This window comes from Miniopterus natalensis, chromosome 2, assembly GCF_054644295.1.
Source record: "Miniopterus natalensis isolate mMinNat1 chromosome 2, mMinNat1.hap1, whole genome shotgun sequence".
In the NCBI taxonomy this organism is placed as follows: domain Eukaryota; kingdom Metazoa; phylum Chordata; class Mammalia; order Chiroptera; family Miniopteridae; genus Miniopterus; species Miniopterus natalensis.
In genome coordinates this window covers 52,700,199-52,772,287 of record NC_142082.1, presented here as the reverse complement: position 1 = coordinate 52,772,287, position 72,089 = coordinate 52,700,199, and positions in this window count along the sequence as shown.

Here is a 72,089-nt window from a genome sequence, read left to right as displayed (position 1 = left end):
TAAAATCTGCCTAAAATGTCTTTATTTGAGTTAACTTTCTAATTCAGTACATCCTAAAGTCAAGTCATATCTGATGAAAGATGGTTATCAAAATGTTTCCTCCTAGAACAAAGATACACCCCCATTCCTGTATCTTCTCCAAAAAGCAGAAATTATTTGCAACTCCCAAAAATGACTGTTTTTCAATAATTTAAAGAAATCAAATATCTTCTTCACTGAATACACATTTATAAAATATTTACAATAGTTCTAGGAATAAATGGGTATCCTCAACCATTGGGTATCTATCCTTGCTAAAATGGCAAAACATTTAATAAGACCTGACACCTAAAACTGAATATAACCCTCAATGGACTCTGATCCACACCAAAGCCCATGGGATCATGGCTTTGTTTCCTTGGACACTGTACTTTGTTAATGTGGCCTACGGAATCCTCAGCATTCTTGGTAACCACCTCACATCACTGGCTAACTAAACATCTTAGTCACACAAATTTTTTTTTTCACATGAATTACTGTCAGGCAAAGTCTCCCCTTGAACTTCCAGAGTTCCTTTTTAACATGAATGTACAACTTGACAGCCCTAAATTTCATCTTTCTCATTTGTTCTTAATTATTCATCAAATAACCATATGAATCCTGATTGTCTTCCAAATGTTAGCTATTTCCCATCAGTTCTATTACTCATGAACATGGTTAACTTGCCTACTACCCTTATCAACATTGTTGAGAACATTTTTAAACACAGTGGGGTCCCAGGTGGGGTACTACAGCGAGCTATTAGAGACCTCAGTCCAGGTTGATCTCAACCTGTTATTTAACACCATAATCCAGGAATCGGCAAACTGCCGTCTGTGGGATGAATTCAACATGCCATCTGTTTTTGTAAAGAAAGTTTATCAGAACCCCTGCCACACTCATTCATTTATGTATATGTCACTACTTTCATGCTAAAAAGGCAGAGTTGAGTTGTTCCAACAGTGACCATAGGCCACAAAGCCTAAAAGAGCTGCTCTCTGGCTCTTTCTAGCAAAAGTTTGCTGACCTTTTCTCTCAGTGACACGTGGGTCAACCAGGTATAAATATGACTTAATGGTTCTTTCATCCCCTTTGCAGTCATGCAGACATTTTTCAAATGTCATCTTGCTAAAATGAAAATAACTATATCAGCATTTTCTTGGTCTACAGAATCTCATAGCATCATCCAAAAACAAAATGAGTTTTGTTTGGATTTTCTCAGTGCACTCCCCTGGCACCTAGTGATTATTGATTGCTTCCTTTCCTCAACTAGCAATTTTCCCTCTTAACTCATTCTAAAATGTGGCGAGGAATCTTAAATCTGTAGTTTTTAAATTTCCTTTGCGTACTTTTTGAAAGTTGAGTCTACCCTACTTTTCTGGAATATCTACCATTTTCCATGATAATGAACAACCAAATAGGGACTATATTTCATTTAGCCACTATAATAGCAGAGCAAAACAGATACTGTGGTACTTCTGTATTTAATTCCAAGGTACCTATAGTTGTATCAGTGTTTTACCTTTAAAGATGATTTATTTAATGTAATTTATTTTCACAATCAACTAAACTAAATAGTGCATTCATTTTGTTGCAAATACAAAATTTTCTAAATGTTAGGGAACAAGAAAACTAAAAATAAATTTATATTTAATATAAATAATATTAATATAATGTATATTAAACATACATTATAATTTTTATATAAACTATTAACTGCTCCTGGCTCTAATGCTTCTCTCTGCTTAGCCCATTCTCTTGGAATCGTCACCTCCAATGTAGGTGAAAATGGGCTTCAGAAACTTTGAGCTGAGCTTACTCCCTCAAGTTTTCAGGACAGCTGCCTCCCAACAGCAACTCTGCTCTGCAAAGTGGGGCCCCATTACCACAATTATTATTTCATCTTCTCACCAACCCATGGGGCCAGGCCCTTGCTTAGTCTACATTTTCCCCAACAGAAATATCTACCCTTTTCAGAGGATTCCTTCTCCCAGCTCCATGGCTTAACCCTTTCCCCTATTTTTGGAGTCAAGGACTGGGCTGGAGAGAGCTGAGGGGAAGAAAATTATGAGGGTGAGACAAGGAGGGGAAAGACGAGGAAGAGTGGAGAAAAGAAGTTCAAGGGCGAAGGAAACAGCTGACCGCTGATTTGAAACATGGTGTTATACTACGCAAAATTCTTTTATTTGGGTACTTAAAAGTAAGGGACTTTTATTTAGGTATTTTAAAATAGAAAGTTATATAGGAACTTTAAAAAAAACAAGCTGAACACGGTATCATTCTGGCCCTCCTCCTCCATTCTGCTACCTTATTTCAAGGCTTTATTTCTCAGCTGGACAAACGCAGTGACCTCTGAATCCATCTCATTCTGCCACGCTGACCCAGGAAGACCCTCCCCATTGCCCACAAGCGTAATTCCAAACTTAACGCGTGGCCCTCATCATGGACCCAGCACGCCAACCACAGTGCATATATCCTTAGCAAAGGATGTTTCTGCCTGTTTGTACTTATTCCTTCTTTTAGGAATAATCTTTATTTTTCCTTTAGAGTAACTATTATTGATCTTCCAAGATAATGATCGTTAGTTAAGTAGTTCCTAAACTGTTCTTCAAGGCTACAGTGTGTTCTTATTCTGTAGTCCAGTAACACTCTATACAAGACTCTTTAATGGGATTTTGCATGCCATATTATAGTTATTTATTTATACATGTTTTCCTGCCAAAATCTGATCTCCTTGAGGAAAGGGCCATTCTTCCTTCAGCTTGGCACTGCCTCACCTGCCTCACCTCTCGCATGGCCAGAGCTGAGTAGTACTTACTGAATGAGCAAATGGATGGGTAACTCATTCAAAACAGCCTGGTCCTTTCTTACTACAATATCCATCTTAAGCTACAATTATTTTTTAAATCATATTTATTTGATCCTTTCTGTATCTGGCTGTGTTAGACCATCTGTAATTTCTATACCTATAATGTGCAGTTTCTTTAATTTCATAATTTGAAATTCATTTTAAATAGGGATCTTTTCTCCTAGTTTACCTCCAGTCAAATAAATGGTAAATTAAGCCAAAAGATGGCTCAGCTTGCTTTCACATCCATCAATGCCTCTCTTCCCACCGGGGCTATTTCTGCTTCACAGCCATTCCCCCGCACACATGACTGACTCCTCCCTGAGGGTTCCTTCCTGATTAGCCACATGCCCATCATTATATTTGTGACTGCCACTGCTGACTCCCCCCACTTTCTGTCCTATTTGCTCTTCCTCCTCGTGTTTCTTTGTCTTCCCCACAAGACCATTCTCTCGGTGTCACAGGGCAACATGAGGGGGAGCTAGAAATCAGAAAATCTAGGGCATAGCTCTAGCTTCAACAGCAACCGAGTAACTGACAGTGACAACTAGCACCCATCACTGCTGTTGAAGCAACTAAAGATTGTATTAGATGTGTCCCTTGTGTTCTGATTTAATTGTCAAACCCCCTGCAAAGTATGCTGTTATAAATATATCCATTTTAACAATAAGGAAACGGAAACTAAAGTGAATTCTCCATGGTCACATGGCATGTAAACTGTGAACTCCAGTGAGGAAGCATGGAGGAAACAAGGCCAAATGGGGTTCAAATCCTGACTCTGTCAGTTATTTGCTGGCCCATCACTAGCCAATTACTTCTTTTAAGTGACAGCCTTGTATTTATTAAAAGGTGGATAACACTGCCAACCTGACAGCACTGTGTATGATCGGTAAGTGAAATCACCTGTAGAGCAAACAGCATGGTAACTGGCACACAGTAGGTGCTTAATAAGTGGTAACTTAATATGACACAGTGACATCAATCTTCTAGCCTGGTTATAAAGCCTGTGTTCCTAGAACCATGATGTTCTTCCCCTTAATTAATTTCTCCATTAAGTAAAGAGTTGAATAAGATGGTTCTAAAAATCCCAAAGACTTGGCTTCTCCTTCTAGCTTAGCCACTTTTAGGATAGGCTTGTTACTTAGCCTCTGAATCTGTTTCGTCACCTATAAAATGAGGGGGAAAGTCTTCCTTTTCTAACTCCTTGGAGTGTTTGAGGGTCTGATTACATAAAGTGGAATATTTTGAGAAATGCCATATGTAAAAGAATCCCTATATGGGATTTAACTGATTAGGATTCCCTCACCACCGCCTCATAAATGTTTAGAGTTTAATAGGGCAAATAAGAAAATATACATTATAAAGAAAAACTATAAATTTCTGATATTTGAGGCCCTAGAAATCAATTGGTAAGTATGAGAAGATAGTCTACTGATGGGCGAGGCACTCATATAATAATACCATGTGATTATATTTGGTTCTAATTCACAATTTAGTCCTAACATAGCATCTGTTTCTATGTCACGAAAACTAGTGCATTACTTTTCTTGCCTAAAGAGATTTCAATTAGGTAAGGAAGAAACCATTCCCTACAAAAACAAAAAATTAACTACAGCATGCTGAAAACAGGGTCCTGCATAAATTGTGTGCAGCTAACACTGACTGCAGTGTGACTGTGCTTGGACAGAATTCTGTGCCCCTGAGCAGCCTCACACCCTAGACATATTATGGGATAATTGAATAGTTAAACATTTTATTGGATGTGATTGGTGTTATGATTATGGGATCCACTGTGAAAGACTTGCTTTGAGAATGAATAGGTGAGAGCTAAGGCACATGGAAGGCCCTATATAGCCTGTGTTTCATTCTATGCCCTGTCTAGTTTTTGCTGAGCCTAAGATATAAATAAAACTGACACAGGTCACATTTCTACATTACTCTGAAAACTTCCTATATTCAGAAAAGTCATAGCTATTTTATAAAGAAGTCCTGGAACTACTGCTTCTGACCAATACTGAGAACACTCAGGGTCCTATAGTGCCCTGGCAGCATTGGAATTATCACTGTGATCCAATTATTAGGTTCAGCTTATTAGCCCTAGAAATGGGGGGGCGGGGGGGGTACAAAGCAGTAGCCCTCCCTTCAGTTCTACCTTTCTGTGGCCTCCTTCTTTTCCAAGCCCAACTCTTCCAACTGTCCTTTAGAGGCCATCCCTTCCCATAAAATTGCCTGTGTCGGTGACATTTTCTCTCTCATAGATCAATCCTGCTGTCTTTATTGTTCCTCCCTCTTCACTGTAAGAAGGTTCTCAGGTCTTATTTACACCTGGAGTCACTCTCCCATTTCCTTCCTTCAAGAGCCATTGATCCTCAAGAGAGCTGGTTCTACGCTGCTTCCTCCTCATTGTATATTCATTGAAGCTTCCTGTAATATCATTTCTATTCCCAACAGTCTACTGAAAATGCTCTTCCAGAATGCCAACAATAGTCTCCTAAATGTTAGTGTCTACTCTATTCTCAGTCCTCAAACTATTGAAATGTGGCCCTGTTCACCAAATTTTACCCATATTCTTGGGCCATTTCTCCTCTGCTTTGGGACAGTTGATTCTTTACTACTCCTGACTATTTATAATTTACTCTTCTATTTTCACCAGACTTCTATCCACCATCCTCTTCTAATTATTTACCTTTGACTGTAATGATGAATCTAGACACAACTTAGTTGCAACAATGAAGATAACTGTATAATATCCGGTAGTTACCAAGCTTTTAATAAATACAGTAGTTATAACAAATCTTTTCAACTTCATTTCCTGCCACACTTGGTCATAAAATCTATGTTCCAATACACAGATTTTATACTTTCAAACAACAACCTGGTATTTCTCAGACATTATCTTCATCATGAAATGTCTTTCCCACTCACCCAAGGACTTCTTACAACCCTCCAAAAGCTGTTTAAATATTACCTTCTCCTTTTTCAATATCCCATCAGAATTTTACTCCGGCCCCCAATAGCAAATGTTTACCCCATTAAACCTAACTGCTCTATAATAATAATGTAGCCTTTCAAAAGGGCAGGGTCCTATGTGACTCAGTCTCTGTATGAAGCACCTTCAAAAGAAAGTCCAGCGATCAAAATATTTAAAATATAATTGTATTTTTATCTCTCCATTTGTACTTGCTATCCAGTATGTAAATCACAATAAAACATCCCAAAAAGTTACTTTGCCATTTCTCAGTTCTTCCTTACCTTCAACTGTTCTACAACAATTCACATGCTCTACCTTCCAACATTCTCCCATTCACACAGTATCCATGGCATGTCTTGCTTCACCTTCTAGATTGAGTTAGCATCTTATTTGTCTGGAGTTTTTTCCCACCTGTCTTCAGATATTATTGATTCTGCATCTTCTAAAAATTAAAACTTCCCTGGAAAAGGTAGAGCTCTTTAAACATCCTAGAGTATGGATGATACAAATACAGGGCAAGGAGAAAACTGCTAACACTCATACCTAAGAAATTACATCACATTTTTAATTGTATATGTTTTCTTCCCCTTAGTTTAAAATAGTACTTAGAAGGAGATTCTACATCATTTGCACCCTTGCAGCCCCAAACACCCATAATTCATTCATTTAATTATAAAACACACAGTATACATCATACAGTGTTGGCAACTGAGACATGGGGTGGGGCAGAAGAGGGAGGGGTAGAAGGACCAGAATCAAGAAGAGTATTGCTCTTGGAGAGCTTATGATAAGTGATCAGGATCAATATGCCTTAGCACATTAGAGATGCTCAAAAGTTACGTGCTGAATTGATTGTACTCCCCCAGCTCCTTGTTTACATATAGAAACTATTCTCTATTGTGCAGCAAAGTGGCATATGAAATTTCATAAGTAACTTACCCTAGCTGTCCTCAACCTAGGTGCTATAATTGGTTGTGAGAGTAATTTATAATGATAACAGTTAAATATTCAAAAGGGTTTTTTTTTTACTTTTAAGATAAATTGAATAGTTATTCCTGTAACAAGATCACATTTACCTATTTGCTTGTATATACATTAAAGGAACGGAATTAAAATTAGTGTTCTGTAATTGCTCCTAAACCTGAGTGTATCCATGAGTGTGTGTCTTGCATGTGACAACCATTCCTACATGTGTTCAGTGAAAAAAATGATAGTAAGAACTGAGCATATAAGGGACCCATATTTACTACTCCTCATAACAAACTAGCAAAAAAACACAATCTCAAAATGACTAAGAAATTCTCTGCCGTTAGCATCCTGTCTATTCATGTTTTTCTCACCTTTCCTTTTCCTTTAATATCATTTGTATTCCTTTCACAAACTCAGTTTCTTCCCAAATTCCTCATTCCCCCTTTTGAAATTTTTTATTTTATATTTTCATTTTCCATCCCTTTATATTTTCTTTTTTACTGCCATGCTTTGCTTTGCTTCCTGCTCCATCCCTCTCTCCAGCTCCCACTTGGAAACGAAGGGAGCTAAAAGCGGCAGCTGTGGCTGAGAAAGCTGAGCAGGAAGGGGCAGGGTGAAACGAGCTGATTAGCTGTATGAATGCCTCACTCAGGGGGCTTGCTGGCTTTCGCTTACAGCTATTTTACCGCTCTTACTGGGGGAGATGACGTGGAAGAGATTTAAGCCAAGGGGAGAGTAAGCATACACTGACTAACTGGCCAAGGTCCACCGAGGTCTCATGTTCCTTGGGAACACACACCCAGATGTCAAGATTTAAAGCCCACGGCTCTCTCTACCCAATCTCAGTTCCTTTGCACAATAACTGGAATGCCTTCTTCACCCCACCTTTTCAGTTCTTCCTTTGCCATCCTTCAAAATCTCCTGAAACCACATTTTCTTAAGAAATTCTCCCTCAACTTTGAAGTAGAGGCTATTCTCATATTCAGTCTTCACTATATCATTTCCCATTCTAAATATGCTTATACCTTGTCTTTACAGATAATGTAATTATTTAAATAAACACTAAATATGTTTACAACAAACCTCAAGGAACTGGGCAAGGCAAGTTATTTGGTTGACTAAAAATGTACCTCCTTTTTTTTTAATTGGTAAGTTTTTTAAAATCCCTCTTACCTTTCTAAAACTTTTCTTCAACCTCACGGATACTATTAGTCTCTTGAACACTCTATTTCCCAACCTCACCTGCTTCCCTCTCCATGCATAGCCCCTTCTGCTTGTCTTTTTTTAACACTTTCAATGGAGTCCTTTCATCCAAATCAACTCTAACCTCCTCAACCCTGACCCTAATAAGTAACCCCTTTTCTCCACATTCCCATCCTGACCACTGAGTGCTACTGTTCTTTTCAGAAATCAGCTGACAGTAATTTCAGGGGTGGTGGCCATGATCATAATTCATAGTGGCTTAAATACTATTGACTCTCCAGCACCATTTGTTAATTTTATACATGTTGGTACTAATTTCCAGTCCCCCAAGCATCTGTTTCAAATCTCCATCTTTCTCTTCAAGAACTGATCAATGTATTCCATAGTACATGACCCTTTTCCATTCTTAGCCTAAAGGTTTTCCAGAAGGAAAAATATCCTCAGCTTCTCACTGCCCTTCATAGCCATTTATTTACATTCACTCCCATCCTTATAACCCTCCTTCCAATCTCAGAGAAAGAAGCATCTTTTCAAAAACACTCAAACCTTATTCTCTCCAATGTTCTTACCAACCATTTTCCCTCAGCCTATATATACTCTAAATATCTTTGAAATAAATGTTGGGTAAACAGATTGATGCCATCATTAATCTAACATTCCCCTCACCCTCTCTCCTTGTGCCTCCATTCCTGGTCAACTGTCCTGAAAATCTAGCTTCCTACCATTTCTGCGAAAACCAGGCGATACTGACTTACCCTCCTTCAGTTCCCAGCCCCTTACCCTAAGGCTTTATACTAAAAACATTTTGCTGTAACTAGTGACCACTATCTACTTTCATATAGTTATATACAGATATAGTTGAAAACTCAAATAGTGTTATAAAACGTTTGCACACACGTCTTCTGTCCCCTTTTCTTTGACAAAACAGCCATCCTCAAATTTTACTTTTGGAATTTATTTCAAAACTTCTAAATAACATGCATGTGTATAACCCATAGACACAGGCTACAGTGTGGTGATGGCCAGAGGGAAGAGGGGATGAGACAGGTGGTGGTGGGCAAAAGGGGAGGAAATGGGGGCATCTGTAATAGTGTCAACAATAAAAAATAAAGAAAAAAAACCTTTGTGAATTGGATAATGATGACAACCATACAACTCTATGAATATTCTAAAAGCTCCTGAATTATACACTTTTAAAAAATGGATTTTATTGTATATAAGTTATATATCAATGTGTTGTTTTCTTTTTCCCTCATGATATGTCCACAATTGTGTGATACAATGGGAGTCTTCTTTCTTCCATATTTATCAGAAGAACAATTTTTTACCTACCACTCATGTTTCTTTCCATGCAGAGACAATTCCACTAGTGTAACTCTCAGATTTTCTTGCGCATTTATTCATTCTACCTTAGAGGTGGTGAGATGGTCATAGTTCAGAATCCATTTTTTTCCTATAGACAGCATGCTTACACTACTCCTCAGCCTCTCTTCCTTCCCTAACCTTAGAACTTAGGTTTCTCTCATTGCCTCAGAGTGTGCCACTTGCTTGGTTGTGCTCTGCTCCGGTGTCTGAAATATCTAGGCAAGAAGATCCTTTCCTGGTGTCTTCCCATGAGAATATTCAGTCCCCCTCAGAGATGGTGGTTCAGAGTTACAGAGCCTTATAGCCTCTTTGTCAATAATAGAGTTTCACTTGTTTTCAGTCGATTGTTTGGGGTGAATTTTGACCATCATTTAACTCTCCTTAAATAGAGTGTCCAATACTATTTAACTGACCTTCCTGATTTAGCCTCAAGTCCCCCAGTGCATCTACCATATCACTGCTGGAGTGAACTAGCAACACAACTGATCATTTCTCTCCTCTGCTCAGAATTCCTTAAAAGGCTACAAGTTGTGATTTAAGTTACTTTGTGTGGCCTATGAAGCTCTGGAAGATGTGGTCTCTGTCTACCTAATTCCTCCTCTCTTTTAGCCCCACTCTCTTCTTGTTTATACTCAAGCCAGGTTAATACACAGGAAGTCAGAGAACTGTAGATATTTTCACAACTCCCATACATATGCACATGGTTTTCTCTGTTAAATGTCCTTCTTTCTTATGCCCTCCTGGAAAACAATGATTTTACCCTAAATATCCATTTCAGGTCAGATGTCCTATCTGATGTGAGGGGAGATAATCACCCTGTGATCTCTGTTGTCTGTCCCTGGTATCTGAAGTTATCATACTCCACAGTAATTATTTCCTTATGTGAAATTCTCACTCCTTTAAAATACATCATGTGTTTGGTAAACAGTCTTTCAACTCATTCATTCTTTCAAACATTTACTGAGCAACAGCTATATTCCAGATATGAAATACAAAGACAAATAAAAGTATTCCATGCTTCTAAGAACAACAAGGCCGCATTATTCAATTTCATATGGTTTTATGCCATATATCTCTAAGTATACTCTAAGCACCTTGGAGGCAAGAACTCTATCATACACATTACTCCACAATTTTCAATGCTTAACAGAGAATCTTGTATATTGTTGGGATTTGATATTGTCATAGCCTATAAATTGGTCTTCTGTCTTCAGTTCTGCTCTGGTCTCTACCCTCAAAACTGTTCTTAAAAAGAAATTCAGAGCCCTAGCTGGTTTGGCTCAATGATTAGAGCTTTGGCCTGAGGACTGCAGGGTCCTGGGTTTGATTCTGGCAAAGGGCATATACCTTGGTTGCAGGCTCGATCCCTGGCCCCCGAGGGTGAGGGATCTCTTTCTCTCCTCCTCTCTCTCTCTGGAAAGCAATGGAAAAAATATCCTCAGGTGAGGATTAAAAAAAGAAAAAAGAAATTCAGAAAATATTTCTAAAATACAAGGCTATAGAAATCATTACCTGCTTTAAAACATTTAATAACTCCCTTTTCCCTTTAGGACAATATGTTTCTTCCCCATTAGACTGTGAACTCATTAAAGAGAGTTTCACCTTCTTGTGATCCCAGTGGTCAGCAAAGCCCTGGCACCTAAATATCTGATAAAAGATATATTGGTTGAAAATTACTGGATGGATCTTGGGATTTGACTATATTTTATTCAAAGACATTTGAATTTCCCTTGATTTGGAGCAATTAAGACATGACTTATGTTTTACCTAGGTTCTTCATTTATATGTCACCAATATCCTAGGCACATCATTCTCACTTGTCCTAGTAGAAAGAAACCATGAATAATTTATGGTATATAGGATCGAGCACAGTAACATGTTTGGATATACCGCAACTGTTCACAATGGTGTTACACTTGGGTTAATTGCCTAGTTTTTAAAAAGTAGACAATAACAAAAAATAGATTTTCCAATGCCATATCTTTTGTTTAAGTACCTTCCCACTTTTACAGTTTCCAGGACTCTGACAAATGTTTCACAAATAACTAAGGACACACATCTTTCTCTAAAGAGCTTAAAAGTAACTGTCATTCTTCTTTATCAAAAAAGGGTACTGAGATGGAGCAGATCAGTGGTGATATGACCAAGGTCACAAACATAATCATGAGGTGCAGATGATAGTGGCGTAAACAGAATCAGGTAACGATTCACAGGATCCAGCGAGGAAGGCCAGGAATACTAAGCAGGGAACGACAACAGGGATATTAGATAATTCTACAAACTAACATGCCTCATCCTAAATAATAAAATCCTGACCACACAAAAAAGAGGTATAATCAGGAATAAGAGAAGCAAACTCTGAAACCACATGTAAAATAACTGTCTTCTCATTAAGATTCTAATAAAAAGACTACTACAGACAAAAACCAAAGATCATGCTCCCAAACAGAGGTTCTCCTAATGCTAAGACAATGCTCATTAGGAATTGGCATCTCTATTTTCTCAAGAAAATTGATCTGACATAGGTCTAAAATAATCCATTTATCCCTATCTAGTACCCAGACTCTTCATTTTTGCTTCTGAGTGCTGACCTATTTTTCCTGCTGAACTTACGGTCTGGTAGTTGATCTCACAGACCATTAACAGACAGTTTTGGATTTAAAATGCTTTTTAAAAAAATGTTTATTGAATGTATTGGGGTGACACTGTTTAATAAAATTATGTAGGTTTCAGGTGTACAATTCTATAACACACTGTCTGTATACTGTATTGTGTGTTCACCACCCAAAGTCAAGCCTCCTTCCATCACCATTTAAAATGCTTCTTAAAAGGGCATGATCTCACACTATTTTTTTGAACTATCTGCATTGCTTTCTTTCCCTATTTTACCAGAGTCATGCTCATAAGGTACACTTCTTTCTTCACCATGGATTTAGGTTTTCAAAGTCTCTCTATCCTTTGCTTTTTAAGGACCTAGTCAGCTGCATCACCCTGGTGGTGGAAGTCACAGCTTTGACAGCCCTGGCCTGGTCCTTCCAGTCCACTCTGAAAGTTCAAGACAGTGTGAAAGGCCAAGCTGTATTAGAGGTCACTAAATTTTTTAAAGTAGTTATTTCTGGCCTGGCAACTAAGAAAATTATCCCTTAAATTATTTCTTAAAGAACCACAGAGAGCAAATATAAAGAAGCAAGCCATACAGATAGAGTCAAAGTCAGAAAAAAAGGGGAGAGGAGGTTTCTGATTCAACTTAACTAGTTCTTCTTTTTGAAGGATTATGTTTTGGTAGAAGCTGATAGACACTCTTTCCCTCTATACTCACCTGTTAGCTATATCAATGACCAATCTGCAGTCTACTGAAAATATGTGTATCTGTGAGTGGTACTTGAGAGTTGAGTTTTCAAGAAGAAAGCATGTCATATATTTCATATTAAGACTAACAGGGAGATTCTAGTAACAGCCCCATGCTACTGGGAGCTACCACATCATGTGTAAATTCCATGCCTTGAACTAAGTGGACCTTATTCTTAAAAACTCTTATCTTTAGGAAAGCAATCCCTGCCCTGTGTATCTTCTTTCAAAATTATTTCTCTATTCATTAGCCATTTGGCTCTCTTTCATTACATCTACACATCAATCAGAAGAGCATTTGATTATAATTGAGTCACCTGTGCATTCTAACAAATAAAAAATCTCCCAAGACAGCCTCTAAGGTGGGCTCAGTAGCTTTCCCAACTATTAGGCCAGTTTATTTTTAGACCCTCTTGTTACTGCTTTAGAGCAGGAAGTGTTCAGGCTTTTAGGAGGGCCCCTGGGTAATGTGGGGGGAGGGGTGCAGATATGGAGGAGACCAGCTCTCTTTCTGAAAGAACAGACCATGGTTAATGTTATTTGTTTTGAGAAGGTTTGCCAAAAATGTCTCTCTGACCCTGCCTGAAATCCCTTTCATATTGTCACACAGCTTGACAGTCTGCCAACTAGATTTGTTGGGTTAGTAACATTTGCTTTTAAAATGCCATGACTCCCAGGAGGCTCATTCGATTGCTTTACTCCTAAACTCAAACTCAGATCAACCTTCACAAACAAAACATGAATATGGATGTGGGAAGAATGGATTTTGCAGGAGACAAGACCTCATCCTGGAGTGCTGACAAAATAAGGACTTTAGACAGCCACTTGTAAGCAACCGGGCAATGGGAACGGGAGTTGGAGGGAGACAAGAAAGACTATGCAAGAATTAGTTCATTTAATCACAAAATACCACCATAATAAAATAAAATGTTATTTTATTATGTGCTTTTCTTTCACCAACAAAAAAATGGAGCTCAGAGAGGTTGTCACTTTCTAAACATCTATTGATAAATGGCCCAGCTGAGATTAGGATTCAGGTGTGTCTGCTCCAGAATCAGTGCTCTTGACAATAGTGAGCACTGCCTGGAACTGTCCAGTGGGAAGGGCAGGCACAACTCCTGATCCACGATAGGAGCAGGGACCACCAAGGTTGGGCTCTCCCTTGCATTTTCCCCTGTTTCCATGGGTAATTAAACCCTAATTTCAGCTATATTCTCTTCCATTGGTTTCCAGGACTCCATAGAGCAGTGAACTTGGAAAAATGCCACGTTTTCTTTTCATGGTCTTACTGCGATTGAGTATAATCAATTTAGCATAAGTAAAACAACAAAAGTTTGAAGATTCTGGGTTCCACTGGTTTTGGGTCCTTCAATCATTTGCTGCTACACAAACGTGAAGAGCATGGACCATAGAATCAGAGTGCTGAGTTCAAATCACTGCTCCATCTTTTACCAGCTGTGTGACCTGGGGTAAGCTCTTCAGCCTCTCTAGGCCTTAGTTTCCTCATCTGGAAAATGGGGATGAAAATTTCTCTTAGGATGGAGGCGATGATTCAATGAGATAATGTATGTAAGGCATATCTGGCATAAAATGAGTACTTGATAAAGGTCAGCTAGAGATCGCTTTACTTGTAAACTGTTTTTAGTTCTTGGGGTATTTTTAGGCTCTAAAAATTTAGAGTTGTGTATCTTCATTTATGAATACAGAAGATATGTTTGTCAATTTTACAAAACTAGTTTAGCGGTTCATTTAATGTAATAAAAAATAAACTAGAGCCCAGCTGGGCGTGGCTCAGCGGTTGAACGCCCACCTGGGATCCAGGCAATCGGGGTTCGATTCCCGGTCAGGGCACATGCCCGGGTTGCGGGCTCGATCAATGACTCTCTCATCATTGATGTTTCTATCTCTCTCTCTCCCTCTTCCTCTCCTTTCCTCTCTCTCAAATCAATAAAGATATGTTTAAAATTTTTTAAAAAAATAAACTAGAATTTTAGCCCCAGCCCGGTGGCTCAGTTGGTTAGAACATCATCTCCTACACCAAAAAGGTTGCAGTTCAATATCCTGTGAGGGCACACACCTAGGTTGCAGCTTCAGTCCCTGGTCGGGGCTCCTATGGGAGGCAACCAATCCATGTTTCTCTCTCTCTCTCTCTCAAAAAAAAAAACAAAAAAAAACAATAAACATATCCTCTGGTGAGGATTGGAAAAAAAACAAGAATTATAGAGATAAAGGGAAATTATGTCTTTTAGCAGAGACTTTATTTCTTGTGGGGTTGAGTATTAAATGTTATAAACTGCACTATTTTTGTAACTATTTTCTCAAATTTAGAAATATTTCTAGGATTATAGGGACCTGTGGTCTAAGAGACTAAGTATTGCAATTTGGCTTAAATTGTCCAAATTCAGTAAATCTAGACATTAAAAAGTACTATAAATTAATCTTGATTGATCCACATAGGTCTTTCTGCAACCTCTGTCTTCTGAAAATCAGATCCATTCTTTAACACCATTGCATTAAGCCTTAGTTTGTAGATTAATGCTTTCTTCTTCCAAGTGTAAAATAAAGCTAAGAAATAGCAGGCTTAAAGCAGTTTTTTATCTGATAGTCTTCAATTTTGCAGGCAAGAATGTGTTCATCAAGCCAGAGGTGTACAATTCCCCAAGCAAGTGAAAAAACTGTGACTGTAAGGGTTAAGATGACGGTTTTGCTACCATTATTAATGCATATTCTGTGCATTTCTTCTATATCTGAGAATATGTTTTAATATTTTTTAGAGAAAATCAAGTTTCTATGTTTAGTTTCCCAGTTATAAATTATATAAAATATAAAAATGAAATATTATGATTATACTTATCTAAGTGGAAAGCACTAAGATTTCAAGGCTGGTTGTAACCCTAGACAACCTTTGTCATTCTTAGAAGTATCTCTTCAGTGATGAAATCATTGCCCATAATGGGCACTGAGTAGAATCTGTGTCTCTATTTAAGAGGGAATAAGTTCATTCATGTACAGCTGGTAGATAATTTTTTTCAGGACTCTGAAGTCTCCTTTCAAATAAAGGCAGTGGAAAATTTAAAAACCATTTAGTTGGCACTAAGTTTTACCATGACTTTAACTGAATTCCAGTTAAAACTTGAGTCAGCTTAACGATATGATACCCATTACTCCTAAAAACTTTAGCAACACTATTAAATACACAAGAAAACAGATCTATAAACTGCTGTTTGGTTATAATCCAAAGCTTTTATCAGATAGCTTAGGTATATTGACTACCCATGTGTATGTTTATTATAATAGTAGCTCATTTGTGATTTCTTTGAAATTATTAGTAAGAGCAACTGAGTAAAAATGTACCTGCTAAACTAAAATGCTTTGGAAGGACAAAACTTTTACTAGAAAACAGGTGATATTCTTAATGATTGCTATGAACTGAATGTTTGTTTTCCCCTCAAATTCCTTTACTGAAGCCTAAATCCCCAATGTGATGGTATTTGGAGGTGGGTCCTTGGGAAGGTAATTAGGTTATGAGGGCGAAATTCTTATGAATGGGATTAGTGCCCTTACAAGTGTACGAAGAGACCAGAGCTCTCTGCTCTCCACCAAACAGCAAGAAGATTTGAAATTACAGCAAGAAGTTGGCCCTCTGCAGAGCAGCATATGGGCCCTCACCAAAACACTGGATCTGCTGGAGTATTTATCTTGGAATTTCCAGTCTCCAATACTGCGAGAAGTAAATGTTTGTAGTTTAAGCCACCCAGTCTGTTAAAATTTGTTATAGTAGCCCAAACTGACTAAGACATAGTCTTTCAAAAGTATTCATTGTTCCTCTTCCTCAGCTTCCTCTTCTCATTCCTTTCTCCTCCATTCCTGTCCTTCACCTTCCTGAGCAATTCAATCCTAAAGGCATCAGATGGGTTGGGCAAGATAGGCAGCCCTGCAGAAGGAGCGTGTGGACTGCAAGGAGTGACGGGGCCCAAGCAGGGTGATGAGGATTTTTATTGAAGGGTAGAAGTGGAGAGCCAGTGTAAGGAGGGCATTCGTGCTAGACAGCAGCCTGGTAAAGTGTCAGAGCACAAAGAGGCCAAGGGCAGGGGGACCTCAATGGAGGGGAAGACCATTGTAGTAAATCAGACACTGAGCAAGGTATCTGCTGGGGGTGGGGGGCTGCCTGGTACAGAGAGTGACAGAGCCTAGGCCATGTAAAGAATGCAGCTACAAGGCCTGGGGGCTGGCCAGGCATGGGGAATCAGAGCCTAAAAAGAATGGAGAGGTCACCCACATGGGGGAACAGCCTGACACAAGGAGTTGGAGCTCAAGTGGAATGAGAAGGGTATTTGGGCAGGGGTATGGTGACATAACCATTGTAAATTTGTTATGTACAGGGAAAGTGATCAAATAAATACATCAAAGATAATAGGCGTCAAGTTCTTCAGTACAAGAAAAGAGTTAAGAACACAGAATATGAGAAAAACAGAAACAAACTCTGCAGGGTTGAATTAAAATTGGTAGTATCATTGTGAGCTAATGTTCTTCAACAGGTAGCTAACTAGCTGCATAGAGAGATAGAGACATAGTAAAAAATATAAATGTGCTTGTATGTGTATGTGTGTGTCCACTGAGAGGGCCAGAGAGCAGTAATAACCCAACAGCAATGAGCACACCCAATGCCCAGATCTTGGCTTCTAAATACTATTCTTCAGCAAAAGAACCAGGGATCTGTGGAAAATTGCTGGTAACAGGGCTGGGGCAAGAAAGGTAAAGATGAATGTGGAACCCTTATCCAGAGAGCAAGGAAGTGTTCATAGAATGATGGGGTCATCAAAATGACTCAAAAGCTACTGGAAAATCTGGGAATATTTTAGCAAAATAAATAATGCCAGTAATGGAATAGAATCCATTAAATAAAATAGAAAACCATGAGTTCACATAGATATAAATAAATGGGAAACATTTTTTGAAAGTTAATGACAAAAGTGGGATATTTACATAGTTTTCAAATTACTTCTCTACATAAGTGGGCGGACGTAACTTCAATGTGGAGAATCTTGACAGACATCACCTTAATAAAGTGATTAAAATTAACAAAACTGTCCACCACCTCACAGGTGTATAGAATGCAGTATCACTTCTGTGATATTCTTATTAAAGATGCATCACCAAAATTGGATTATAATGAAACATCTGAGAATCCCAAAGTGAATGCCATTCTACAAAATAACTGGTCTGTTTATTTGTGAGTGTCCAGGTAATGGAAGTAAAAGAAAAATTCATTCAAATAAAAGAGGGAAAAACTGTTCCAGACTAAAGATCAAAGAGACATGGTAACTAAATATAATATATAATTCTTAACCAGATCTTCTTTCTATAAAGAACATTATTAGCAATTCTGGCAAAACATGAATGGGGTCTGAGTATTAGATAGTAATACCAATCTTAACTTCTTAATTTTGATAATTATATTGTAGTTTTGAAGGATAATGTTTTGTTTGTAGGAAATACGTACTAAAGTATTTGGGGTACACTGCTATATGCTAGCAATGAGGGAAATATAGCTTCATTCCCTCCGTTTTAATGGAGGGAACTTAAATAACACTTGCTCCTACATTTCTACATTTCTCCTTTATATTGAATTTTCTTTATGTTCACAGAAGTTCTATTGCAGATTCATTCTAGGAAAAAAATTATTTCTAGGCAAAACATTTTCAGCATTTCTTTCTCAATTTAATAGCACTCTTCCTTCATGGTATCTTTAAGAAAAGTTTATTCCTGCCCAGCCAGCATGGCTCAGCGGTTGAGCATCCACCTAGGATCCAGGAGATTGTAGTTTGATTCCCCGTCAGGGCACATGCCCAGGTTTCGGGCTCAATTCCCCATCGGGGGCGTGCAGGAGGCAGCCAATCAATGACTTTCTCATCATTGATGTTTCTACCTCTCTCTCCCTCCCCCTTCCTCTCTCTGAAATCAATAGAGATATATTTTTTAAAAGAAAGAAAAGTTTACTCTTTATGGGGTAAAATAAGTTAATTTTTTACAAAATTTACACAAAGCTCTCTTTTAGCTTGTATCCCATGCCAATGATCTGCTTTCTTCAAAATTACTGTCATTTATGACACAGAACAGCTCTATTAGTGGAGTTCTATTAAGCCAAGTTATACCACTTCTGCACCACTCTGCTATACATTCAGCTAAATGGGACTGTGGAGGCTTTAGCTGAAAGAACCTGAGCTTCTGAGTTAGGCACATTTAGATTTGAATTCTAGCTCTGCTATCATTGGACAAAATACCCAATAACCCTGAACTTCTATGTCCTCCTTTGGAAAAATGACCAAAGTGACATCCAGCTCAAGGGATTGTGATGAGCATTAAATGAAATAATGTGCCTGCAAAAAAATTAAAAAGTTCTCATTTCAAATGGTTGCTATTTCTATTATTATTCTCTCCAGGTACACAGAAAGTTCTCATTTAAATAATTGTATTAATTACTATTCTCTGTCCATTTTTTCTAATATATCTGCCTGCCTGCTCTGAAGAATATTTAACTCTCTCTCTAGCTACATATTTAAGAATAGCTGATTAATGAAGTCTTATTTCTCAGCTGCCTTTAATTCTTCATGCCCATAATATTGCTCGTTACAATGACATATTCATGACAGATGGCCTCCTGCTCTCCTAGAGAAAATGAGATGCGGGGAATGAGAGGCTTTGCTGGGGGTAGTTGGGAGAAGAGTTATGGCCAAGCCATAGCTTCTGGACCATTTACTCTCACATCTGTTAAAATTTAATACGGTGCCCACATTATGTTACTGGAAGAGATACTCTTTATTAATGGACATGTTCATATACTGTACATAGAAAATAAGTAACTTTAATAAGGACTTGAGAGAAAATGAGAAGCAAATGTTGATGTGGATACTTGAAAAAAGTTCTACGCAGATGGAACCAAGGTTCCTTCTTTGGCCAGTATTCCTTGTCACAGCAATCATGTCACATTCCTTGTCACATGTCACAACAGATTTGGTTAGCGCCTCAATTCAGAAAACAAGCAAATCTACAATTAAGAAGCAAATTTAGCACAGTTGCTGAGAGTATGGGCTTTGTCTTAAGATAGAGAGCTGAGAATTGAATCTAGACCTATCTGTGCAATTGGGAAACTCACCGGAGGCCTGATTTCTTCATCAGTCAAATGGAGATAGTAACTACCTCATGGAGAGGATGTGAGGGTTAAAGAACAGAACATATACCAATGTTGTTAGCACACTGCTTATCAGGCACATAGCCATCACTAAATACACTGTAGAAGTTATTCCAGTTGGCCTTATAAGTGTTCACAGAAGACAATGTGATGAGGAGGGAGTCAGTTGTCTAGCTAAGTTTGAAACTCAGAATTCCATTTTATAGTATTTATTCTTTCTTTTTTTATTTATTGTAGACACTATTACAGATGTTCCCCATTTCCTTCCCTTTGCCCACCTCCACCCAGCCCCACCCTTCTGGCCATTATCACACTGTTGTCTGTGTCCTTGGGCTGTGTATGCACGTCCTTTGGCTAATCTCTTCATCCTCTTTCATCCAGTCTTCCCCACCCCTCTCCCCTCTGATATCTGTTGGTCTGTTCCCTGTATCCATGCTTCTGGTTCTATTTTGTTTGCCATTTTATTTTGTTTATTATATCCCACATATAAGTGAGATCATATGATTATTTGTCTTTCTCTGTCTGGCTTATTTCCCACTTAGCATAATCATCTCCAGCTCCATCCATGATGTCGCAAAAGGATACTGAAATGTCAGGTAGACCATAAAGGTGTAATATAATTTAATTCATATAGTATCAACATACCCATAAAACATAGAGGAATATCAGGCCCCCAGATCTCACTTAACTGTTATTCTAAGCATTCAGTATTATGAAGTACAGAGCAAATATTGTCTTGGCTCTTAAGATAACAGTCTAAAGAATGTAAATGGCCAGAACTATTTTTTAGACAGACTGGACATACTATAGACTGGAATGCATAGACCTGGTACAATTTCCTTTGTTTTGAGGCCCAAATTGAGCCTGCAGACATCTTGTCTGGAAACTTTAAAAATGCGTTGGCTTGGTAATCAGGAAACGACAATTATTTTGGAAACCGTGAGTCAGGCTTTCAGCCAATATCCATCTACAACATTGAATGGTTAGCACACCAATCTCTACAGTCTGAATACAGACTATATACTGAAACGCCAGGCAATAACCTGGAGCTAGCAGTGACGTGATCAACAGCCCCAGACCTGGGCAGATTTCTAGCCTTAATAGTCTCAGGCTGTTGTAAAAAAACAGCAGCAAGAAATCTGTCGTCGGGGCATTCCAGGTCAGGTTCTACTGAAAGGGTGGTGATTAATGTAAATATATCAGTCAGAGGAGACAAGTGCTTTATTCTGGCACTGCTTCTGAAACATGGTAAGTGACTCAATAGAAATATGGAGAGAAAACATGGAGTCTTAAACAACTTTGAATTTCTTCTCGGAAGAGGTGCCAAATGGTGTTGCTCATCACATTTCAAGCCAGAGAAACTTTTAACTGGATAAAGGCGGTCACCATCTGGCTACCCTGGCCCACATCTCAGCCAAACTGCCAAACAATGCAACAATAATCTTCTTGACAAAACCTAAGGAGCTAAGAACAAGTGGTACTCCTTAGCACCATAGAAGACAAAAGCCTGGGGTTTGAGAATAGGTAAAGCAAGTATCTTTTGTGTTCTCTGTTAGATGAGCCAGGCACAGAAATACCTACAGAAACTCACCAGGGCAGGAAGCCCTGGATGCCTAGCAAGGGACAAAACTGGGAAAACAAGAACCTTGTCCCCAGGGTGACCTATCCTCCCCCAGCATATCACTGGTCATGCAGTTTAGACCCCCTGAGCTTTCCTCCCTAAAGATAACATCTACGTCATAGTTGTATTTCAGCTCCAGGCCCAAAACCAGACAAGTGGCACTGTGGCTGCTGCAGGACCAGCTACATTGACTAATGACCCCCTGCCCTGGCACTGACCAATTAATGAAAACCACAACTCTAAAAGAGCACACCTGGAAAGCTGGTGAATGTTCTATTGAGACACTCCCCTGAGACCTCCTCTAAGATTTCTACCTGAAAGAAAGAGAGAAATATGCTCAGGATAAAGGACCTGGTATGCACTCCCCACGAGGGGAGCATGCCAGCGCCGCCATCTCCTTCCCTCTGAGGGGACCCCTGTGAGACTTGCAACCAGGAGAGCAATGGGCAGTGGCAGCTCGTCCCAGGCTTACCCCCTGAACCTGTCCCCAAGGCCCCCTTCTCTCTGACTTCTCAGGGAGCCAAAGCAGCCCAGCCTGGACTGTCCTATTGCTGCTTCTATGCTCCTCCTTGTTTCACTGTCCCAAGTATATTTTTGCTGCCATCATGGACCCAGTACCCTTTGACTCGGTGCAGTGTAGCCCTTCTCTTTGGATAGCCCCATCCCCAAACCCCTTTTCTTAAATTCAATTTTTCTTTATTCACCATCTGAGATGGCTATTTAGCCTGCCCTAGCACCACCGACCTTAACCTTTCATTATCTGTAAGAGGTGGCACCAATATGGAACTTCAGCATCATCCCATTATAGCAAGAAGGGGTAAAAACAACACAGATTTCTCTGTAGCAATGAACCTAATTTTGGAAATAGCAACACAGATCAAGTATAATGATGATGGACAATTTAACCAATGTGTATTTTACTCTATTTTGTTATTCTTTTTTTATATTTTATTTTTAAATTAGTATTTATTATTCTACTTAATTAACATTTATACAGCATTTACTTTGCCAGGCATAGTTCTAAGCATTTTACAAATATTAGCTCATTTCTTCCTCATAATAGCCTTATGAAATGGATAGCATTAAGCCATTTTACAGATGAGGATATTGGCAGTGCTGTGCCTTGAGTTTCTAAAAGAATTTCTAAAATTAGTGAAATAGAGACACTGAAAGAGACTATAGATTTCTCCAAAAGTGTCCATTTAAAACACAAATAAGTAAACAGTATTCTTATCAACATAAAACAGGTCCAAGAATCTGGAAATAAGAGTATAAAACAGCCCCCCCAAAAAAGCCAAGTCCTGATTCTTTTAATGGCACATATTGCAGCTAACATATAAGCGAGATAGATTCAAAATGCCTGTGTTTCTTCCTTTTATGTCTTACTTCTGACCCCCTCAAAGAACTAATTATCAGAGGACGCCTCTCCCTCTGATACATTGCAGGGGCTAATAAAGAGATTGGTGAAGAGGGACACCCAATATGAAAGGATTTACTTCAAAGGCACAGCACCTCAAAGTGACTTGCCAGGAAGGTGTGAGCTCTTGCTGAGGTGGGCTGGCCTGGCCCTTTTTCTCCTCACCTCCTTGCTCAAATCACTACTCAGGGACTACTCAGCAATGGAAAATATTTCATAGCTCAAGCCTCCCTGTGCACCAGCTGGGGAAGTGATAAATACATACCAGGTGTCACATCTTTTGTTTTGATTAAGTAAGTGCTCTCCATAGATATCGCTGAATAATATTATCACCTAATTCTCCTGAGGTTTCTTTCTCCTTGAAGTATTTGACAGTATGTTTCAAATGAGGTATCATTAATGCAATGAGGATCTGTGACAGTGTGGCCTCGTGTGGTGAGTAATATAAGACTTAAGGATGCATCATCTGTGATGTCATCAAAAGTGTATTCTTGGAGCTACAACAACACATGTTACAGGAAAGGAAAAAAATGAGCTTGAAAGAACCTATTTTGCTACAAAGCCAAAAGAAGATTTTATCTTCAGAACTGGGCAGTGTTGACAATACAGCAAATATCCAGATGAATACTGAAGGATTTTGATAGTCACACTGACATTCTGAACATATGGGTTTATGTTGTCACATAAATGAAGCATTTGGGTGCTTTTCTTTGTCATTTTCATCCATACCTTACCTGTATTTATCAACAACTCTAAGGTCATTGCTAAGTCTCTCTTCCTCTTTAACATCAAGGACCATTGCACTTTTCCTTTTGCCTTCTGCCTTCACTTCCCAGCTCAAGCCCTGCCCTGAAGAGGGATCAGTGAATATTGCTTGGTAAGTAATAGAGTGTAGATGAAGCCCTTCGAGGGGGCAGCTTTTCCATGGCTTGAAGTTGATCTGGGAGACACTACTTATCATGCATTATCTAATATAAGCAGAAGTGGACCCCCAAAGCCCATTTTTATGTCGAGCTCAGGAGAATTCTAGCTAACCATTTGCTTTGCATCTTATCTAAGAATGTGAACTTGAATTGTTAACAGTTGATGGCAACAAAAGTCCATCACTTTCTACTCAGTCTACCAACTGTGTGATTCCACAGTGCAAACAGGATAATAGGGAAGAACATGCAGACAAAATATCTCTTTCTCTTCAAAACACATGATTGACCTGTCTTAATAGATTATTCTTTTAACACTTTAAATATAATATTTCATTTTTATATACTTTGCATTATTTTCAATAAAAAGCATGTACATGTAATTCTTGAAAATATAATTGACTCATGCCCAATGTTACATTTAAGGAATTTAGAAAAACTGAACATTAGACTTATAGTGCTATCACCATTGTTATACCTACTGCCCAAACCCGTATTTTTCTAACCCTTTTATAACTTTGTATTTGCAGAACTATCTACAATATTGACACCTTAACATGTTCAGAAACTGTGATAAACCCCTGCTATCATGAGCTGAAAAGTCCAAAACCTAGTGCAAGCTGTATCTTGTTCTTTGCCTAAGAAAAAAAACAAAAAGAAACAAGTAAACAAAACTAATCAAAATAATATGGTCATGTCCTTTGATGTAGAAAAAGCATTTGACAAAATCCATCACCACTCCTGATTGAAACTCTCAGCAAGTTAAGAATAGAAAAGTGTTAACTTCACCTTGATAGAGCATCTACAAAAACCCTACAGCTAACATCGTACCTAATGATGAAAGACAATGTTTTTCCTGTAACATCAACAGCAGAGCAAAAATGTTTGATGTCTGTGCTCACTGTTCTTATTCAATAAACTACTGGAAATTTTAGCCACAGCAATAAAGCAAAAATAAATAAAAGGCATACAAATTGGAAACAAATAAAACTGTCCCCATTAGCATAAGACATGATTATTTATACAGTGTACCCCAAGAAATCTACAAAATAATCCTAAAACTAACAAGTTCAGCATGGTCAAAAGATACCAGATTACCACACACAAGTCAATCACATTTTCACTTAAAGATTATATAAACATACAGAAACCAAAATTAAAATCACAATCCCATTTACAATTGCTCTAAAGGAAATTAAATACTAAGGTATATTCAAAATACAGCGTGTACAGGATCTACATGCTGAAAATTACAAAATACTGATGAAATAAGTCAATGCCCCGAAATAAATGTAGAGACATACTGTTTATGGACTGAAAACTCAACATAGTAAAGATGTTAATTCTTCCCAAATTAATCTATAGGTTTAATGTAATGCCTATCAAATCCCATGGAGATTGTTTCTTTTTTTCTTTTTTTTAGACATAGACTAGTTTATTCTAAAATGTACATGGAAAGACACAGACCCTAGAATAGTTAATACAAATTGACAACAAAGAACAGAGTGGAAGGAATCACCCTAACTTATGTCAATGTATATTATATAGCTGCAGTAATTAAGACAGTGTAGTATCAATGAAGGAATAGAAACGTAGATCAATGGACAAGAATACAGAGCCCAGTGGCCCAGTAATAGGTTCACACCACTATGCTCAACTGATTTTTTAACAAAGGTACAGAAGTAATTCAATGGAGGAAGAAGACCCTTTTCAACAAATGGTGCTGAAAATAATGGTGCATCATTTGCAAAATGTGAATCTCAACCTACATTTTATATCTCATAAAAAATTAACTCAAAATGGATCACAGACTTAATTGTAAAATGTAAAACTATAAAACATTTAAGAAAAAACACGAAGAAAAATCTTCAAGATCTAAGGTGAGGCAAAAATTTCTTAGATGGCACCAAAAGCACAATTCATAAAGGGGGAAATTAATAAATTGGCCTTCATCAAAATAAAAAATGCTAACTATACAATAAAAGCTTAATAAGTTCTACCACACAGAAATAAAGAATGATACATTACAAAGCATCATAAAGAAATGGAAAAGACAAATCAAACTAGAACACATACTAGATATAACACATTAACATCCAAAATATGTTAATAACTCATTCAAATAAACTTTTTTTTTTTTTTTTACAGCCCAAAGGCATATGATAAAAACTAGGAAGAGGTAATCTTATGGAAGAGAATATGCTATGAAATCATTTTGAAAAAAGTGAAAAACAAGCAAAGTTAAGCATTGTATAGAGATACTAACATACATGATGAAGCTACTATTTTAAAGTAAGGAAAAAACAAATAGAAGAGAGAAGATCTGGAAGGAACACATAGGAAGGTTCAACAAACTTGGAAATGTCTTTGTTCTTAAGCTGGGAATGGGTTCACAAATGTTTGTTATCTTGTAAACCTTCACATACGGTGCACATGAACTTTCCTCTATATCAGTCAAATATGCCAAAATCCAATTTTTTAAAAAATTTAAAGCTAAGGGGAAAAAATTTAAGAATAGGTAAAGAACAAAATGTAGACTTATAATTTCAATGTAATCATCTTCTCAATAAAATGACCTTTAATGCAATCACATGTTTGAGGGGGAAGAACACTACTTTGAGTTTAATTACCTGGCTCAATTTCATTCAGCCGGTCAGTAAGAGAGCCAGAGTTAACACCTATGTAAGTGGCTCCTGTCCACATTCCTTTCACTACTACAGTTCTCCCCTGGCAAGAACAGTACCCTCTCCCCCAGTTAACCTAAATCCTGCCCTGCAACCTTCCCCTCCAGCTACTATTATAGTTTGAGAAAGCTGTGGAGTTCACAGGCCATTTTCAGAAAACTAAATTTGATGCCTTAGAGTTCTTAATGACCTCCTTGATCAAATCCCTTCTTTTATTTTGTAATTTTAAAATTAGCTTCCATGGGCATTAGAGGAGTGTCTGAAAAATTCCAGCAGAGTTTTACAATATGTAAGCATTTATGACTTGTGTCTAAGCCATAAGAATAATGCACAAACAGTGTTATTCTCATGGAATAAACCTTAAACCTTATCACTAAATCTTAGCAAAGACCTTTGAAATCTAATGAACATCTCTCCTGAGGAAGGGGATAGAGAAAGAAAAGAGAGTAACAGGAAAAGACGGAAAGGAAAACTGGAGGATTCCAAACTGAAAGTGGGTCTGCTTATCAACACAGACAACGGCAACTCTTACTGCATATGATATGTTAGCATTATCATCTTCCCACTCCTCAGAGCTCCGCTCTGTGTTCTCACCTGCTTACACACCCGTCATTGGCTTTCTCAATGTATAAACAGTTTAAATTTCCACATTTCCTTTATGTCTGTCAATTTTCAAATTTTCCTCTCTGAGGTTGTTGGTGGGTAGCTAACAAATGGATGAAGAGTGTAGGCTCCAGAGTCAGAACTCAATCCCTATCCCAGTTCTGTTTCTTCTTAGGTAGATAATCGGTCAGGTTATTTAACTTCTCTGAGCTGCAGTTTCCTCTTCTACAAAACAGATTCTAATGATAGCATCTATCTCATTGGATAGTTATGAAATTTAAATGAGACAGTGTAACACCTCTGAGGGGCATAGCTCAGGACCCTGGTATACCGTGCCTAATATTTATCAGTAACATTGGCATCAGTATGAAATTGTGAGCTCAAAAACACAATAATGCTAATATATTTTATACAGAATAGAACCTTATGTGATGGTTGATATTAATGATACAAGATGATGATGTTACAAGAACTGACCAAATGGAAAATATGCCTCAAGGCTGCAGGCAAAGCCTGGCCCTTAGGCTTCCAATTTCTATATTGTATCTTTTTCTTTCTCTTTTTAAAAATTGCCTCAAATTATAAAATAATTCATCTTATTATAGCAAGGATTCCAATGCACCACTTAGGAAATAAGAATAATGGGAAGAAATAAGAAAAAGTGACAAAACAGCACATTCTTTCATATTTTTACTTTGGTATCTCTTTTCCCCCAAATGTGATATAATTATACATCTGAAACGATGTATTATTGGTGATTTCATGCTCTGTAAGAGCATGAAAATCCCCTCAAATTAATTTATGGCAATTTATTTAACATCCATGTGGGAAAGTTTATTTGGCTTGAACTTTTTTCTCAGACCCTGATGAGGCTATTGATTTAGTACTCTACTAAAATATAAACCCACAAAACACATAACATGGAAACATTAATTATGATAATGAGAATCAAGCATGCAGAATTCCATTAAAAACAGTCACCACTCTTCGTATATCATGACGCTTTTTCTTTTTACAACTCTTCTGTTTATTAGGAGAAAATTACCTTTTAGTGTTAAGTGGACTATAAATTCACTCTTTACACTAAAAGTGGGAAAAGAAACCGAATGTCAGGTTTCGGGTAAAACAATTTGCTATTGGTGTTGCCTTACTGTGCTACTTCAAAAGGTATGTAATGAATGGTGAGACTGACACGTGCTGAGTTACTATCTGAGCTTCCATTGCAGAAGAGGACCATCCCTTTGCTGGCCTTGTGGGTAGACATTTGAGGCCATGCTCATGCAAGTTTTCAAAAGTTATCTTATTGGTTCTTACTTTCTACAAGGAGCATGTGATTTCTAACTGTACTCAACTATTAAGGCAAGTAAATTTTCTTTTTTTCCTCCAGAAAACAAAGAACCGTATGCAAAATGTTTTTTATAAAAATCCAAAGGGAGCCCAGAGTTTCAGAGGTAGAACAGACAGCTGAATTCATCTATTCCAAACTTCTGACAACCTAAAGCATCTCCAAAGATACATGCTTCCAGAAGTCCACGGCCTCAAAAGCAACCTATTCTTATGAGTAATCAACACTGTTGGAAAGGTTTCTGCTGGTGTGAACAGCTCTGTCACTCTTACCTGTTGGACCAGGTAGACACAGACTAATGATGTAAAAGAGATGGAAAAGTTAAACAAATTGAATGAATACCACAAGAGAGGTAGGGAATATTTATGTGCAATAAAAATATTAAAAATTGTCTACATTTCTATTATCAAAGATACACAAATTAATATAATAAATTGCCATTTTAATCTATCAAGCTGACAAATATCTTAAATATTTGTGAAAAGTAACAAATGTTGGAGAGCTGGATGAAGTGTAGAGTGTGGAATGAGATCACCCATCTAATGCCAGTGGAGTACGAATTGTTATGTTTTCTAAAGTGTATTTTTGTAATAAGAATCAAACGATTCAAAAATATGTTTCCCTTTGACCTCAAATTTTCATTTCTATTCATTTACTACAAGAAAAACATGTATACAAGAACGTTCATGAAAGCATTATTTCAATATAAAATTAGAAAACATATAAATATTAATATTTTTGTGAGCTTAATTCTAGGGAGTTCAAGGGGTTCTAGGGTCAAGTTTGGTTTACACTGGATGCTTGGAGCTCTCCTGCCAGCCTGTCCAAAAAATCATTTTTGTGGAATTAGCCAAAGCAGGTCTAGAAACACCCAAAAGAAGACAGTACAAAATCTTGACTTGCCATTCTGGACCATCCTCCTTCAAACTGAATCTTCATTAAATTGTTAATCTTTGCAATAGCAGCAACCCTAAACTAACACCTCCTCCTTACGAGAGTAACCATCATTTAAGACACTAAATGAAGATTTTCAAAATTTGTTTTCAATAAAATGAACAATGAAGATATCTTGCTAAGTAGTTGAAATTCCCCTTTAACATTTTTAATGTGACCTGCTCTGCAATTTTAACAGGAGCATACTACCAAAGATAATTATGTTATTGTTACTTTATATTAAAATTCTTAATTGCTTATACTTCATATTTTACTTTTTCTTTATTTTCATAACTTAACCTTTCTAAACTAATTTAAGGAAAATTTGAGATATTAACTGATTTCCTTCCAATCTCTTAAGCAGGAAGTAGATATCCATTGGAAAGAAAGTGGACACAAGATGGGTAGGAATAGAGAGTTGTTATGATCAAATTTAGGTTAACTTAATGGAAAGTCCACAAATGCTCTTTATTTTGGATTGCTCATGGTAAATGATAGTCATCATGGTAACAGTCATGCAATGATAAAATTTCTTACAGGAAACACTACTTAAATTACTACACAACTTAATTTAAAATAGGGATGTCAAGTGAGAAAAAATTGCTTGCTGAGTACAAAGAACAGTGTTCTTTCATAGAGTCACCTGTATGAATGAAAATGCCCACATATTGCTTTAAGAGTAATGTAAATAAAATAGAGCTAAAAATCAATGCAAGCAAAACTGAAGGGGCTAGAAAATTGTTCTTCTGTAATAGTGACTAGATTTGTAATATCCTGGGGGAGGAAAAAAAATAAGCATCTCTTTATAGGAGTCAGGGAAGAAATATGACACAAAAGCCACAGGCTATGCTGAGCCAGTGAAATTGTCCATTATTTAAACTGCAGGTGGTGACACGCACACAAGCTGGTGTAGCAAGATGCACGGAAAGTGAGGGATGTGCCTGGATTTAACATGAAATCCACGGTGGGGTTCTGTACTTCAAGGGAGGACACAGGTGTGTTCTACCACAGAAGAGCGTGGTGCTGGCAATGCTAACCTTCAAAGAAAGCAGATTAAAGGCTAAGTGCATTGCATCCATAATTTCAATACTATTTACAGATTATTAACAACTTGGCAGAAAATATGGGGAATTAAGATTCTTAAAGTATTAACGAAAAAAAAAGGTGAGAAGAGGGTGAAGAGCAAAGCAGATGCTACAGAAGGGGAGACAAAGAAAGAAGATGAAGACTATGAAGAGGAGCAATTTAGGAAATGGGTAAAAGAGGTTAGTTGCCAACATGGTAAAACTATATTAATGGAAACCTCCAAAAAAAGTCTTCCTGCTTCCAGAAAAAGACTTTAAAATCAATGGTGTTTTCAAACTCACTCTAAGCCTGTATTTTGGAGATCATAAATATTTTCTGTAAAGGGCCTGATAACTAATGTTCTTAGCTTTAGCAACTACTCAACTCTGCTATTGTGGCAAGAAAGCAGCCATAAAAAGGGATAGGCAAATAGGTACGTCTGTGTTCCAATAAAACTTTATGTACACAACAGGCAGGAGGCCAGATGTGGCCAATCTGCCCATAGTGTTCCAATCATACTATATTTATAGCCCCTTCTAACACTTCTCACTAATCATCGCCCTATACCCAATGCTCCATTGTCTTCATCACCCAATGCCCCATTGACTATTCATAACTTTTATAATTATGCTCGCTGTCTTCAAAACTTACCTCCCTGTTTCTTCTCACTTTGTAAGTCTTTCTGCATCATCTAGGTAAGCAATTAACCACCATAATAAAATTTCCCTTCTTAGAGCTCATGAAGAAGAGAACTATAGTACAGAGGGCCAGCCAGAGCCTTCTATCACTAGCAGATGCATCTCAAGTGAACGCTGCTCTGCTCCTATCCAACATCTACATCATTTTTCATTAAGCATTTAAAAATTATCTGTTATGTACTTCAACCTATAAAAAAACAATTTTTTAAAAAGTAATTCTTGACCTCAGGTGACTCAATCTAGTACAGGTAGAAATTACTTAAATGCCCACTACCTTCCTATATCCCCAGCCCCATCAAGTCATTAGAAAGCCATTAGTAACCTCAAAAGTGGGAAAATCTATCTGGAATAGGGAGGCCAGAAGTAGGAAAGACAAATAGAGAAGACATTTGAGAACTAAAGACTCGATGATCTAGCAGCCATTTCTCCCCAAAGGAGTTTCATTTCTGGTGGACCACTAGGACTTATCGAGTAACAGACACCAAAGAAGCTCTGTCCCGATAAGAGAAAAGAGAAGAAAGCCAGTTTAACAGACAAAAGACAATATTCTCCTTAAGTTTGTCAATTTGCAAAGAACTTTCAAATAGAAGTGGTTCCTGACTGCCCATCTTTGATACCAAACTATATTAGAATTTTCAGTAAAACAAGTAAGATTCAAGAGTCTGCTTATGGCTGTGGAACATTGTGGTGTATCAGATTAATCTCCCCATTAGGACCAACTGGAAAGCAGGAGAAAACGTAAGAGTATCTACGTGAAGACAGCAAATGGCTACCATAGCAGGAAAGACAGCCATGGAGGTACACACCCCAACCTCCCTTTAAGAAATAACATGCTACAAAGATACCAGTTAGCTAACAGCCTCCACATGCCACACTTTGGGGTCTGCTGAAGCACTCGTGCTGAGGCCACTCTCTCCAAGCTGCTGCTGCTCAACACGGAGATCTTCTACTAAGCACTCTGTTAGCTGAGCCTCTCTGAGAACTACACTGGTCTGAGACTCTCCCTACCCAACACTCCTCTTTCCTTCCTTTGCTCTCATAGGCAACAGGTCTGCACTGCAGTCTCTCTGCCTACTCCTGCTCTCTCTACCCTTTGATTGACATTTACCAACCTTAAAAATAATGACACTTTCTCAACTGTGCAGCCACATTCCACAGTAGGTTAAGAAATAGTACTTCAATCAAATACTTTACTTTGCAATATAAACAACAGCTTATATAAACATAGCAAAATGCTTTCTACCACATGACCTTTTGGAGTGTTTTGCCAAATAAAATGACTACAGTTTTCTATTAGTGAAGTTTTTCCTGAATGGAAATGAACAATTTAGTTTTAATAAGACTTTTCAAAATAACCTGTACATACAAATGTGTATTTTCTCCTTTTCTTATGTTTACAGCATGAGATAAGCTGTAGACCAATTTTATGTAGCTATTTTATGTGCAAATAAAAGGTTATTTTTGCATGTTTTCCGTTTTATAGGAGACAAGCAAGAGAATTTCAAGTAATGGAGTTTTTCCACTCTAGTCAGTGAATCGACTGTTCTATTTCTGCTTTTTGTGGGGATCTTTATTTCTTGACTGCTGATGAAAAATATTTAAACATTAAAAGCTTGAGAAATCAATACAATTTGATAAACAATTTTATTTAAAGTAAAATGAGCTCATTTTGGCTTTCTGAACATGAGTTGAGATGGTCAGTTCCTCCATTTAGAAGCAAGAAGCACCTTCCATATGGATAATTCCCAGGCTCCTCATATGAACAGATGTGAGAATGTTCCTATGGTAATGGTCCTTCAGGTCAATAATGAGACCTGTCTCTGTCCTGATCGAATTGGTATGAGGAATTCATTCACTGGCTCACATCAGTGGCCATGAAAGGAGTTCAGAAGAGGGTTCACACATGAACAGACTACAGATCCCAGAACTGAAGCTTTGTTTTTGGCAAGATAGACAGATTTGGAAGGACCCATAGTCCTCACAGAGCTAATACAGAGAGCATGCTGTTGATCCAGTGATTCACCAGCAGGGACAAAATCTGCATTGGCCAGTGGCACACTGAAGGAGCCAACAGCCATTAGGCAGAGGCTCAAGTAGGCAGGTGGCTTCTGTCAATAGATAGCCTACAATGGACAAAACAGTGTGGGGGAGGGGAGGAAGGCAATAGGTGCACTATAGGTAGAGGTACATAACAGGCTTTGGCAGGTAATCTATATGAATGTGGTACGGCAGGAAACACAAACCAAATTCAGCTAGATTGTTGTCCTGAGATGAGTGAACAAAAGGCAGTAATCCAAAATCAAGAGAAAAGGAAGTTCTAAGCAGGACTTGTTCCCCAATACAGAGCAAAATCTACCTACTAGAACTGTGATAAAAGGCCACAGGAGAACCACCAGCAATTCTTATGTGCTGCTTAAGAGGATCAGGTCTGATGAAGGGGAGGTGCTCAGGAGGATTTCTGAAATTCACAGCTGTGAATTCTGGGGAAAGTTGTAATAGGATGCCTGACAGAATGTGTAGATGGAGGGACTATGGGGAATGGGCAGAAAAAAATCTTGATGAATCCCAGTATTTTCATCTGAATAACAGAAAACAATATGAACTCTCAGTTACTGAAATTATTGAATGCAAAGTGGATAGTTCAGACTTAGAACTCCAAGGATGTGAGTTAACCAGCCCTTTCAGCTACTCATGGAATTGTACAACGACAAAGGACATCCTCTAAACCTGGGAGCTTTTTAACAAGTCAGAAACACCGTGGCAATAATAATAGCTAACATACATTGAGTACTTCTTATAGGCTAAACACTGTCTTAGTTCTTACATGCACATCCTATTTAATCCTCTCAACCCTATGAGGGGTGCAGTAGCAGCATCAATTCCATTTTGAAGATATGAAAACCAAAGAACAGAGAAGTTAACTGACTTGCCCAGGTTACACATTAGCAAGTGGCCGTGCCAGGATTTGAACACAGGTTCAAGACCCCCACTAATAGTTTAGTTACACATAATGCCATACTTCTACTGGGGGGGAGAGGCAGATAAAAAGAGAGAAAACTTTGTAAGAGCAAGAATTGATTCATTAATACCTATTTAGAACACTACTGTAGACTACCACAATCAGACACACAAAGAAAGTAGTCACATCATGGCAGGACATTTTTAATGTAATTTTTTCCATTAATCATTTCTCTGGCTCTGCTCCTGGCATGGAAGAGTCAGGACAGCCATGGCAGGAAAGGGGGCGTTGTGGCCATAGACTTTTATCACTGAGCATGAGCAATGGTGTTGTATGACCAGCCTCATTTCTGTGGTCCTCTGCGGTGCACAGATACAGGCAGCAGCTGCATTGTTTCCCCCTGGCCTGTAAATTCCAGGATGGCTGAAGTCCTCATGTTAGATTGTCATATAACCTATCAACAGAAACTTTAAATATCCATTTATGCCCCCAAGGATCTGAAAGATTTAATATGGTTTCCAAAGGCATCAACTTGAAAAGACTTTCAAAGGTAATTTGCCAAAAACAAAAGAAACATGGAATAATTTTTTTTTCAGCAGCCGCCTAATTTCCAAGATATATCCACAGTATATTTAATACACTTTGATGTCATTCTTTTACTTTTACATAAGTAAATCATGTTCATTTTAGATAAATTAGATCATCTGAAAATCACCTAAAATATTACCAACCAGAGACATTACATTTTATTGTTTAGCCTTCCAGAATTCTGTCATAGTCATTTAACATTTAGTAAAAATAGAAATATGCTTATCATATTATATAGTCTACCGTGTAACCACCTCTCTCATTTAACTATATTAAAATATCTCCCCATGTCCTACATAAAATTCTGTTTTTCATGATGACATATTTTTATTTTGTTTTATGGATGATCATAATTTATTTCATCAGTTCCCCCATCGTTGGATATTTAGGTTATTTCCAATTTTTCTTATTTATTTATAAAAACATTTCTAAAGTTTAGCAAATTAGCACTTAGCCTGTTATGTAGCAATATTGTTATCCATTTTCTAGTTTGCCTTTTAACTTGACTGAGTTTGCACTCCGAAGTTTGTTTTTAATTCTTAGATAGAAGTGCATGAACATTTCACTTGTGAATTCTGCCTGTAGTGCCATGCTGAGAAAACCCTTCAATGACAAAGGATACCTCCCCCTTCCCGCAATTATATAAACATTCATGGATGTTTTCCTCCAAAATTTTATAGCTTTGTGGTTTTTTTATTTCATATGTTTTTAAAAGAGTAGATACTAATATAATCCTAGAAAAAAATCACATATCAAAGACTTCCAGATAGCTTGCTTTCTAAAAGAACACTGAGCCCTAGCCTGTTTGGCTCAATGGTTAGAGCATCGACCTGCAGACTGAAGGGTCCTGGGTTAGATTCCTGCCAAGGGCACGTTCCTCGGTTGCAGGTCCCCCCTCTGACCCTGGTCAGGGTGGGTACAGGAGGCAACCAATCAATGTCTCTCCTTCTCTCTCTCTCAGTGTTTCTCTCTCTTTCCCTCTCTCTCTCTCTCCCCCCCCCCTTCCACTCTCTCTGAAAAGTAGTGGAAAAAATATCCTTGGGTGGGGATTAAAAAATGAAAGAACACTGAGATGAATGTGCTTTGCAAGAGAGCAGGGCCCTTATATATTACAAACCCTCAAAGTTTCTTCTGTGAAATGAAGGGTTGAGATTAAATTTCTGTAACAATTAATAAAACTGTGCTACATAAAGACAAGCAAATATTATCTCTGGTGTCAATGTCCAGGCTGAACTACCAGCAACTAACAAGCACATCCACTCCCTACTCCAGCTGTAAGGGCTCTTTTCTGAGAGCGCAAACCTTCCAGCCACTTTATTCTAGTTCTGAATTGAGTGTCTCCATAGCCTCATCTATTTCTTCAGAGGATGTGAAGGGTATTTTTACATCAAAGAATACACTGGTCAAAAAGAGAAAATAAATGTCATGGCTGCTACTCCTAATAATAACTAGTTAGTTCTACATTTCCAAACTATGTAATTTGACTACAGAGATTTGTAAAGTAGCAGCTAAGAGAACTGACATGTAATGTGCAAATTGCAAAGCCCTGACAAGGCTACACATGCCTTTTCTTTTGCTGATTTCATTCTAAAGCAATTTTTTAAGGTCCTACAGTGCCTCCATGATTAAACTTTAATAACTTTAAAATCAGTTCATTATCCCATGGCCACCTTTAAGATATCTGTCACTGATATCACTACCTTCCCAGTTTAAGATGTTTTTCCCCTTGGAAGAATCTGTACATTACAGTAGTTAACAACTACTCAGCTAGCAAAGAGCCCTAAGACAAGGCCTGGGACAAGTTAATGGTGTAACAAATCAGTGGTTAAGCTAAATGGTCTGTTTGCACAGTAGAGTATTATTGCTTTATTGAATCTAACTTAAAGATTTACAGCAGTTACATTTTATTCCAGGTACAAGATGCACAAATGAAATACAGAGAGGTGCAGTTTTGTTTTATGCTGCTTTCATTACGAACCCAATTGCACGGCAAAATCAGTTAGTATATATCTCGTTCCATGTGACAGCCAATTTTCCACTGAGATTGGAAATTCTTGGTTCCTTTTTAATCCTTGATCCTACTCCAGGAGTACAAGAGGTGGATGTTACAGCATGTTTTTAAATTGTTTAACGTAAAGCATCAGTGATAACAAGCGCTTCTCCCTGATTCCTGAGAAATAGAATGTCTCTGGAAGGATAGTACATAGCCCTGGCTCTAGCTCTACTTTGAGGATGTAATCTGGGACATACTTAATGGCCCAACATATTAAGTGGTGGTTTTTCCCAATGAATTTCTTTTCAAAAAAAAAAAAAATGTAGTGTTACAAACGTATCTGTCACCAAATAACCTGTGACACAATCAACTTGACCATTTACAGGCCCAAAGCTGATCACATCCTGATTCATTTAGCAAACTTTTTTTCTGCATCCCTACTGTTTGCCAAGACTTTCAAAGATCTAGGGATACAGCAGGTACCAGTCATCATGGGATTTATATTCTTGTGGAGAAGGCAGATTTCAAAAACAAATAAATATATTAAACAAGGTAATTTTACTAGTAATAAGTGCTATAAAGAAAAGAAAATATGCCCATGAAGAATGTTGGGTGGAAGTCAACTACTAATGTAAGGAGTGGAAATTATATTATTTGGAAGACGGTAAAAATCAATCCATTAAGGGTCCCATAAGTAAAAAGAAAGATAAATAAGTATTTCACTGAACACTCATAAAACATCCTTTTATATGCTTTCAAAGTCTTGTCTGCTGCTTTTAGTTTCTCTTAGTAAACATTTCTCCTCAGAACAGAAGAGCTACAGCAAAAGATTAAAGCTTAGAGTTTAGGGATAGTGTGTGTTCAAGATCCCTGCTCAGTGCCCAACACTATGTAAAAAATGCTTTTATACCAGTAACAGCAATGATGAGAAAGGTCAGAATAGCTGGGGTTTGGGAATAATTGCTTGGTTCTGATCTATAAAAAGCTATTAAATCAATCCTCTAGAAATAACACATTTTGTTATTCTTTAGGGGCATAAGGGTAATAGTTCTCCAGCTTACGGACTAATTCAGGACCTCAGCTTAATATCATTTAATATATTTATGTTCTACAGTTGCAAAACCACCAACTCACTTTAAATGTCTTTAGTGGGACTAAAATACTACACAATAAACTGATGACTTTGTATTTGTGTCAAATAACATCTGACAATCCCCACTTTCCAGACTGGGTACTTAGGAGCCAGCAATAAGGAAAGATTTCCAGAAATTAGGTGTTCAAAAGTATACATACTATTTGAAACATTTTAAGAATGAATTCTTTCAGTAGTTATTTCATTTTCATATTGTGGTTAGCAATGTAAACCCTTGCTTTCACAATATAAAGACTATTAACATAAGACTTACAGATCATGTGCAGCTCAGATCATATGGTATGTTTCCACAAATATAAGTGACATCATTTTAGGAGCCTTTTGTTTCTTGCTCCAGTGGGGACTTTCCCCAAATACAGACTGACAGTGTGTCTACACAAATTAATCCATTTATAAAACAGGCTCAACAAAGCAAAATTCATTGTACTTGCCCTCTTGGAACTCACTGAAAATTAAATTAGATTTTCCCGTCATAGTTCTCCCAGCCTTAGCAGAGGAAGAGAGGTGTATCCGTAAGGGTCCCAGCAGGAAACAAAAGGCATGCTCTCAAGGGTGATTGCACAGAGTGTAATGAATGGGACATCTTACAAAGGTGCAGGCGGGTTATGGAAGACCAAGGTGGGGTTGTAAAGCAACCCAGACCTAGTAACAGCAGGAATAATTTTCACTAGGCTTGAAAGGTGAGGGGAAAATATTAGTTTCCTACTGCTATGGGGGGGGGAAAATTTACCACAAACTTTGTGGCTTAAAAACAGAAATTTTTTATTCTACAGTTCTGGAGGCCAGAAGACCAAAGCGAGTCTTACTGGGATGAAATCAAGGTGTGCTCTCCCTTTGGAGGCACTAGCAGAGAATCCATTGTTTTGCCTTCTGCAGCAGCTACAGTTGCATGCCTAGGACTGTGGTCCCTTACCTCATCTTCAAATCCAGCAGCGTGGCATCTACTCTGAGTTTGCTTCCATCACCTGGCTTTTCCCCGTCTATCTATAGTCAAATTTCACTCTACCTCCCTATTATAAGAATACTTATAACTATATTTAGGGCCCACCTAGATAATCCTGGATTATCTCTCCATGTCAAAATGCTTAACTTAATTACATCTGCACAGACCTTTATTTCATATGAGGTAACATTCATGGTTCCAGGGAACAGGATATGAGTATCATTGGGGCCCATTATTCAGCCTACCACAGGGAGTGAGTTGGAGCAGTTACCAGGACCCAGGAAAAACTGTAGCAGTGGGAAAAGGCTGTCTGACAGGAGATGTAGCTTAGAACCACAACCACATGTGGGAGAATGCAACTACTGCAAGAGACGACCAAACAAAGGGAGAGTCTGGGAAATAAATACCCCAACCCCTCTCTTATCCCAGACTCCAGTTTCTGTCAGTGTCTCTAAGTGGTCAAACCCAACTCAAAACTAGAGGGCATGGAAGCCCAAATCATGTAGTCCATAACGGTCATCCTGATGAGTTTAGGGGAGGGGAGAGAAAGCTAAAGAGTGGATCTCAAGAATTAAATGGAGAATATCCAGAAAAGATGGTTACTAGAAGGAAGCTGACGATAGTTCTGAGGTCATGTGTAAGAATGAGGCCTCTGGAGATATGGGGCAGATTGCCATGGCTAAAAGAACTCCAACCAAGCAGCCTGAATTTAGAGAAGTAAGGTTCAATTCAGGATCCATTGTAACGGGTCATCCCAGAGACTAGGAAGTCATTTTAGAGTTAAGGAAAATATTCACTGAGCACCCACAGAGCTCAACTAGGCTTTAACTCTGCAAGACACATTCCAAGGTTTTGGAACCTTAGCCAGATTTTTTAATTAGAGGTTTGCTGTTTACAAAAAAAAAAAAATTTAAATGTTGTTTTTTAATTTGGTGGGAAGAATCCAATAACTCTCACCTTGGTTTGAATTAATGATGTCATAAAAGTCAACATCATGTTTGGACTCTCATTTTTCTCTAGAGACACTTAAGCTGAATTGAGGCAGATAGACTTAGGGGAAGTAAACCTTGGTACCATTTGGTATCACACTGACTTTAAGGCCAGGAATCAACTTGCTTATGCCAGGGACTGAATTAGTGTCATCTCTAAGCTAAGATCTCCTCAGGGATGCTCATTGGCCTTGATGGTTTGTATTTCACTGGCCACAATATTAAGACTCAAAGTAAGAGTGCCATCCCCTTGAGCAAAGCCCATGGAATAAAAATGTTATAAAATGGTACATAATAAATGAATTAAATATTAACATTTTGAAAATAATAATGATTGCAATTTATTTGGATAGTAGGAATTCTAAAGACTAACTTACCTCATTCCGTTTTAGGAGTTAGTAAAAATATTTTTGAAGTAGAGAGTGAAAAAATGTAACTTAAAACTCCCTCAAAACAAAATGTTTATAATGTAAATGATTTGGTCTACGGGTACAAAAGAAATGCTTAATCAGTAGAGTCCCCAAATGACCTTGATTTTTATTCTTTCCAAGGAGATCATAATGTAACTCATAACTCATACAGAGAATCATAACCACAGTGGGGCCCTCCTGACCCAGCCTAGATGAATAATGCTGCTATCACTGCCAGAGCCCCGGGAAAACCATGGGCAGGGACTAGACACTCAACTGGCCCCCAAATGAGACTCTTCCCTCGCCTGCTTCTGCCATTCTTGATCATTTGTCTTCCACAGTCTTGCCTGGAAAAAGGGGACTGCAAACTAATTACCAATAGCTCAAGATCTTACAGTAAATGTGGTACAAATAGAAGACTCAATAATGAAAATGAGGAAGCTGAGGTGGAAATGATGAAGCCACAGGTTTGTTGGAAGGAGGATGACGTATTTGGAAAACCTGAAGCCTCATCTATTGGGTAGACACATCTATTTATTAAAGGAGAGAAAAAAATGGCTTTGTGTAGTTCCTGATAGACTCCACATACAAGGGTACAGGAATCTGTTGTCGATGAGATGATTCATTTCATTATCCTCAGGATCACCAGTTCTATACCCAGGATACCACAACTCCTCAACTAAACACTGTAGGGCCCCACCAAAGACAAGCAACTGTGAGTCCCAATTCATTCCTCCTTGAGAACCCATGGGCAGGTAACCCTATGAGCTAGTCATGAATTTAAACTCAAAGATGTGATGGCAGTGTATCCTAATATGTTATCTTCTATCAGTTATAAGTAATGAAAGAGAGGATATGGTAAATGAAGAAACAATCTTTATATATATGTTTCTTACTGGTTTTGAGCTAAGTGATCACTGGATTTTATCAACTCCTAGAATATAGGAATCAAAAGAAATCTATACAGAAAATAGAAAGGAATGGACTAAACCAGAGTGATGCTAATTGAATTCCTTCCTCACAAAACTTTGAAGCAGATTCATAAAGCTTCAACCAGAAGCTTTCCCAGAACATAGGCACAGAAGAGATCAATGGGATCTGATGGGCAACAAGTCTTTACTAAACAGTGCCAGTATTCTTCTGTTTAAAGGGAATTAATACACAGAAGCAATATCACCACAGAAGACAACTGCAACAGATGTGTGGTCTGAGCAATCAGAGTCAATGACCATAAAAATGCAGAAAATGTGCCACACTCACTATGTAAAGTCACGTATTTGCTTTCTGAACACTGCTAGAATTGTGTGTGTGTGTGTGTGTGTGTGTGTGTGTGTGTAAACAGTTGGTCTCATCAGAATCATTATTGTACTAGCCGAAGTATGCCTTCAGGATACTAAATACAGTGCCTGTATCTCTTCTTGCTGACAGTTTCTAATATTTCTCTCCCCAAAACAAAATATATATTTGCCCAACATCATGGTAGATTTCATGCCTAGAACTATGTGAAAGAAAACAATTTGTATTTTCCCCCTGTAGTTCCAAATCCACATTGAGGGCACCGATTGGCCTGTTGTTGTTTTACAAATAATGTTCTAAAGACACAAGGAAGAAAAGCTTCTTTTTAGCAGTAAAAAGTACTATATTCTTCTCTTATTCTTTAATATGCACACTGAGAAATCTTTCCAAGGGTTCAGGAAATTGGGTGGCCCTCCCAGCAACAAAATTGTGAAGCATGAAAATTTCTACTCACTTTGCTATATAAACCTCATTTTATCTTTTAACAAAAAGAAAATAGTACCAAACACACACACACACACACACACACACACACACAACGGGGGACAAACTCCGGGTGAAGAGGAAAACATTGACATAACAATAAATCATAAAGGGTTCATTATTAAATAAGCACTGATTAATGAACTTTTTAAGTCCCAGTTAGTTTTCATAAATTCTTAAGTACATAAGTTATATATTATAGCACTTATTATAGAAATGAAACAGATAATCAGGTAATTTCACTGAAAAAAAAGTCTCAGTAGTATACATCCAAATCAGAAGCTGTCCTTTCCTCTCCAAACATCCCCTAAGTAGGACACAAGGGACACAGACAGACAGATAAGTGTCTTCACAAGAAGTCATATTGAAGACTTTTGGTCCAAATGACAATGTTAGTCCATGACTTTAATTTTACTCCTTTTACAGATTTTCATGTAAACATCTAAAGAAATATAGTCAGCAATCATTATTGGAAATTAGGTAGGAGTGCCAACCTTACCTAACATGCTAGAAAGTTTTGAGAACTTTTCATAAATTATAATACAGATTAAACCAGATTGAGGCAAAGATCTACAAACTATACTAGAGATGATGAAAAAAGCCTATGCTGGGAGTAATTGAAAAAATCCCCCAAAGTAATTTAATTAACGTCCTTCCCAATCCCTCAACTTACACAGAAGAGGAAGAGGTTATTCATTCCCAGAATGCAGTAATAATTTAATTCAGTCACACGAAAGCCTCAGGAAGTGGTCAGATTTTAGAATCCACACAGATCCCACCAAAGCATCCCTGACTTCCATCTGGCATGAGCAAAATGGCAAGTTGTTCAAGCAAGGGACATTATTGTTCGTAAGACAGGTGTATGTGCCTGCTGGAGGAAGCAATTACCTCAAGGTGAAGTACCCTCAGCCAATGAAAGCTACACGAAGAAATTTGCCTTTGTGATTTTACCTTCATAGGCAGTCTGGTTGTTCTGCCTAAATACTTACCCTGAAAACCCAAAAATGTCATCAGGTTTTGTCTAAATGTAAGTTAGGTTTCATCATCCTGCTTTATACTTAAATCTTCAACCTTGTGAATTTTTTTCAAATTTCTTTGGCAATTTCTATTTCATTTCACCTGTTCTCTCATATAAGTTTTATTATATGAATATTAGATGTACATCCTCTATATCTCTTGGATTTTTATATACTACTTTATGAATTTTGTAAAAATTTTTGAGTTTGTCTACTAATAGAACAGTTTGGTTTTTATAAAATACAATTCACTGTGGCCCTTTTAATTAGACAAAGCCACTAAGAAATCTATACTGGTCTTCCATTGCTCCATTTTTATGTCATCAGCTATTGTTTTAGGACAGCAATGTATTCATAAATCTCACAAAGAAAATAAAGTATTGTAGTTGTTTATTCTTATTTTTTTATTTATAAATGATCATTTATCCAAATTTTATCAGATAGACCCCAGTGTTTTAAATGATAAAATCTGCATTTTTCTTGTTGGTTCTCCTCTGTTTGATAATCCTTACCAGAGGGAGCCTTTGTAAATGAAAATGGGAAATGAGACTCACTGACTTTTACTTTCCATAATACAGATTCATTATCCCACTGTTTTGTTATTAAATTAAAATGAATATAATATAAATGAATATAAATATAAGATATTTACCTCAAAGATTAGAAAAAGGAAAGATAAGATAAACTTAAGAAAACTAGAAGGATATTATTAATAAAGATTAAGAACTGAAATAAATTAATTAGAAAATAGGAACTTGGTAATTTCAATAAACCAAAGAGCTGCTCTTTTGAAGCAAACAAACAAAATAATAGGTGAAACCTTGGTAAAGTCAACTAAACAAAAGTGAGAAAACAGAAATATAACCAGAATAATATTATATTACTTTATTTTTGAAATAAAATTTCATTTTTTTCCTCGTATCTTTGAAAATAAAGACACTTCTAGGAATATGTGAGACACTAAAACTGACTAATCAGAGTGTAAGTCAGAATAATCCAATAATCATGGAAGATATTTAAAAAGTTGTCAAAGAAATACTGCCTCCCACCTCTGTTCACCTAACCTGTATATTTTAATGATTTAAAAACCTGATCATTTCTCTAGTATTGTTCTATAGCATAGAATAACATAACAAAGAAGTCATTAACTAGCTAAACCTGCTACCAAAAACCTGCTACCAAACCAGCAAAATCACCATAAATCAAGGCTGCAGACAACCTTATTTGTGAATACATGCATATTAAATATTTCCAAATAAAATATCAATTGGGCCCAGCAGTAAGGTAGGTATAGTGATTGATACTGTTTTATTTTTAGTATAAAAGATATACATTCTCCTTATGAAAACCAAACTCAGGAAAAGCAAAGAACACTTGAATTTTCATTACCAAGATATAATCAATACTAACATTTGAATTAACATTCCTACATTTTCTCTCTAGATATGTATGTACACATAGTTAAATATAAACAACTTTGTGTGAAGGAAATCTTAATATATGTACATAATGTATGTAATCTGAGACTTTTACTCAACAATATGGCATGGACATTCATCCATGTCAATAAAGATAGATCTACACCATTTGTAAAGGTTACCTAGTATTCAACTGAACTTACATACCATAATTCATTTAACCAGTGTAATGGATGTTTGAGTTGTTTCCAATTTGGTGCTATTATGAATAGCTCTATGATATATTCCTTGGGCAAAATCTCTTCCCATCTTGTGATTACCTTCTAAAAGTATGGTTGCTAGATCATATAGCAACCACAGTTTACATATTCCTATTACCAGATTGCCTTCTAGAAAAGTTATACTGATTCCATCAACTGGGCTTGAGAGTGCAATTGCCCCATGTCTTCACCAGCACATGGTTATTTGGTAATAGATAATTATTTGATAGGGGAATGGCCAGTTGTCTAGTAAGTTTACTCATAATTCTTGGCATTTATTCAATAAGTAATATATTGAACATTTGTAGGTGTCAGAGGCTGAGCTACACACTGAGAACTTGGTAATCAAGGGGGATGTGGTCATTGGCCTGAAAAACATTTTCTGAGAGGAGTGAAAAGACACTAAATTAACATAAATAAATGGAGAAAATTACATATTGAGATTAGTGGTCTGTAGGAAACAAAGATATTTTGAGAACAACAGGAGGAGGACCTACTATAGATAGTGGACTTAGAAACTGAATCTCTGAAGAAGTGATATTCAACCTGAGATAAAATGTGGGGTAAAAATAGGTTCCAGGCAGAAGGAACAGAAAGGGCAGATTCCAAGGCAGAAGAGACCTTAGTGTGTCCAGGGAAAGAAGGGTGGTCAGAATAGCAAGGGTGCAGCAAAATGAAAAGAAGCCTGAGGGTCAGGCAGGAACCAGACCACGAATAGCCTTGAAGACTATGAATGATCTTGTAAGTTCCACGGGAAGACAATGAAGAACTTCAAATATGATCAGTTAGATTTACCCTGTAAAAACCTCACATCAATTCTGCAAAGATTAGTTGAGTAATTCCCAGTTTAGAAAGCTGAGCCAATAGAAATGCCACTCACTGAAATGGGGAAGCTAGATGATAACAGGTTTGAGAATAGATGAATATCAAGAGTTACATTTTGGCCTGGCCGGGAGTGGCTCAGCGGTTGAGCGTCGACCTAGGATCCAGGCGATCGGGGTTCGATTCCCGGTGAGGGCACATGCCCGGGTTGCAGGCTCCATCCCCAGTCGGGAGCATACAGGAGCCGATCAATGACTCTCTCATCACTGATGTTTCTCTCTCTCTCTCCCCCTCTCCTTTCCTCTCTCTGAAATCAATAAAGATATAAAAAAAGAGTTACATTTTGTACATGTTCAGGTAGAGATGCTCATGAGACACCTAAGTGGAGATGCAACATTAGCAGCTAGGGCTGCTAAGTCTGGGGATGTGTAAATCTGGGGCTTAGATTAAAAACTGGATAAATATTTGGGAGTCCTCAGCATTTGGATGGCATTTAAATCTTGTGATTGGATGGGTCCATATAGGGAAAGAGTATATACAATGAGAGGAGATTTTAGAAATGTTTTTAAATAAACAAAAAAAGAAAGAGGCCAGAATGTAAAGGTATGGGCAAAGATAAAAGACCAGCTGACAGGCTGAAAATTTTTTAATTAAAAAATATTTTTAAGGCATATAAACCAGAATTACAAGGGATCAATATTCACTAGCAAATATCCAGTACCATTTTCCACACACACATTCAGAAATCCCACAAATCATGTGGCTAAGTTGTTAGCCTTTTACATTTTACTACTTCCAATTTTGAATGAACTGGTCCTGAGTCCTTCAAGGCTGCCTGGGACCAAGGAGAAAATGAGGAGGCTGTCTAAGCCCCATGATGCAGGTGGAACACTCCTCAGGGAGGCCAGTGTGCAGACAGAGCTAGGAATGCGCTTGGAAGGTGCCAGTGACGGTCATTTGCCCTCCCATTTTATTCTATTCTGAGAGAAGCGTGCAAACATTCTACCTAACCATGACCCCTGTCCAGTTCCTGGTGTGTAAGAAAGAATCCGTGCTTCCCACTGTGAAACTGGGAACCTTTCTTCCTCAGGAAGAAGACAAAGCCCTGGGCATCAGAACACAGCTTCTGGCCTTTCCATTCCCATAAAATGCCTATAGAGGGCACTAGCCACGGCTAAACAATAGTCTGCTGACATGGCCCCTTCTATTTGGAGAGTTGCCATTATTGCTATTCTTTTTCTGGTTGGCATATAATTGGGAAAGGGGAACTGCAGGAGGATTCTTGATAGGAAGCATTAGTCTGTATTATAAAAGATGTAATTAGAGATGATGGTACCTGTATAAGCAACTCTAGGCATTGTAATACAGGGAACTACAACATCCCAGCCAAAACAACATTTTGATAAAGATCAATTCCTATTACAATGGTTCAAATACAAGCCCCAAAGAATGGAAGATAAATTTATCTTTCAGTGGCCTGTGTTAATCCCCTGGCTAAGGGAGGGGGGAGGACTGCGAAATATCACTAAAAAAATCAATATCTTTATTGATTAATCAAGCTACTATGATTTATTGGCCACTCATTCATTTGTTTGTTACAGTCATTCCATGCATTGCTTCTGGCTGTGATAAATGGTCTAGACTCTTCTTTGGGAAAGCGCAGCTTTTTAGCAATGTTTGCAGTATGGATCTCCCAGATGCCTGGCCTATTTGCTCCCATGGCCAGGTTAAGCCTACAGATTGCTATGAAGTGTGTGGCCTTGAAAATATCAAATTTTCCCAATGAAAGGAGCCCTAATAGCAGTGCACACAGACATTAACTCTCTGCATTCATCCAAAATGGAAACAAAAAGCTAAAGCTGAAGCATGCTTGATATCCAGGACATCTGATACATACTGACATGCTTAGGCATTGTTGTCTCGGAATGGGCCTGGCATTTTCTATATTATTTACTGTGTGTTCTCATCAGGATACCAACAGCCTAATTTCTGCAGCCGCTTGGTTTTACAGGTATTCTATAACTTCATTTTTTATTCCCAGATCCCTTTTAACTGCATTCAGTGGACATTATCCTCCTTTGCCTCTAGATAAAATACTTTGGTACAAGGCATTATCGCTGATTCTTAGGTAATAGGTAAGCTCTGGTTATTTTAAGCTAATGCAGTGATAAAGGCAATAATAAGAATGACTAGTCCAAGATATCAAAACACCAGACTTGACTTGAGCTTTCTTGGTCCTGAACTTGGCACTAGTTCTTTGTGTCTCCCAACCATAAGGGATGTCTTTCAAAGCTCAAAAGAGATCCTGTTGAAGGCCCTCTCATTTGGCTGAGAATAGAAGGTAGCAGTTAGCCAAGAGGGCACATGGCTCATACCCTCAAAGAGAGGACACCATGAGCCCGGAGATCTTCTCAATTGATTAGATTACCCAAGGAGGTAAATTGATGGGCTGAAAACATCTTCCTGGGAATTTATTCCTAATTAAGTCCAATTAAGTGGAAAGTTTATATCTTCGTGAATTTGTATGACAAGGATTCACTCTTTCAAATTCAGGAAGACATAAGCAACATATACCTCTGGGCCTCACTCTTGATCCCTTACTGAAAAAGTCTCCTGCTATCCAAAGTTATACTTTATACTTTCCAGGTATCTATTGGTGGGAAAAGACAAGCCTTGATGACTGAGTATGGATTCCTAAGTCTCCATTCAAAGTGCCTCCTCACATGGGACTAAATAATGTAACAGACCCATGCAATTATTATGGCACCATGCTAAAGAATGACAGTGGCTAATGGCTGGATATGGTGCTAAAGACGAAACATGGCCCCAGAACATGACAAGGAGAGACACTGTCATGTGGATAACAATTTGGTGCCACTACCCAGAGTTTCATTAAGCACTTTCTCCTCCATAGACTAAGGAGTCCAGGCCCTTCCCATTTCACATCATCACTCAGCTTAGTTGAAGTTGAAAAATGGTCTCATTCAGCCACTCTTCCTCATACAGCTGGTAAAACTGTTGTCCTATAATTGTAGCAACGTTTGGGTCTTTGGGACTCACTCGCAAGTTCCCTTAAAATTATACCATTAGTCAAAGGCTGAACTGTCTCTTCCAGCCATTTTCATCCTAGAGACTTGAGGCCCTTTGCCACCCAGGCCCAGATTCACACTAGAGATTCAACTTGAAACTTCCCCTGTAGCTATTCAAACCCCCAAACTGCAGTATTCTCCAAACATCCCTCATGAAATTCGTCAGCCTCTCCTATTCTGGGCTCAGAGCCAAATTCCCACATCTCATGACTTTGTTCCTTTAACCCTACACATCTGTTCCTGCTTTAGAATTTTTTTCTAATAGGATGATTGCACAAACCCTGAGAATCAGGAACAACTCTTCCTGATTCTCCCCAAGCTCTGTTTGTGTCTGTAGAGAAAAACCTTCAGGTTGTTTTCCAACTACCTACTTCAGCTTCATTATTAAGGGTTCCCATTGACCTCTCCAAGATTTTCACACTCTTCCTCAGAAAGTCATCACTCCAGACATCTTATTTAGGCACCCTAACACTGAACAGCAGAATATCAAGAATTAAAACACACTTCAGCTCTTTGAATTGCAGCCACATGAGGATAATGTTGATTTCACATATGAATTGATAAAGGTGGTAATATGCAAAAGAGTGGGTGTAGTAATTCATATGCATATTGGGCAGTACAGTAATTCATTTTCCTCCAACTGTCATTAACACAAGCTGATGGCAGAGTGACCCCAACCTCTCCTTCTACTTCGCAGGACAGAACACGAATGTTAAGGTTTCTGTCTGTTTAAGTGCCACACAAACAAATAGGTGCAAAGATAAGGAAAATGAGCTCTGGTAAAAGGCTCTAAGTTAAAGGACAGGGAGTTATAGAACTGGTCCCGAGGTGGTACTGCTCACTGGCAGCCTCTGAGCAGAAAAGCCCCCAGGGAGATAAAAGGGGCCGGTGTGGGCTGCAGCCCATTGCGCATGGCGGCATATTTAGTTTAGTCTCCTTAGTGAGGGCCTCCTTGACCATCCGCTATTCCAGGACTGTTCCTTGCATGTTCTTATACCTTTCTTCCTATATGTCCTTAGAACAACTCACTTGTCCTACCACAGGATCTACTGTACTTCGTGGTAATTGCTCGTTTAATACTCGCCCACCTGACTCCACTATGGCCTTTGAGCATGCTGACCACGTCTGCCTCGGCTGCTGCCTGGGGCTCTGCAGACTTCCTAAAAAATGGCACGAGCACAATACTATTTGGTGAACGAACGAATGGATGGAACTATGCATGAGATGATTATCATCACAGATACTCAGAGTGCTTGAACCAAATTTTTGTTTTACTAGGATCATTTGATTTTGAGGAGATATAAATAAACAACATGCCATTGAGCTGACACAATCCTCCTTTATATGTTGACTTTTTTAACTCCCCTATCCCATCAGGTAAAATAAATATGATACTAATCTAACTATTGTGATGAATAAATTCTAATGCCCATATATACAGCTGACCTTTGAACAATAGGTTTGAACTGAGAAGTTTCAGTTATACACAGATTTTTTTTAGATACAGCTGGCCCTCTATGTCTACAGGTTTCACATCTGGGGAGTCATTCAACCAGCTGCAGATTGAACTCAGTATTTTCCATTCCCGATTGGGAGTTCATGGATGCAGAGGGCTTACTGTATGCATTGATCTACACCATTTTATATAAGGGACTTGAGCATCTTTGAATTTTGGTATCTATGGGGGGGGGGGAATTCAGCCTGGAACCAATTCCCCAAAAATACTGAGGGCAGACAGTTGTTAACTGTTGGGGGAATCCAAATTTATTCATGAATTTCAACTTTGGTGGGGAGCTCTGACACCCCTAACCCCCGTTGTTCAGGGGTCAACTGTGGTTTACATTCACTTTGCTCTATACCAACTTGAAACTCTAGTAATCTGAAGTTAAATTTGAATGGATATAGTTCAATTTAGACTAAATTTTCCACTTCTTTTTTTTTAATATGCTTCAGAATGAACCATAAGTGAAGAGTAAGTTGCAACTATTCAGTATTTTTTAAGAGGTGATTCTTGAACATTTTATTACATCTCTGGAAATTTTCACCTAGTAACACTTTGTTTCTAGTCAGAAAGGTAAAAATTAATACTGGCAGCCCCATGAAAATGGAAAGAGGACATCCTTCCCCAAAAGTACAGAATCTTTTTAGACTCACAATGTGTCCCAGTCCCTGGCCGTGTGCTCCAGTAAGCCAGGCAGCTGGAGACACAGCCCAGGCTTACTGCCAATGTCCCTTCACCTACAAACAGGACAAAAATGCTCTCAGAGACTGAACATGTTTCAAAGAGGGTAAAAAATACTTCATTCCTCCTTTTTAATGTCTTTTTCTACCTTTGTCTCTCCCCAGTCTTTCAGGAGAGCTGGGAAAATTTTCTCTTTGAGGCATTTGCATGTTTGTGCATTTTAAATCCTGTCTCACACTCAAAGTGATAGGAGCAGCCAGCATTAATTAGAACTGGTCTTATAAAGACCTATTTTTCTCCCTACTTTTGGCTTAGAAAGGCACTACTTTTCCTTCGTGGATGGATGATGTGTTAAATGACCTATAGCAGATGGTTTAATATCAGCTTCACTTGAAGAATTCTGCACGTGGTGGAAAAGTCATCCTGAAGGCATTTGTCCTCATGCTTGTTTCATATCTTCTCTCACCTAGGACCAACAGAGTTTTCTCAAGACTGTGAAGCCAGTGGCTACTGACATTTCTCAGCCAACCAAAGTCATCCTTGATTAAAATTAACAGTTTAAAGACAAAAAAATAATGCTCTCCTTTTAGGAGAAAATTATCATCTACATTTGCTCCTGGACTGGATTCTCCCCTCTGATCAAAGAGCATTCTCAAAATGTTCTTTCCATGACTCTTCAGTCCCCAAGCACATGGTTTAAAGAACCATCCAGCCTCCACTTCCAATATGTGGCAAGGAACTGCTGAAAGATTTCCATCAGAGACATGTTTCAGGACCTAAATCAATGAGTATGGCTCCTGCAAATATGCCCCCATTGGGATGATAAAAGTTAATTTTGTTATTAACTGTAATAATTATCTGCATTAATGATTTTGTGAAACTAATAAAAGTATGTTGTGTTACTGGCTATCTCATGATTTAATAGGAAAGGTCTTTTTTTAAGATTCCATTTAACTCCACTTGTATCACTATTCTAAGAGCCACAGAACCACCAGCCTAGAAACAGTGCATGTCTAACCAAAATCATTAGGTCAGCAGAAAATAGTTTCATTTCCATCTTAATGTAGTGGGAAATGACATTGCCTGTAACATGTCATCATAATTCAAGAGGGATTCTGTGCACTGAATGTAATCCATCCATCCAACAACCTCAAGTCTCCATCAACAAACATCAAGAGAGAGACTCAGAACTCTGGAAAACTCTCATGCCAAACACTCGTATCCTGGCCACACTTAACTGCCTCAATACTATTAACTGACCATCGGGACAGTCATATCATACCAGACCCCACAGAAGGTCAGGATACTCAGGCCATCCCTCAGCCCCAAGACTAATAAACATATGGTTCTTTCCTACCTGTGATCTCATCCTTACTCTGCAATGACCTTGCTTCTGACCTCACTGTTAATTGGAGCAATATAAAAAGAACTCCGCAAGTTCCCACCATCACATCCAATCACTCTCCTGCATTTGGACCTAGATCCTCTGCTCTTGCTTCTATTTCTGTGCTTTTTCCATACTCCTATATTCAGCCAACCACCCAACAACGTATGTGCCGGATTCCATTCTCATTCAACCAATATTATCACTCAAGAAGTCTCCACTCTTTGTCTTGCATTATCAATTTATCCTTCTGGCTGACTTTCCCCACTAACATACAAAATACTATCATTTCTTCCCCTGTAAAACAAAAACAACCTTCTTATGATCCCACTTTACCCTCCAGCTACTTCTCATTTTTTTCCTCCCTTTTACAGCAAAATTCCTCCAATGAGCTGTCAAAATCATTGCCTGAATTCTTCCATTTGCTCTTAAGCTTACAGTAGCCAGGCTTAAGCCTACTGTAATCAGGCTTTTGCTCCCACAACTTCACAAAAATTGTACTTATAACTGTCACCTATGTGTTCTATATTATCCAAAGCTTTGGAAATCATCCTTACCAATAAATAAGCTATCTGTGTGACTTGAGGAACACTGCAAAAACTCATTGCCCATCTTGATAAATTGAGAATATCCTCTCTGGAACATTCTCTCTTCCTATGACACAAGGTCTTTCTACAATTGTAATTTCCTGCACAAACATATTACACAGATTATCAAGTATATAGGTCAATGAATATCACCCTGAAGAACAGAAAAAATGAATTTACTTCATTCCATACCCATTAGTACAAATATACAATGAAGGGATTGGTGGGGCACATCAGTCAGCCTATATGTTGGCATGTAAACCTCTTCCTGCCTTATGGTGCAGTCATCAAAAAGGGAACATTAATTTATTTGAACAGATTTGTGTCACTGTGCCTCTTGGGAAAAGGGGCCAGAAAAAAATACCACTTTTGTTCAAAAATATTCCCCTCCCTAAACCAGGCCTATAAATAACTAAATTGATAAGCATTCATCTTTAAGGGTTAAAATATTGCTGTCCAAAAAGGTAATCAGTTTCCTAACCAACATATTAACAGAGATTTCTTAAGTTAATTAATAAGCCATTGCCACCTATTAATACATATCAGAGAGTGGGGCCCAGAGGAAGCAAAAAAAGTTTAGGAGAGAAAAAGAACCCTGATAGGATGGTGCCATGTTAGGAAGCAAAGGGGAGACTGTCACTTAGAGAGTCTGGCTGACCATGGCATCTGAGGAGCAGACACCATGAAGGGATATCAAGGAGAAATATTTAAAAACATTGGTAGAACGATACCCAAGCCTCTCAGCTCTCTTCACACTTTTGTGCAAGAGTGAGCCTACTTTTAAGATGTTTGGCATTCTATTTTTGCCTTTCAAGACTATTGCTATATTTTTAAGCTCCAAGAAGACTGAGCTCTGATAGAAAATGCATCCCTAAGAAACTGTAACGCCTTTTGTGAGGAAAACAGATTGACAGTAAGGTGGATTATTTTTGTTGACTCAAATTGGCTCCCAATCATCCATTCACATTTAAATATTTATTATTTTAAATTTTAAATGTCTTCTTCCTCCTCTCTCTTGTTCTTTAAGTCTAGCTTCCATTTATGCTCAGATATTGTCTTTTCCTTTACCTTGTGATGAAAATTCTCTGCATTCACTTTTTCTTCTCTAATTTACCAATTTCCCATTCACTTGTATTTTTCTGTTTTTTACAAATTACATGTACTATGTAACCAAACAGTTTTAATAAAGCCAATACATTCTTCATTGCTGGTATACTGACCATTCTCATCTCATCTGGTAATAGAGATGATTCCTAAAAAAAAAAAAAAAGGTGGAGGAATTGGAGCCAACCCTGGAACAAAACTGATTTCTTTTCTTAGGACTGCAGCTTCCACCCTGAATGCAGTAGAAGAGTGAGGGTTGGAATCTCAGAATATTAAAGCCAGAGGGAAATTCAGAAATTGCTGTCACAGAACACCCACCTCATCATGTAGATAACAAGATGCAAAGCCAGAAAGATGAATTTTTCCAGAATATTAAAACTAAACTCTCATAAAAATTGTTACTAGTGAATTTTCTTGGGTCAGAGACCCCAGAAGCACATCCTGAGACAAAGATTCATGTACAAATTGTAAAGACACGTTCCCAGAAGTTGGTGAGGTCAGTAATTAAGGTCTGGTTGGTGAGGGGCAGGGAAAATCAAATCTCCCAGAGCCTTCGGGTTCTCTGTGTGCCTGCAAAGCAGCTCTGGCAGCCTGCAGGTAGTGGGCTGAAGGTGAGGGCTGTTAGAAACTAACACACACAGGAGCATCTGGGCAGGGCCTGCTCTAGGCACTCTAAATCCACAAGTGTCATCCTATCACAACAGGATGGGGAAAGGATATTTTCCCCTTTTTTGCCTTCAGAGAGCTTTTGCAATTACTTTATAGCAGTCTACTTTTAAAATATCATACTCAAGTTTCACCATGATCATTTTATTTACCTGCTGTGGCTCCCTCTTACTTAGAGATTCAAGTCCAAACACTTTAGCCTGACATTCAAAGCTTCAAAAATATTACCCCAAACTCCACTTAAAGCCTACCTTCCACAACTGAGAAAAACATTGTGAGGCAGATTGTTAGCTGTCTCTCTTACATTTGTCATCTTTCTATTTCCATGCTCTTCTAATACCATCCAGCCTCCTAGCACTGCCTATTCAGCAAGTCTAAATCAATCTTTCACAAGCTCACGTAGGGTATTTTGCACAATACTTTCTGACCACATTTGCTTAAAATAATACCTCCTTTCTCTGAGATACCGTAACAAGTTTTGTCTGAACTATGCATTTGGCCATACTATTCTGTTAATCTTTCCTATTGTGTTCTTTAGCTATTTTATTTTTAACCAAACAATTTTTTTTAAATAGCAGTTTTAGGCGTACAGAAAAATTAAGCAGAAATTAGAGTTACTATATACTCCCTGTCTCCTCTACCCTCAGTTCCCCTTATTAACATCTTGCAGTTGTGTGGTATATTTGTTACAATGGATGAAACAATACTGACCCATAACTATTAACTGAAGTCCAGTTTGCATCAAGTCTCATTCCCTGCATTGCCTGGTTCTATGAATTTTGACAAATGCATAATGTCATGTATCCACCATGAAATTTTCATGCAGAAGAGTTTCACTGCCCTAACAATCCCTACACTTCACATGTTCATCCCTCCCACCCTGCCCCTGAACCCCTGCAACCACTGATCTTTTTACTGTCTTCATAGTTTTGCCCTTTCCAAAAATGTCTTCTTCAGCTATTTTAAAATATCTTACTATTGTTCAACCATGCACCTGTGCCTTGCTTCCCCATATAGACGGGAAATTTCTCATTATATTCCCATTAGCGTCTAATAGAGAAAGAACCATGTGCATATAAGCCTTAATAAGTATGTTTTGTTTAAATAAATATGGCATCATCTTTCTTTTTTCTTTAAGAAAACTATTAAAATACTTACATCTTGAAATGAAGAATTGGTAGAAAAAGGTTGTTAAAGAAAATAAATAGTAATTCTACCAAAGGGAATCAAATGAAAAAAAATGTAGTAAGATATAAATAAATACACTAAAGCCAGTATCTCTCAGATGCCAGAAATAAATTGATTCAAAATATAAATGTAAAAAAGATTACAAATAATCTTAACAAGAAATGTAAATATCACCCTGGCTGGCGTGGTTCAGTTGTCTGGTGTCATCGGTACACCAAAAAGTTGCGGGTTCAATTCCCGGTCAGGGCACATGCAGGAAGGCAAGCGATCGATGTTTCTCTCTCACACTGATGTTTTCTCTCTCTCTCTCTAAAATCAATAAGCATGTCCTCAGGTGAAGATTAAATTTTAAAAAGAAAAAAAATGTAAATATGTTAGAAAATGGTCACTGATATTTTACTGAGAAACATGAAAAACTATTTGCATAAATGATTAATGAACCATATTCATGGATGGAAAAGACTCAGCAATATAAGGAAGTTAGTAATTTCAAAACTATCTTATGACTTACTTTATAGAACTTAACAACATATTTCTTAAGCTCATCAGAAAAAATAAATAATATGAATCCCAAAACAAGACTTTCAAAAGAAAATGAGGCGCCCGGCCGGCGTGGCTCAACAGTCGAGCATTGACCTGTGATCCAGGAGACGGCGGTTCGATTCCCGGTCAGGGCACATGCCTGGGTGCGGGCTCGATCCCCAGTCCTGGGCGTGCTGGAGGCGGCCGATCAATGACCCTCTCATCACTGATGTTTCTCTCTCTCTCTCTCCAAAATCAATAAAGATACATTTTAAAAATTTAAGAAAAACAAAATAAGGGCCTTTCCTGACCTATAAAAATGTGCTAATTTAACAGTGAACAATATTTAAAATAAAAATGACTATAACCTTTATGTTTGTTTTCTAAATGTGATAAAAGCTAAAAACATGTTTTACAATTTTAAAAATAATAATAATAAAGTTAATTAATGAGTAACATAAAGAAAAAAGATAGAATCCAGAAAAAGAACTAAAGAACCTTGGAAAGAATAAAGAATACTAGTACATGTACTAATACTAATACTAGGGTATAGCGGCTAAAAGCTCTTTAGGAAGAGGGTTATTAAAAATTTACTTTAAATTTTTTTGCATTGCTATTCAAAAAAGTTCCTAAATTCTTCAGTAAACTATGCTACATAGACCACAAGGAAAGAATCCTGAAGATTGAAGGAACAGGCCATGTGCCAGCCACGTTTCAGTCCAGGGAACAAAACCACTCCATACATTTCTAGCAGAAAGGAATTTAAGAGAGGAAATGGAAGGGGGTAGCGGGGGGAAAGGGGAACCTCTGTAATACTCTCAACAATAAAAGATTTTAAAAAGGAGTTTTTTTATTAATAAATAAACATCTTTGGAATGACTGGGGAAATGGGAATCAGGGAGCCACAACAAGGCTTTGCCTTGAAGGTCGTAGTAGTGAGGCCAGGATTCAAATTTTGCTCTCCTGCTAACTTTGCTGCTAACAAACACCACGTCCATGAAGCTGGAGACTAGACAATGAAATGTGAATTCTGGGCAATGTCAACCACCACACATGCGAGAGGCCAGCCTCACTATAGAAAGGGGCATCAACCCCCATTTCTACCTGTCGAAACTTGTGCTACGCATCAAATTTGTACAGCCCAATTCACATTTAGGGACCGGGCAAAATACAAATTTTAGTTTCCCAACCACTCTGAATAGAAGGAGAGAAAAGAGATTGAATGAGCCTTTGTAAGCATTCAAGACTAACAAGTTGCTAAAGAAGAAATATGAGTGAAAAAAGATGTTTAATTTTACTTATCGTTAAAGAAATATGAATTTAACCAAAATAAATATAAATTTTCTTCTAATATTTTAATTATAAGTTCTGCAAAGAGTTCAATGAGATGAAAATTCTCAAGCAATTGTCAGGAGATGTCTAGAGCCTTAAAAATGATTCCATCTTTTGATACAGTAATCTGCTTCTAGAAATCTGTCTTAAGAAATAATGTGGTCTCGAATTTGTGATCAGGAATATTGGCAATGGGTGAAAATAGGCAGCTTTATTTTTAAGTGGGAAAATTTAGTAAATAGTGCTCAACAGGAGAGGAATAGTAATTAAGTTATATTACATCTATTCAATAGGTTATTATAAAGCTTTGTAATGACATTAGAAAATGCTCATTAAGTAAAAACAAGTAGGACGCATAAATATTTATAAAAATTTGAAGCTCACTTTTTAAACTATTCACAAGCTTGATGTAACAGAGAAAGGAAGAGAAGAAAACACATAGAAGGCTAACAGTCTAGCTCTGATGGAGGTGGGGCAGGGATAATTAAATGTAACCATCTTTTTAGTCCTCTGTATTTTTCAAATATTCTACAGTGAAACTACACTTTCTTTAGAACTATTAAAAATAAACAAATACTATCATTAAAAATGAAAGCTATCTTTTAAGAAGTTAAGATTATTTTTTCTCTTTTTAATTTGAAAATGTATAAGTATTTTTTAATGGATTAAAGATTTCATCACAATTTACAATTGAGACTTAACATGCCCTTGATTTCTGGAAGCTGTATTTTAACATATCATGGAGGGGGTAGCAGGAAGGGACTGAAACTTGGCAAAAATACTGCATAAAGCTCACAGCTGTGGTACTTCCCAGCCACTTCAATGTGTGGCTTTCCTCACATAAAACTGTAGTCAGCGAATCCATTTGACACATTCGTTTCTACATTTATTTCACCAGATTAAATTCTGTTATAAACTGGGGATTTCTGAAGAAGAAAAAACAAAACAGTGAGATGGCTCCACTGGTAAGATAATATATGCCTCTTTAAGCAAAACTCTCATGAAAATATGAATCTACCAGTTGTCACATTTTGTTAAATGATCTTAAGAAGAAAAAAAAGCTTTAGGAAACAGTGACTACTAATCCTTCCAATGTTGAGACAATTTCACAAGAATTGAGTGAAGCCAGGGTGGTCAAATGTGAATTAAGAACAAAAGCGAATGCAGAGCACTGCTGCGGGCAAGCCTACCAACGCGAGAAGCCAGGCAGCACCTCCACCCTGAGGCTTCAGGGCCCCTCCGCAGGCTTTCCCACTCCTCAGGCCTTCACAGGGCCTCTGCTGCTTGGCAGGCCCCCTACACCACCCCAGAGAGTAACCCCACATCCCCACCTCCTCAGATCCTTTCACCTCGCAACTGGCCAGGCAAACAGTCTCCAGCTGACTTCCCCCAGCCTTCCAAGTGCCTGCTGTGGTGCGGGCTCCCTACCTAGGAAACTGCACACATACATACACACACACACAAAGTAAATAAGCCTTTGCCTTCAGCCATGTCTTCATCTACATCCAAGATCTTGATTGAGCCTTTTCCAGACCATTTCTAGGTTTTTTTGGCCACCTTTTGTTATTTGCATGCCAATTAATTCACATTAACTACAAGCAAGACAAGAACTACAAATAAAATGTCATCCATTAGTTTCACTTTATTTCATTTTGGGAAGCTCCTTTTAAGAGCTGCCCATGTTATATATTCCAGAGACTCCTGGCGTTGGCTGAGGCGAAGTTCCAATAAACATGCAGACTGTCACCAGCCTGGGAACAAAATGGATACAGTTGCTCTCAACATTAGCCCTGGCATCGTTCTGCTCATGGGGAGTTTGTGTAGTTTGGCTGACAGTTTTGCCTTTCATAAAAAGCTGAGATGATTGTTTCCATGTATAGTATTACAACTGTAAAAACAAAAATGCAGTTTTCCAACACTCCATTTTTCTCATTTTCTAACACACTCTTGAATTAAACCATCATAGTTTATTGATCAGAATTGCTTTGCCTACTTATGTACAATTGTAACTATATATTACTACAATAATGGAACCTAAAACCATGGTGTAGTCTCATTGGAACAAAAGAAGCTTTCCTCGTTGTGAGAATTTTACCTCAATAACAAGCCTCTGTGCACCAAATTGATTAGATTTCTTGTAAAAAACTAGCTGCCGTTGCAAATCCAAAATAATAGATGGTTGACATGTGACACTAATAGTAGCCAATAAAACAGCTACAAGAAAATTTTCCCAAATGCTTTGTAAATTGATTATCTATAACACCCTATGATAAATTGGCCCATAATGTTATCTGATGGCTATTTATTTAAGCAGAAATTCCATCTGGGGAATTTGAGAAACAAAATCTCAGCACTGCAATGATGATGGTAATACATTTCACAGTCTTCTAGAATAGCAGATATTAGTGTGGTTTACGAAGCTTTGTCTTTGTGCATTTGCCCAAAAACAAGACTTTCACTAATATTAGTTTGATAAAGACACAAACCTCTTCTGAGTAGAAACTTGATAGGGTCTCAAGCAGGACCTCAAACTGCAACTGCTTCCTGCTCTTCCTCACACCCCAAAAATTCAACTTCCTGATTTCCCTATTTCATTAATGGGACTAACATTAGCCCAGGCTTCCCGGGTCAAAACAAGGTGTCTTCTAATTGTCCTTTTCAGTTAACTCACAATTCAGTTATCACCAAGACCAGTTTTTTTTTTCCACTGCCTCTATCACACCTTTTTTTTTGCACTCCCACAACCCAAAGACAATTTCAGTAATTATTCCCCATTCTCAATATTGCAGTCCCCTTTCACTTGGCCTCTGTACCTCCAGACATCCACTCCATTCTGCCTTATGAATCCCACACAGATCTTGTGTGAGGGGTCACTCTCCTATTTACAATGCTTCAATGGGTCTCTCTTGCCAAGCACAGCAATTTTCCAATTGTTTTTCCACTGTGACTTATGAGTGTGCCATACAAGTTCAAGCGTAAATAAGATATGTAGTCTGACTCCAGTACCCAGCTCTGTACATAATATCTTTTCTCTGTGCCTCCCTCCAGAGTTGGTTCCTCCTCCTTATGCATTCCTATTTTATTTTACTCACTTGGAACACATCACCCATTGTTGTATATGGAAAATATTTAGACAATGGCCTCTAGTGATTCCTGCTTCCTGTTATTCACGACCTTGCATAATCCTCTCCAGTTGAGTTTGGGCTAGACATAGTGACTTGCTTGAAATAATAGAATATAGCAAAGGCAATTGGATGCCATTTCTTGATTTAGTTATAAAAGACTAAATTTGTCTTGCTAGCAGACTGTCTCTATTTCCTTCTCAGCTTGTACACTTTGATAAAGTGAGATGTCATGTTGAAGAGGACCACATTGCAAGGCGCTGCAGGCTGCCTAAGGCTAAACTCCAGCAAGAAACTAAAGTCCTCAATCCAGAATTCTGCACTGGAGTAATTTAATTCTGCCAACAACCATGTGAGTGAGCTTGGAACTGGACCATTCCCCAATTAAGCCTTCAGATGAGACCAAGCTTTGGCTGACTCCTTGATTTCAGCCTTGTGGGAGACCCTGAAGCACAGGACCCACCTAAACCCAGCCTGGATTCCTGACCCACAGAAACTGTGAGATAATTGTTTTAAGATGCTAAGTTTAGGAGCATTTTGTTGCACAGAAATAAATAAAACACATGTATCTCACCTCACCTGTTTAACTATAGCCTCACCAGGCAGAAACTGAATAGTAAAATAGGTGTGAGTACAGTACTCAATGTAAGTATTGGCACACAAATGCTAATGTGCAATAAATGCTAATTGGCAGAGTGGCTGAAAAATTACTTTATTAAGGCAATTTTCCCAATTGTTGCAGAATAATTAACTTTTTCTAAACATGAATTACATATAAAGTTTTAATGCCAGACCTATGCCCTGAATTTCGCCTATTTCTCTACTCATTTGAATGTCTTCTTTTGCTTAGCAAACATGTGTTCATGTCATCTTATCTATTTATCTAAGGAAATGCTTAATTCACAGATGATAAACATACATATATATGTTTAAATGATTAAAGGAATAGGATGTATCTGTGTCAGGATGATGGAGCTGCAAATAACAGACAAATGGAAAGTGATTCACAGCAAGGGTATATTTATTTCTTACATTGATAAGGCTGTTGGTTTCAGGATTAGAAATTTAAATTGGTCATCAAGGACTCAATATTTCCCCATCTATATACTCTGCTAGTCTCAGAAAAGCTCCCTCATGATTACAAGGTAGCTGCCACTATTCCAATAGATACATAACCAGAAACAAGAATACCCAATAGAAGAAAAGTGTATCTTTTCCTCTGTGACTCTTCTTTAACATCGAAGAATCCATTCCCAGAAGTACCCAAAAGATTTCCCTTTGCATCTCAGTTAACAAAACTGGGTCACGTAACATGTCCTAAATGAAATCCTGATACGGGAATTAAGATAACCATCACTGCTAGGGAAGGGGTAGATGTCCGAAGAAAATCTATGTTTCACCATAAAGGAGGGATATGTTTGTTTACACCGACGAAAGATAACAAAGTAGTACATAATTGTCACAAAAAGTACATAATTGGTGTTCACATAGATTCAGCAGAAGAATCAATTATTGTCACCTTGAGTGGTTTGGGATTTTGATAAAAGATTTACAAATTAGGATTAAAACTCTCCATTGACAAGAACTGTCTACCTTTCACCAAGCTTATTAAACTTTGCAATTATAGTAACAGTACAATCTGTTCTTTTCTTAGTCATTCAGTTCTTTATATATGGGATAAGATTATGGTCTTAAAATTAATTTTTTTCAAACACTATACTAGTAGATTTATAAAAATTCATAAGGTTACACTCAACTTTGAAATGTATATTTTCCTAGGACGTGTGGAGGACAGAATTCCTTTCCCTTTGATTATATGCCCGTAATTGCCAAAGCTTGTACCTGGTTCAAACAAAAGAACAGAATGGGTTCCAACCTATGTTGCAACTGAAAGGCTTCTGAGAGAAGCACACTCTGGGATCAGATAAGCAGTTGAGTTCATTAACTTGTCTAGTTGCTACACTGAGAAGCAGTACATCATGGTTGTTAAGAACGAAGGGTTTGGAATCAGATCTAGATTTGAATCTCAACCCCATATCTTATTAATGATACATCTTTAAAATGGGGATCATTAAAGCAACCTCATAGGTTGTTATGAAAGTTAAATGAAATATGAGGGTAAAACATTTAACATAGCAGTAAACTCTCAGTGACTATTAGTTGTCATTATTATTTAAGCTGTTCTACTAAACATTTCCCAACCACATCCCATTAACGGGTCTTCTCCAACTGTCTTCCAGGGCTGCGCTGTAGGAAAAGATTAGGAGCTAAGTTCCCGTGCACAGGGGCGGAATTAATGTAGACATTTCCAGGAGGCCCATTGCCCTACTTCACACTGGGTTCAAAGAGACCACATCTCTCTCCTGCCTGCCGGGAAGCAGAGGCAGGAAGAAACTTCAGCTCCCTGTTAAAACACATATCAGTAAACAGATTGCTCACACCTTTGCCTCTCCAGCCCTCTCCTTTCTACTACACTGACCGACCACCTGCACACCTACACGCCTGCACTTTTGCTGGGGTTTGCCCTTCCCACGGACGCTCTTTATCTTTCCACGTGGCTTCTACTCACTGGCCTTGGATGTGAGAAATGCAAATGTGTATGTGCCCTGCCCTGTCCTCCTCCTGGACCTGGCATCGCCGGGAACATCTTTAAACCTCAGAATACATTTAATTCTGTGATTTCCTAAGCTAGGTCAGTAATATCCTCTTTGAACACTAAATAAGGCGGAGAGACAAAAGACTTGAAAAGATGTTTATTTCGTTAGCTTTTATTCAGCTTTATAATTGAGTTTTTGTAAGTGATGGATATGCCCTGGTGAATCATCAATACTCCACTTTAAAGGAATCTGAACCCAGTCAAGGTCCCTTCTTGATTGTAAATTCAACCAGTTACTTCGCTCTCACCCGCCACAGCCATGGGATTCTGACTTAGAATCCTATTTAGTAAGCTGCAAAGAGCACTGAGCTCAGGCTTTAGTTCATATGTGTGACATAATCCCCCGACTGGATACAAAATGACAGCATTTCCTGCTATACTTTTGCTGTTTGTGTTATACTGGTCTACTTTTTTTGTTCTAGCCACCATCTCCCAATTCTGTTAATAAAATAGTATTAATATATATGAGTATGAAAGAATCATAGCCACCCATTTTCTAAAGTGAAAAGTAATTTCGATTGTAAGTACAAAGGTTAAAATCATCATCTTGGGATTCTATTACTTCAGTAATTATCTTCCATGCCCTGGCATATTGGGTCAAAGCACAGGCTTCATTAGGCATCATCCACTAAGTTAGAAGAGTAACTCATTTTAAAAGAATCATGATAGAAATATTAATGAACATATGAAAGTCTTTGAGAACATTTTGATAAAGAGCATAGTGAAAAATTGAAAATGAATGGTATGGGTGGGATATGGCAGTTAACTTAGGTAAAATATACAGTAAGTCCTCACTTATCATTGGTAGGTATGTTCTTGGAACTGTCGCAAAACAGTTTACAAAGAAACCAGTTTTACCATAGGCTCACCGATATAAACAAGAGTTAAGTTTCCAGGACATCTCATCAATGTTATAATGAAATAATGTTGAATGAAATCACATTATTTGAGGACTTGCTGTACTTCAGTCATAACTAGACCGGTGAGATTGTACACCAAGATTTTTTTTTGAAAGCTTAACGAAGAGATATTTTTAAAAAACTGAACTACAACCCAGATTATGTAGAAGGGTAACGGTATCCCATACATAGCATCACTCAAATATGAATAGAATAGATTTTGCAAAATTTGTTACAGACTTTGAGTAATTGTCTTGTTGGAAGTCAAACCAACCTTTTAAGGGTGAGGGCAGAATTTTCTCTGGGGGGAAAAAATTCCTATTGTCAGTTTTCCTGGGAAGAGGTCCATCACAGGACAGAAATGAGAACTCAGTGGAGCTTGGATCAGAACAAGGACGTTCCATACCCCCTTCTCTGAGTGTGGAAGTCCGCAGGGTTGGGAACTCCAAGGTGGAAGGCGCCTGGTGTACGTCTGGTAGAAGAGGAGGCAGGTAGGAATGGCAGCCTGCTGCTCCACCACATGGAATCAGGCAAGGGGCAGCCAGAAGGGGGTCTCAACCTGCATCATTGTTATAAATTATTCTCTATATAGACTTTCTCTTCCTTTATCTCCACAACTTTGAAGGGCTGGGTTAAGTTACAGCCTGACCTCTACTGCCCAGTAGAGGATAATAAGAGCTTACTTTACACTTGGGTAGGGCTTTCGAAGAGAAAGGCAGTCTCACTCACGCATACCACACACGTCCACACACCCCACACACGTCCACACACAGAGCCTGAGTGATTGCAGCAGCAGCGGTGAGGGAGCAAGATGTGTAGGCTGAAGCCAAGGCCCACTGGGCCCACTAGTGAGCTCATAAGACAGTAAACAATTTAACTGCCGCCTGGACCAGTTCAACCAGATGATTCAATTTAGTCAAGCTACAATTTAATCTTTCTTTTCCTGTTAAACTGACCGACTATTTATTTAAACTTATTGTATTAACTGGCTCTTTTATGTTTCGTCTAGATTCAGCCTGTGAGGATCAAGAATTACAAGGGAGGGGACTTCGTAGGCTTCTGAATGTTCCTCAGACTTTTCAAATCCCTCACACTCCGGGGAAAGATATTTTTCCCCTGAGCTATTAACTCTTTCTGCTGCCATATGGTGATGTGACTAGCTTAGATTTCCCAACAAATCAATGTCAAAGAGAGAGGTCTAAACCTGAACTTATATCCAAGAAAAACTGTCCTGGTTAGAATCAAATGAAAGGTTAGTACTTCACTCAATTTTTTTACATTTATTACCCCATTTTCTCTCGCAGCATACAATGCATTTGAAGATAACAAAATAAAGATATTCAACTTATGCTCCCATCTTATCACCCAAAAATCCATTAGGGAAGAATTTGTGCTTCTTATAATTTATAATTAAGCATAGTTTATTCCATAAAATAAGGTATATATTTCAGTTTGCTTATGAACCTAATTTAGATTAATAAAATGTTATAACCAACACAAGAGAAATAGATGTAATTAAATATCTTACTTGTAATGATTTTAAATATTGGTTCTAAATATTGCATATATGTTTCATTTTATTTTACTTCTTGTATCGCCTAGCTTACAAAAGCTTTAAAAAAATGCATAGGCAAAATTGAATATAATATAACCCAAAGATTTTGGCTAACAAACCTTATTAATTTTCTGCACGTACACAGATGTCTTAGTTCTCAAAACACAATTATTTTAATATATATAAATTGCAAGATAAAGCCAAGTCAGCCATCGAACTATTGATGAGATCAGAAGGGGCAATCCGATTCTGTACGTATATCAAAAAGTAAATAGGGTCAATTGTTTAGAGGTTTGATACAAATAAGAGAAATGCCAACTCACAAGTCATGTACCTTTAAATTGTTTCCTTCTTTCAGGGGTTGCATTTCTCCACCTTAATTGTTTTGTGTTTTCCGTCTGGAAGGAACAGCCATCAAACGGAGACAAGTTTCCCTTTACATTCTGAATAGGATCAATTGCATTCCCAGTGCTCAATAAATAATTCCTTAGGAATAATGTACTAGCGAATGGCACCTGCGGGCTAGCACTCCTGGTTGTATAGTGAAGCTTGCTGCAGAATTTGAATCACCTTAAATCTTGGCATGGTAGTATCTGTGATCTGATAAAGTTTCACTTTCTTAAATCTTAACCTCAGAAGTTAGTTCCTTCTTATTGTCCCAGATGACAGTCAAAGTAGACTAACGTATGTATAATACCCTGACTGTTCAGAAAGTGAAGGAGAATTCCTAAAGGATATCTCAAGCCTTTCTTTCTTGCATGTTGTATGCTTGTAACCACCAAAAATTTGAAAAAAAATCTTGTTTTGGTATAAACGATCACTTCAATATCTGTTACGTTTGTTGCAAAGTTTCCCCTTTCCATTTTGCGTTTGAAACAACTTGAAATTTTTGTAATGGCTCCCATCTTTCAACAGATAGTTCTGAGAGCCTAACAGGCAATGTAGGAGCTGAAGAAACACACCAGAGAAGGCCCTTGCTCTCATGGAGATCATAGTCCACGGAGAGAGAGACAGGCAGTAAACAAATCAAGAAATAAGTAAGGAAGCCAGTTTCAGGAAATGGAAAGTGCAATGCTGAGAACAAAGTGTGGTGGGAGAGAAGAGTTGGAAGAAGTGCTTTATAGACTGAGCTGCAGAGCTAAGACCTGGGTGATGAAGGAGGCGGCCTGTGGAAGACCAAGAGCAAAAGTAGCCCTCGCTGGAGGCGAGCAGATGGAATGGCCCACAGGCGGACATGCGGCAGTCTGCTGCGAGTAAGATGAAAGGAACATGGTGGGAAAGCTAAGACAGGAGATTGGACAGGCCCACAGGTTTCACAATTTTCTTCAATCCCCAGCTCCTCTGAAATCAGAATTCCACCAGCACTTTCCTGGTGTGGCAGCATTCAATGAGTGCAGCTGGTTACTATTATGAACTGAATTGAGTGTGTGTTCCCCAGTCAAAAAAAAAAAAATTTATGTTGAAGCCCTAACCCCCATGCAACTGTTTAGAGACAGGGCCTTTAAGGAGGTAACTAAGATTAAATGAGGTCAGATGAGTGGACCCTAATCTGATAGGATTGGTGTCCTTATAAAAAGAGAAAGACAAGAGAGATGTCTCTTTTTCTGCATTTGAACAAGAAAAAGCAATGTGAGAAAACAAAGTGAAAAGACATCTGTCTGCAAGCCAGAAAGAGACATCACCAGAAATCAACCCAGCTGACACCTTGTTCATGGACTACCAGACTTTAAAACAGTGAGAAGCGAAATTAAATTTCAGTTGTGAAAGCCACCCAGTCTGTGGTATTTTATTATGGCAGCCCAAGCACACTAATACAGTTACCATATCTCAAACCAATTTTACAAATGAGTTCTCCCCCATATTTATCCAGAATCACACTTGATTCACTTAGAAACAAATGGTTTTAGCAGCAAAAGAAGCCTTCAAGATCACCTTTCAAACCCACTCATTTTACAAATGAGGAAAGTTAAGATTTAAAATGAAATGATTAAAAAGGAAAATCAAATTATTATTCCTCAAGTCACCACCAAACCTCCACGATGCTGCTGGTTTGTTACCAGTTATGTCTGAACCCTGACACAACCCTTCTCCATGGCAATTGCAACAAAAATCCCAAATTCAGTTAAAAACTAAACTGCATAATCACCACTGCAATAAAATTTTAGAATACCTGGTGTGATTCTGGTAAAAATGGCACACTGAATAAATTCTGGTGAAGTGAATTAAATAAACCTTTGTGGAAAACACAATTACAGCATGTAGCAGAAACCCTAAAGATGTTTATATCACTTGTGTCCAATTATTATTCCTTACAGAATTTCAGTAGAAGCAAAATTATAGAAGCATACAGAATTTCACTACAGAATTGTTACATATAAATAATAGAAACCTACCTACATCCTTAATATTACAGGAATAGTTCAAGAAAATTATTATATATCAGAATGATAAAATGTTATATGGTCACTAAAGATTATAACTTGAAGAATTGTTGAGAAAGTTGGAAACTATATAGCATAATGGTTGAAAACACAAATATTGAAATCAGATGAACCAAGGCAAGAATTTAATTCTGTCTCTGCCACACACAAATTATGTGAACTAAACTTTCTCAACTATAAAATGGAGATAACAGAGTAATGGTGAAAATTATTTGCTGTGTGCCAAGTAAGGTTGTAAATTTAATACAGCTAACCTCGTTATTTGGGAATTCAATAACATTTGTTTGTAACCCCAAATTTAATACTCCTGGTGCCTGTAAGACCATTTGTTACATGCGAAGAGGAGCAACAATGTAAGGTACCTAACATTTGCAGCTCAGCATCCTGTTCACTCTCTTAAGGAAGCAAGCAGAGGATGGAGACGGTAGGGAGCAACGTGAGGCCGCTAGAGAAGCTCCAACTCTGGGACAGTGGGAGGGAGTTTAAGTCACAACTGTAGCAACTATTCAGTAGGGTGGCTTTAGGTACTTCAAGGCAAGCCCCTTGGATTTGCTCTTCATTTTCTATTTGTAAAACAAAGTAGAACCTACCAGCATGAGTTATTTTTAGGGTTTAAGATTATAATCTGTGAGAGAAGTGTGTGTGTGTGTGTGTGTGTACATATTTCCTCCAGGGGCAATGGTTCAGTATTCACTAATTTAATGTTCCTAGGATTTTATAGAATCTACCTCGACTAATGAGAATTGATGTTTGTGTACTGACTCATATAATCCTCACACAAATCCTGGGAAACAAAACTGAGATAAAAACTGGAGGAAACAGCTACCTCCCTGAGGGCTGCACTTAGGTAAAGGAAGAACAATTTCTGGAGCCTGGCACCTAAGAGCCTGGAGGAGGTGCTCAGAAGGGGCTGTCACCCCGCTGCTTCTCCTGCCTCTGCTTACCTGAGGCTCATTTGGGGAATGGCAAAAGCAGCTAGATGGTGGGGTCTTTAACCACTGTTGGAGTTAGTTGCCACTGCTCTGGCCACACTGTCAAAAACAGAAAGAAACTTCCAATTGCCATCCAGTCTTCCTATTGGCAGAACCTGTGAGCAAACTGGCAAAGGAGTCTGGGAAATGTAATTTGCAGAGTCCCAGCCTCAGAATCTTGGGAAAGACTAGAAAGGGAGGTGTGGAGCTGAAAGATTTATGAGTACATTTATTAGCATGGGTTCCTCAGAAACCAGAGCCCAAAGGAAAACCTTATGTGCTGCTATTTTCTTAGAACTTTCGATCCCAGGAAAACAAGAGTAAAGGAAATGCAGAATGAGGCAGGTAAAAAGGGAGAGTAAATAGCGGCGTATTATCAAACTGGGCACCAGTTGGTATCATGTGTAACTGGTTCCCCCAGCTCCTAGAATTATCTGCCAAGAAGTTTATAAACTACTGGGTCTCAGGAGGAAAAAGGGAGTGGAATTTATTTGCTTGCTCCTGTCTCTACACTGGTCAATACTGGACACAGGTATAAACGCCCCATTCCACACTGCCTATGGGGTCCAAAAGGGCTTTACAAATTCTCATTCCTCAAGTTTAACAGGGGAAACTCAGGGCAGGAGGGGAGAGGTGGATGGTGCAGGCATGAAAGGCACCATTGGGTTGCACTCAAGTGAAATCTGTTGCTTCACATGTGGCTGGGTAGAGCCACACACATTTGGCTTTACATTTGGATGGCTAACCAAGTCGCCAGAGGCTCAGAAGACAGTTGAAAACAAGAGAACACAAGGCGGGTGGTGAGAAGCATCTGATATAGTCATTGACAAGGAGTGTGAGATCACACAGGAGTATGCACTACAACATTTGGGTGTATCCAACATCTGGTAGGGTTAGAGGATTCATATAATTCACAATCTAAATGAGATTTCTGTCTAAGACAAATGCTAAGATAGACAGTGCTCTGGGAAAACAGTCCTCTGGGACAACTGTCCAAACAAACGCTACTTTGAACAGTGCTCTAGACAAACTAGGATATCTGATTCTTTAGGTATAGCTAGAAGAACTACATAAAAATTGAGTGTCTGTTTAGATGAGGCATGGGAAAGATTTTTTATGTAAATATTTATCATTTTTTCTATAAAGTTTTACATGTTATTTTAACATCAAGCTTACCTTTGAAAAATAATCATTAGGCAAATAAAATTATGGAAATGATAGGCCATATTTATAACATTATGTATTTATTAACATTCTAGGCCCTTATACTAAGAACAATATAAGTATTTCTTCTGACTGGGGCACAATTCCAGAACTGTTCCTTCTCTCACCTCCTGGTGATCATCTCTCTTAGCTCTCATTCTACTGAAGTTCTAGCTGTTTATGAATCTGCCAAGAGAAAATTAGCATCTCTGTTCAAGGCATTCCCTCTGAATGCCTTCTTAAATCGTTCACTTTTTCACCTTTGCTAATTATAACTAAGCACAAAGGATCCCAAGCAGAGAGCTTCATAGTGGAAAAGGCATGTCTAATGTTAAAGAAAAAAACTATTCTTATGCCTGTTAAAATGGTAATGAAGACTTTATTCAGGACTGTTGCAACAGGGGATAGAGATTGGGCTCAACTCCAAATACAGTAAGGACAAGTGGAGATTTATAGCCAAGAAGCAAAAGAGGCAGTCAGTGGATAGAAAGTCATCAAGAATAGGGAGAGTTTTGCTAAACCAACCTAACAGGATTCTTGTTGAGGGTAGGCCAGAGTGATAAAAAATCAAGGGTGGAGACAGAGATTTTATCAGATATGGAGGGTGACCAGAAATCAAAGGTGGAAGGATTCTCTCTAGACTGAATCAGCAGGATTCCTGCTAAAACTGGACTTGGCAAGGACAGACACAGAAGCGCAAAGTCAAAGCCCAGTCAAGAAGGCGGCTTACAGGAGCCTAAATAAAATGTGGTCAAGTAAAGAGTTCTTGTCACTGAGAAGGTAATTACTGTAGGGAAGCCACATGGAGAACCCTCCTCCCCCTGTACTATACAGGGCTAGGTCCTACTATCAGTTTCCACTAATATGGTGAACCCCATCTTTTTAATACTTTTCTGTGCTTACGTTTGTTCTTCTAAATGCCACAATTTGCCTTGCACATTTTCACAGACAGGTATTTCTGACATGATTTTAAAAAATACAAATCCCTTTTTAAGGAAAAGAAGAATGGGCTGTGCTGGAGCGCTAATGGATTTCAGCGGGAAGCCTATCGCCCAGCATTCTGCCTGAACAGTCCTCAGCTGGACAGCACTCAGGAGCCCAGATGCCAAGCTGTGGACAACTGTCTCCAGGCAGCACCATCTGCTTCCATGGGAATCTCCTGAGGCATTTGGTTGGCAGCTTCAGATTGGCCTTGAGGTCGGCCATGTGGGGAGAACGCTGCGGGGAGGCTGTCTGGCTTTTCTTAACACTTGGGAGCTCATTTCCTACCATTTGCCAGAGTTAACATTTGATTAGATCTTCTTTCTTTGAAGACAATAGTGGGCAGTCGAGTTCTCCTTAGCAGGAACTCAGCAAAAAGTAAAACTGAGTTCAATTATCTCTCAATACCGTTGGGAGAATTGTGTGTGTTTCTTCTGACAGCTAAACACAGTGCTCCACAAAGGGTGTGTTGCAGACCTCAAGTTTGCACAAAATACTCCAAGAAGAAAAGAACTGAAAAGTCAAATAAGTTTGAAAATGCTGTTCATCACACCTCCTTAGAGATTCACCATGCACAGTCAGTAGTAATGCCCCTGAGAAGTCCTACAGCGAAAAGCAATCACTTTAACATGGTTTAACCCTGTATTTCCCAAACTTAAGAGAACAGAATTTCAATT